The 70,618-nt window shown below is 40.2% G+C and overlaps 15 protein-coding genes across 15 annotated transcripts; 6 read left to right on the top strand and 9 right to left on the bottom strand.

Annotated features, from left to right (window-relative positions):
• Positions 1-15,081: 15,081 nt before the first annotated feature.
• Positions 15,082-15,942, top strand: Aspvir_009178 (uncharacterized protein; the record flags this gene model as incomplete). Its single annotated transcript, XM_043272330.1, has 1 exon — positions 15,082-15,942. One exon carries the CDS (start codon positions 15,082-15,084, stop codon positions 15,940-15,942), a length of 861 nt encoding a protein of 286 aa, XP_043128265.1.
• A 1,811-nt stretch (positions 15,943-17,753) lies between these two features.
• On the bottom strand, positions 17,754-19,973 carry Aspvir_009177 (iron-containing redox enzyme family protein; the record flags this gene model as incomplete). Its single annotated transcript, XM_043272329.1, has 1 exon — positions 17,754-19,973. One exon carries the CDS (start codon positions 19,971-19,973, stop codon positions 17,754-17,756), a length of 2,220 nt encoding a protein of 739 aa, XP_043128264.1.
• A 2,285-nt stretch (positions 19,974-22,258) lies between these two features.
• Aspvir_009176 (type 1 glutamine amidotransferase) lies at positions 22,259-23,106 on the top strand (the record flags this gene model as incomplete). The annotated part of the gene is made up of 3 exons (XM_043272328.1): positions 22,259-22,460; positions 22,516-22,742; positions 22,810-23,106. The coding sequence occupies 3 exons, from the start codon at positions 22,259-22,261 to the stop codon at positions 23,104-23,106; spliced, it is 726 nt and encodes a 241-aa protein (XP_043128263.1).
• Positions 23,107-23,704: 598 nt separating this feature from the next.
• Positions 23,705-26,675, bottom strand: Aspvir_009175 (putative NRPS-like protein biosynthetic cluster; the record flags this gene model as incomplete). The annotated part of the gene is made up of 2 exons (XM_043272327.1): positions 23,705-23,791; positions 23,859-26,675. The coding sequence occupies 2 exons, from the start codon at positions 26,673-26,675 to the stop codon at positions 23,705-23,707; spliced, it is 2,904 nt and encodes a 967-aa protein (XP_043128262.1).
• Positions 26,676-28,524: 1,849 nt separating this feature from the next.
• Aspvir_009174 (putative oxidoreductase, 2OG-Fe(II) oxygenase family) lies at positions 28,525-29,446 on the top strand (the record flags this gene model as incomplete). Its single annotated transcript, XM_043272326.1, has 3 exons — positions 28,525-28,808; positions 28,867-28,897; positions 28,949-29,446. 3 exons carry the CDS (start codon positions 28,525-28,527, stop codon positions 29,444-29,446), a joined length of 813 nt encoding a protein of 270 aa, XP_043128261.1.
• Positions 29,447-29,603: 157 nt separating this feature from the next.
• Aspvir_009173 (uncharacterized protein) lies at positions 29,604-30,530 on the bottom strand (the record flags this gene model as incomplete). Its single annotated transcript, XM_043272325.1, has 5 exons — positions 29,604-29,617; positions 29,683-29,860; positions 29,920-30,078; positions 30,131-30,424; positions 30,480-30,530. The coding sequence occupies 5 exons, from the start codon at positions 30,528-30,530 to the stop codon at positions 29,604-29,606; spliced, it is 696 nt and encodes a 231-aa protein (XP_043128260.1).
• An 88-nt stretch (positions 30,531-30,618) lies between these two features.
• On the bottom strand, positions 30,619-32,483 carry Aspvir_009172 (uncharacterized protein; the record flags this gene model as incomplete). The annotated part of the gene is given in 4 exon segments (XM_043272324.1): positions 30,619-31,078; positions 31,235-31,465; positions 31,481-31,527; positions 31,605-32,483. 4 exon segments carry the CDS (start codon positions 32,481-32,483, stop codon positions 30,619-30,621), a joined length of 1,617 nt encoding a protein of 538 aa, XP_043128259.1.
• A 65-nt stretch (positions 32,484-32,548) lies between these two features.
• Positions 32,549-33,239, bottom strand: Aspvir_009171 (uncharacterized protein; the record flags this gene model as incomplete). Its single annotated transcript, XM_043272323.1, has 3 exons — positions 32,549-32,806; positions 32,864-32,954; positions 33,010-33,239. The coding sequence occupies 3 exons, from the start codon at positions 33,237-33,239 to the stop codon at positions 32,549-32,551; spliced, it is 579 nt and encodes a 192-aa protein (XP_043128258.1).
• A 1,967-nt stretch (positions 33,240-35,206) lies between these two features.
• Positions 35,207-36,194, bottom strand: Aspvir_009170 (MBL fold metallo-hydrolase; the record flags this gene model as incomplete). Its single annotated transcript, XM_043272322.1, has 2 exons — positions 35,207-36,091; positions 36,153-36,194. The coding sequence occupies 2 exons, from the start codon at positions 36,192-36,194 to the stop codon at positions 35,207-35,209; spliced, it is 927 nt and encodes a 308-aa protein (XP_043128257.1).
• A 2,506-nt stretch (positions 36,195-38,700) lies between these two features.
• Positions 38,701-39,537, top strand: Aspvir_009169 (uncharacterized protein; the record flags this gene model as incomplete). Its single annotated transcript, XM_043272321.1, has 1 exon — positions 38,701-39,537. The coding sequence occupies one exon, from the start codon at positions 38,701-38,703 to the stop codon at positions 39,535-39,537; it is 837 nt and encodes a 278-aa protein (XP_043128256.1).
• Positions 39,538-48,550: 9,013 nt separating this feature from the next.
• On the bottom strand, positions 48,551-49,582 carry Aspvir_009168 (uncharacterized protein; the record flags this gene model as incomplete). The annotated part of the gene is made up of 1 exon (XM_043272320.1): positions 48,551-49,582. One exon carries the CDS (start codon positions 49,580-49,582, stop codon positions 48,551-48,553), a length of 1,032 nt encoding a protein of 343 aa, XP_043128255.1.
• Positions 49,583-50,157: 575 nt separating this feature from the next.
• Aspvir_009167 (MFS transporter) lies at positions 50,158-52,125 on the top strand (the record flags this gene model as incomplete). Its single annotated transcript, XM_043272319.1, has 3 exons — positions 50,158-50,430; positions 50,489-50,942; positions 51,011-52,125. The coding sequence occupies 3 exons, from the start codon at positions 50,158-50,160 to the stop codon at positions 52,123-52,125; spliced, it is 1,842 nt and encodes a 613-aa protein (XP_043128254.1).
• A 7,991-nt stretch (positions 52,126-60,116) lies between these two features.
• Aspvir_009166 (uncharacterized protein) lies at positions 60,117-60,725 on the bottom strand (the record flags this gene model as incomplete). Its single annotated transcript, XM_043272318.1, has 1 exon — positions 60,117-60,725. The coding sequence occupies one exon, from the start codon at positions 60,723-60,725 to the stop codon at positions 60,117-60,119; it is 609 nt and encodes a 202-aa protein (XP_043128253.1).
• A 2,078-nt stretch (positions 60,726-62,803) lies between these two features.
• Positions 62,804-63,312, top strand: Aspvir_009165 (NmrA-like domain-containing protein 1; the record flags this gene model as incomplete). The annotated part of the gene is made up of 3 exons (XM_043272317.1): positions 62,804-62,840; positions 62,923-63,134; positions 63,205-63,312. The coding sequence occupies 3 exons, from the start codon at positions 62,804-62,806 to the stop codon at positions 63,310-63,312; spliced, it is 357 nt and encodes a 118-aa protein (XP_043128252.1).
• Positions 63,313-64,023: 711 nt separating this feature from the next.
• On the bottom strand, positions 64,024-64,916 carry Aspvir_009164 (uncharacterized protein; the record flags this gene model as incomplete). Its single annotated transcript, XM_043272316.1, has 2 exons — positions 64,024-64,263; positions 64,302-64,916. 2 exons carry the CDS (start codon positions 64,914-64,916, stop codon positions 64,024-64,026), a joined length of 855 nt encoding a protein of 284 aa, XP_043128251.1.
• Between the last annotated feature and the right edge of the window lie 5,702 nt (positions 64,917-70,618).

The following is a 70,618-nucleotide window of genomic DNA, read 5'->3' as shown; positions in this document are numbered from 1 at the left end:
AAAGAAAAGACTAACTATAAAGAGCTAGATTAAGAGGATTTTCCTATAATAGATTAGGCTATAATTAATTAATCTATTAATCTACTTAATAAAGAGTATAGAACTTAGTAAGTAAGCCTTAACTCTAATAAGGAGTAGCCTTATAAGATTCCTAAAATACCCTATGAATAATCCCTATAAAATAATAATAAGGTAGACTAATACACTGTATAACTATAATAGCTAGATAGGAAATAGTTAATAGAATTAGAAGTATACTAACTAAATAAATAAATCCTTAAAAAAGTAAAATAAGGAGTAAAAGAATATATATATTAGAATCTAGAATATTAGACTTAGGTTAAATCTTAGGAATAATATATAACTTATTATACCTAATATAAGGTATACTGTCAGAGGTGCAGGAAATAGAATAATAATCTTTACTAAGAACTTTATAAAGTTTCTTAAAAGAAACTACTAGGACTAATTTATAGCTTATATAGCTATAACTAGTATCTATATAAATATTTCTAAGGATATCTAGAATATAGTAAGATAATATAGATTACTTACTATAGTAATAATTATAGTATCTACTATAATAATAAGTATATAGTAAGATTTTAGCTAGAGATACTAGAAATTATAAAATAGAATAATACTTATCCTTATTAGAAGCTTAAATACTTATATAAAGAATATAGAAGATATCTAGAATATAATATTATATACTAGATAGTATGCTTTAAGGAGTAATATATTATATATTATAATAGGAAGCTAGAGGGAGGATATTTTCCTATGCCCTTATAAAATACTAGGGTACTATAATAGGAGATTTAATACCTTATAGTAATAGAGGTGTAATATAGTAAGTATCTAAAGCTAGATATATATATACTTAACTTAGGGGTAATAGATAACTATATATATCTAGAATTTATAAAGAAGCTAGGGCTTCTAGGAAAAATAAAGATAGTATCTAAACTAATTATAGATCTAAATAGAGAGAATTTAGGAACTCTTATAATTATAACTAAATTAGGACTAGTTTTAATAGTTATATTAGGATACTTTAAATAACTAAACTTTAATATTATACTAATAGGGTAGTATAATATAGTATTAGAGATTCTATAGCTTAGGAATTATAACCTAGTAATTAACTAGAATATAAACTAAATCTAGTTTAACTATAAATACCTATAATAGGACTAGAGTTAAGGGGAAACCAGGGCCTTATAATATATTAGATTAAAAGGGAAGAGTAATAATACTAAATAGTTAAAGAGTAAACTAAAGAAAGAAATAATAACTAGCTAAAGAATAATAGTAATATTAATAGTAATAAAACTATTATAGTAGATAGTAATGATAGAGCTACTAAAATAGGTACTAGAGTAAGATAGTAATTATATAGATATCCTAATATCTAATAAGATAAGTAAAACCTTATAGGACAAAGTTTTTAAATATATAGACCTAAAGATAAGAAGATCTTAGGACTGCAGACCTAGGGCCTATATAGATCTAGTAGTAACCTAGACATAGGATCTAGAAGCTAAGATAAATTCAGACTTAGGTATATTACCTTAGGAATACTATAGATATAGGACTCTATTTAAGTAACTAAAATAGTATATCTTACTAGAATATAGTAAATATAACTATTAAATTCCTTTATAGAAAGGGAAATTACTAGTATATAAAAAAATATACTAGATATTAGAAAAAGAGCTGCAGATGCTTAAGGAATATATTAATAAATAACTATAACTTAGGAAAATATAACTATTAAACTTATTAGTAGGGCATAGCATACTCTTTATATCTAAAAAAGATAGAAATCTATAACTCTATATTAATTATTAACTACTAAATATAATTATAATTAAAGACTAATACCCACTTCTATTAATCTATAAAATCTAAGATTAAATTCAAGGAGTGAAATAGTTTATAAAGTTAGATATTACTAATATTTATAATTATCTAAGGATAGCTAAAGGTGATGAATAGAAAATAGCTTTTAGAATAAAATTTAGATACTATAAATACTTAGTAATATTATTTAGACTTACTAATATACTAGTATTATTTAAGAGATTTATTAAAGAAGTATTATATAAATACCTATACCTCTTTATAATAGTCTATTTAGATAATATTTTAATCTTCTCTAATAAAGAAGAGTAATATATAGAATATATTAGTAAAGTATTATAGGAACTATAGGAAGTAGAAATTAAGTTAAAATTAAAGAAGTATAAATTCTATATCTAAGAGACTAAGTTCTTAGGATATTAGATATCTACTAAGGGGATCCATATAGACTAAAATAAAGTTAGGGTAATTATAGAATAGCTATAACTAAAGATTATTAAGGAAGTCTAATAGTTTATTAGACTTATTAATTATTACTAATAATTTATTAGAGGATATATAAATATTATATATTTACTCTTTAGACTACTTAAAAAAATAAAAGAATTTAACTAGAAATGATTGATTGATTGATTGATTGATTGATTGATTGATTCCTTACTCTGTTTCGGCACCGGGCTGGGCCATGCCGGAGGCTCCTAGTGAGCAGTGACTATCTAACCAACGGCCGTCCTTGCGGACCAACGCCGCCAGCATACATGGATATATATATATGTTAGGCACCTAGGCTAGGCTGTACCCCTATAGATTCCCTTATAGATGCCCCTATTTTAGCCCTAGCTAAAATTAGTGAGTGCTGCTACCTTGATTCCCTATTATTCTATCTTAGCTAGGGCTAAAATTAGTGAGTACTGCTACCTTGATATACTGTAGTTCCACCTTAGCTAGGGCTAAAATCACTAGCTACTAAAGCCTTTACACCTACCTAGGTGCCTATACAGGCCTACTTCCCCCTAAGATAGTTGCTAACCTATTCAGAATACTGTAGATTCCTAAGCCTATGAGGGTTCTAGGGGCGCCACCACTAAATAGTGCTGGATTAGTAAGCTAGTGCTATATAGATATATAGGCTAGGGCTGTAAGTAGTAGCACTGCACTAATAGGAGTAACTAATAGTATATAATAGTATATAATAATAATTTATTAGTTATTACCTGCTAGGGCTGTTAGTAGCTACTTATTACTAGGGGTGATTAGCTTAAGCTATACTAGCTCAGTGGCTTCCACCAGATATATTAACTAGCTAGTATTTAGTATAAACTATATAGCCTGTTAAATATACTGCTTCTCTATTAAGGCCTCTATTAGGTCTTAGGGGGTCCCTTCTATGCTAGTCCATATTACCTACTAAAGGTTGTTATATTAGGTGTAGCTAAATAGTATATAGTAAATTATCTCTAGGGCCTGCCTACACAGGCAGAGGGGGTTGTTGGCCTGGTTAATGGTTAAGAGGTAGTAATTCAGCCTGATCTTCCTAGTATACATCTAGGCCAGAACACTATATTCCATAGGGGTAAGATTATTATAGATAGTAATTAAATAGTAAGAGACCTTAGGGAGGAAGTACTAGAGGTACCTACTATACTTAGACTACTACTAGGCTTCCCCCTATTACTCCTTTATATACTGCTTAATCCAGGCATCCAGGGGCCTGCGCGTGGGGTAATCTAAGAGTATGACTAGTGGTAGGGGCCTATACTACCTCTCTATAATACTCTATTACTATCTAGCTGCCTTCTTTACCTTCTAGTCTGCTAGCTTATTACTAGTGACCCTGTGGTGTGCTGCTAGCTAGTGGAATAATATATTAAGTACTAGATCTAGCTAGTTAAGCAGGTCCACTATCTCCTAAACTAGATACTAGCTAGAGCCCTACTTTAGGGTAAGTAATATATGCAGCATACCCTAATTATTAGAATATATTTTAGCCTACTTTTATTAGCTATGGGAAGCTAGCCCTGCTGATGCTATCTGTACTGCTATCTAGATATTATATAGTACTAGCTCTTACTTAAGGAGCTGCAGGGCTAGTACTAACCCTATAATCTCTATAACTAGTACTATGTGTTTGACATCTATCCCTAGGTAATGTTATTAGTAGATAGGGGGGTCTAGGTACACTGTAGTAGTATCTACCTATCTGCAGATGCTGGAACTATTAGTATAGATCTGAATAGCCTCTAGGTAGATAATATAGTAAATATTATAATAAATTATTAACTACTTCTTTATTATCTTAATCACCACCTCTAGTAGCTCCTACTAGAGGGGTACTACCTATAGTAAGTATATCTCTAGCTCCCTAGGGTTAATGCTAGTTACTAATTTAACCTCCTCCTCTGCAGCCTCTAGCAGTGAGTGTAATAGTGGGTTCTAGTAGTATTAGTAATAATTAAGAATATATACTTAATAGGCTGGAGTAGTAGTAATTTAGATAAGGGTTTAGATATAGTATTATTAGAGGAGTAGTAGTATTAGGGTAAGGTGTAATTTAGTATTAAATATAGCCTTACTAACTATTTAGAAGGCCTCTATAATTAGCTTCCTAGCCTAATACTAGATTTAGTTTAATACCTTTATCTGCTGGCTATGGAGGTGCTTCTGGCCCTAGACTAGTAGTATATACTATACAGAGGTGATATATAGTATGATTAGGGTGATATAGGTAGTATATATATRCTAAAGCTCCTAGAGCTATAGGCCCTATTTAGAGCTATCTAGTGTACTAATAGCCTAGAGGTGCTAGGTAGCTGTGCTATTAATATACTAGAGATATACCTTAAAGGTGAGATTCTAGTTAAGAATAACCCTAAGGAGTTAGGCTATTATGCTAGCTTTAATAACCTACCTATTACCTAGGTCTAGTAGCTCCTCTAGCCCACTACCTTAGCTGGATAATTTAGCATTACCCTGGGCTGGCTGGCCTAGGGGGTAGAAGTAAATAAGCTAGAACTTTAATAGTTTAAATTAGGAGGCATGAGTAGTGGCCTAGTAGAGATACCTATATTAGTAGTACTTCTATAGCTATTAATAGTTAGTATGCTCACTATTGCCAGTAGCTAGCATTATTATATTATTAATATATCTAATATTATTAGTACTCTATTCAGGGTCCCCCTGCCCCATTAGGCCTGTGTTATAGAAGATATAGAGAATTAGGGAGAGAGAGGAGCCCTATAGGATGCTAGTCTCTATCTATTAGGTTAGTATAGTATATTTAGGCAGCACTAGTAAGGTAGATTAGCCCTAGAGGAAGCTACTAAGCTAGGTAATATAGGCCTCTAGGACCTGTTAGATATAGAGGTTATATAAGAGTTATTTATATAAGGTATTATTAAAGGCCCTGTAGATGTTAAGTAGAAGGGTGGAGATAACCTTACTATTCTTTTAGCCTAAGTAGATGGCTTCTAGAACTATATAGAGGGCATTCTCTATTCCCTAGCCCTTATACCCCCTAAAATAGTTATCTAGAAGTAACCTATGGGCCTTAATTAGATAGCTTAACTAGGTAGTAATCAGGGCCTTAAGCAGCTTACTTAGTATATTTAGTAGGGTAATTAGTTAATATACTTTTAGTACTAAGTAGTCTAGCTTGCCCAGCTTGTGAAGGGTAATAGTAGTAGTATTATAGAAGTACTCTAGGTAGTAGCTAAGCTAAATATACTAATTATATAGGCCTGTTAGACATAGAACTAGCACATAACTGACAGCCTGCAGCACCTGGTTAGTAATTTCATCTGGGCCAGGGGCCTTATCTAGTTTAATAGAGCAGAGGGTGTGGAGCACCTTATGCTCCCTAAATTCTAGTATAGTGATTAGCTTAGGGTAGTTATATCCCTAGAGGTTATCTAGATTAGCTTATAGGGGTGGTGGGAAGAACTAGTAGGTAAGGAGGTTAGCCTTCTCCTAGGCCCTGTAGGTAATTAAGCTRGTATAGGGGTCCTAGAGTAAGGGGGTGTAGGCCTAGTAGGGTCCCTAGTTCTTTATCTAGTRGATAGTATACTATATATTATCTATATCTATAATATTAGTAATTTATTACTAAAAAGTATTATATTAGTACTATTATATAGCCTATTTACATGCCTGGGTGGCCTAAGCTAGCTGAACCTACAGGGGCAGGGGGGCCTTATACTAGTGCTTACTTTAGTATAAAGAGATAGTCTGCTAGATGCACTTCTTCTCCTATAGTAGGGCCTGGTACTCTGAGGTAAAGCTAGGGTAGGAGTACTAAAAGAAGCAGAGCTAGGGTACTATAGTATTAATTATAGTAGTAAGTATACTAACTAGCTCCCCTATAAACTAGTTAACATCTCCCTAGGTTGCTTTAGCAGGAAGTGATAGGGGTAGGTATATAGTAAGGGCTATTACTAGCTTCTAGGGGTCTATAGTAGCCTAGTTTTAGTATTATTAGGGTGGTTTAGGTTTAAAGGTAGTATTTAGCTTAATTTTAATAGGGAGGTAATCTAAATTACTATCTAGGTTAGCTTCCTAAATATAGTAGATATGGTCTGTAAGCCTCTAGGAGATAAAGGTTAGGTTAATTATTAAGCTAGCAGCCTACTCCTCTGCAGAGAGGGCCCCTGGGCTAGCTTCTTTAGGGAGGTCTAGGCTACTAGGGGCGGCAGTGTTATATATAGAGACTAGGGTAGGCTAGGTAATAAGGCTAACTAGGGTAACTAGCTCTAGTAGGCATTACTTAATAACTTACTTTAGGGCTTCTATGTAGGGGCTATTATACTAGGCCTAGGGAAGCTAGCGCACCTTACTAGCCCAGAGGCTATTATAGATATTAAAATTACTAATTATTATATACTCTATAGGCTTGCTAGAGGCCTGCTACTACTAATCTATAGCCTCTAGGGCCTGGATGAGGTCCACCACTCCCTTATTTACTATGGTCTATGGCAGGTTATAGATATTATAGACCACTATCTATGGCCAGCCTGGTGCCAGCTAGATAGTGGTGGATATAATATACATAGATATAAAGGTGACCTACTAGCGCAGAGTCTTCTATATATATATATAGATATAGGGGGACCCTTAGCCTAGCCTTATAGCTAGCTAGATGATATAGAAGTGATTAGCAGCTTCCTAGGGGAAGTGCATTAGGGGAGCATCCCTATAGGTATTAACCTAGGGCTCCTAGATAGTAATAACTATATAGTTCTAGAGCTAAGGGTCCTGAAGAAGGGGGGCTATACTAATATCTAGTGAATTCTAAATATTATACTGTAGTATTTAGATGGTTTAGTTAGCTCAGGGGCCTAGGGTGATACTAGCCTTAGTTCTAGTATTGGTTTTAGCCCCTAGATTAGGTTTAGCCTTAGGTTTAGATTTAGCTTTGTCTAGTTTAGATTTAGGGGCCCTTAGGGGTGTAGATAGGCTACTAGCTATAGCTACTAGGGGCTATATACTAGCAGCCCTCCTCTAGGTAAATATTACTATTATATATACTTAAGCTGCCCTAAGTGCTTCCTATTTTAGCCTTCTAGTATATATAGAACCTATTATATTTAGCTTCCTCTGAATTCAGGGGTGGGTTGGGGTTGGAGGTTAGTAGGAAGGGTATGGTTTAGTAGGCTAATAGGATTAGTATTTTAGGGTTAAATAGGGGGAGGGAGATGCTGCTTGCTAAGGTAGATACTAAACTAGATATATTATATATACTTAATATACTAGATGAGCTGGTGCTAGTAGTTAATACTAGAGGCCCTGGTCTTATGAACTAGGGCTATGGTAGAAGGGTCTTAATAGGGCCCCCTTAGCTTAGTGTCTTAGGCATCTGGGTTAGCTTGGTGGGCAGGTTTAGGCTAGTATATAATATAAGTAGGCCTTATAGTATAGAGACCTAAGTGGTGCTGTTATCTTTAGTATTATATATCTTAGTAGATATCTTTTAATATTTTGGTGTAGTAACTAGGGTGTTAAGCAGGTCTAGGCTACTTATAGTAGGCTAGCAGCCCTAGCTATAGCTATATTTATATTTCAGGGGCCCTGGTAGCTTAGGAACCTCCCAGGTAAGGTTACTTAGGAGGGTAGGTGTATAGGAGATGACTAAGAGGCTTAATATATTTAATATATATAAGAAGAGTCCAGGGATGTGTTAGGCTGGGTTAGAGAGTAATAATAGGGGTGGGGAGGCTAAATTAGCTATTTATTTAGGGGTACTGATACCTATTAACTATAGTATTAGTACTAGTATATAGAAGTCTATATTATAAATAGGCAGTAGTAGAGGTGCTGGTTCCTTTACTACTAGTTAGGGTTCAGATTCTAGGGCTATAATTACTTTCTAGAGCTACTTTGATGATGTGCTTTATAAGTAGGTTTATATAGAATAGGTTAGCTAGAGCTATAGAGATAGATGGCAGCTGACATTAACTATTAGATGGATGGGTAGATAGATGGGTGGATAGATAGGGGCCTTTATAGGAGGGTATGTTTTAAATGTATTAACTAGTAATAGTGATAATTAGCTAGCTGGTCAACACATATCTTCTGAATTTAATATTAGCTTGCTAATTATTTTGGCCCTTTCAGGCCCAGGGGGCTCTGTGCTGGCTGTGCTGTGTGGTGGCACAGGCAGCTATGTTAGGGCTGTTCTAGTATCTAGGGCTGGGTTAGCAGGCTAGGGTAGGCTGGTAAAGAAAAGGGGTTAGTTCTATAGTTAATCTTGGGATATTTAGTATTTATATTAGCATATGGGGTACTACTTGCTATTAGCTTAGTGGGAGCCTTAGTAGATAGTATAGTAGTGCTAGGAAGGGACTTTCTTAACCTTATAGAACTTCTTATTATGGGTGTTAGTATAGTATAGATATGTAACTCTTTTAGCTGTGTAAATAGGCTAGGTATGTCTATAATTTAGGTATTAGGTATACTGTAGGAGCTAGCAGAGTAGGTTAAATAGTTCTATATATAGCAGGGTGCTATCTAGGAAGATTTAGTGCTAGATAATATGGTTTACTAACTGTATGTCCTGGAAGGAAACTACTAGGGAAGATTTCTACTTACTCTATTAGGCTGCAGTGTTATTCCTACACTAGCCTATATATAGTATAGGGCTGCGGAGCACTAGGTTATAGTATAATATCTTCTCCTAGAGGTATTCTACTGTGCTCTGGGTACTGGAGGGGAGGAAAGTAATAGGGATATGATGGACTAGGACAGCATACTGGTGATTAGTGATCTGGGTATATTTACCCTTAGCTAGCTCCTGGAGCCATGCCTTTTTATTCTAGATTAGGTGCTCCTGATCTAATACAGAATGGGTGTATATATCTAGATCACTACTATAAAGCACCTAGGCCCCTATTACCTACATGCTAGCTAGGCCAGGGAGGCTACTACAGCAGAGAATCTCCTGGATCTTACCTATAATAGCTATGATAGCAGTTTACTTATAAGGGCTGGCTCCTGGGCTATTTCTATGTCTGCACCACTAGATCTAGATGCAGTTCTTATTATTATAGGGGGGTGCAGCTGGGGGGGAGGTGATAGGAGGAAGATAATAGTTAGAGGGGGAAGATAGGTTGCTCAGCACCTGCTAGGTCTAGCTAAAGACCCCTTAGGCCCTGGGGGTTATAGATAAGGAGGTGGTTAAGCTATGCTTACCTACTCCTATATTATTTATACCTAGGCCCAGGGCCTGTATGCTATGATTACTAGTGACTATACTATGGACTTAGCTCTCTAGTAGTTTTATAACTAGGGTGTGGGCCTGCTGGGTGAAGCCTTTAACCCAGGGAGCCTTAGTAGATCTGCTAAGATGAGCCTAAGTAAATTTAATAATATCTATATAGTGCACTATGAAATAAAAGGAATGATTAATAATAGAAGAATTATTACTAGCTACTAGGGCTAGCTACTGAGCTATAATATTATGATGTAATAACTAGGCCCTAGTAGAAAGTATAAGATAGTATGGAATTAAAGTATAAGATAGTATATAATATTAGAGTAAAGTCTATAAGTAGCCTAACCCAGTGCAGGGAGGCAGCCTAATAAGAGGGGGGTGGAGCTCTAATCTAGTTAGATAACTACTCTACCTAAAGGGTCATTGTTAGTAGATAGCTAGAGCTAAATCTTAGAGGTCTGGGATTCAGTGCCTCTAATTAGTGGGGGAGATCCTGGGGTTCTAGGGCCTCTGATTAGTAGGGTTAGGCCTGAGGTGCTAGGGCCTTTGATTAGTAGTAGTAATTAATGTATAGGATCCTAATTAGGAAGCTGTGAGCTGCTGATTAAAATAATGATGTGTTTAACTGTGTGGAGATGGATCTTAGGGGTAGGGAGGTCAGATTCTGGGGTCTATTAAGGTCCCTATTTATTAATTATTATATGGATTGGTGTTTAAGGGGGCTAGCTAGCTGGCTAGCTTATAGGGTGTGTTTAATTTAGCTTATAAGGTCTGGGACCCCCTGCGCGTGCTTATCTCTCTTAATAAAGGCAGAATTAAATTAGTGAGAGAGATGAGCTATGTAAGTAAGTAAGGAGAGATGATTAAGGCAGAATTAAATTAGTAAGAGAGATGAGCTATATAAGTAAGTAAGGAGAGATRATTAAGGCAGAATCAAATTAGTGAGAGAGATAAGCTATGTAAGTAAGTAAGGAGAGATAATTAAGGTAGAATCAAATTAGTGAGAGAGATGAGCTATATAAGTAAGTGAGGAGAGATAATTAAGGCAGAATTAAATTAGTAAGAGAGATGAGCTGCGTGAGTAAGTAAGGAGAGATGATTAAGGTAGAATTAAATTAGTAAGAGAGATGAGCTGTGTGAGTAAGTAAGGAGAGATGATTAAGGTAGAATTAAATTAGTAAGAGAGATGAGCTGTATAAGTAAGTAAGAAGAGATGATTAAGGCAGAATTAAATTAGTGAGAGAGATGAGCTGCATAAGCAAGCAAGGAGAGATGATTAAGGCAGAATTAAATTAGTGAGAGAGATGAGCCGCGTGAGTGAGTGAGGAGAGATGATTAAGGCAGAATCAAATTAGTGAGAGAGATGAGCCGCGTGAGCGAGCGAGGAGAATTTAACTAGAATAAAGACTATAATAGGGCTTTCTATTATATTAAATAATAAATTATTACTATACTAATACTAGTTTAATATAATCTAGAAAAAGAAATAATAATTAAAACTAATGCATCTAACTATATAATTAAGATAAGAATAACTTAACTAGAAGATAATAGGAAACTATAACTAGTTATATTCTACTTATAGAAGTTAATTTAAGTAGAACTTAACTATAATATCTATAATAAAGAACTACTAGCTATAGTAGTAGTATTTAAAGTCTAGAGAGTCTATCTAGAGGGAATAAGATAAATAGTTATTATAAAGATAGATTATAAGAATCTTATATTCTTTATAATAATAAAAGAACTAATAAGAAGATAAGCTAGATGGGCTAAGATACTCTTATAGTTTAACTTTAAGATTATCTATTATAAGGGAATAAAAAATGGACAGGCTAATATACTTAGTTAGTAATCTAATTATAAACTTTAGGGGAAAACTATTAAACTAGTAATATTAAAGTAATAAGAGGATAAGTTACTAATATATAATTATTATACTCTTATAATAATAATTAAGCTATAAGAGGACCTACTTATTTAAAAAATTATTAAAGTAACTAAAAAAGATAAAATTATTTAAGAAATACTTAATAACTTAGTAGAGAATAAGTATATAACTAGTAATAAGTAAGGGTTAATATATCTATAAGGACTTATCTATATACCTAAGTATATAAGAAGTAAGATTATTACTAGGTATTATAATAACCTAATATATAGTTATATAGGGACTGAGAAGATGGCTAAGGCTATCTTAAGGAATTATTACTTTCCTAATATAAGGAGGAAGGTATAGGGATATATTTACTAATATAAAACTTATATCTAAGATAAGCTAGCTAGGCACTAGCTGTATGGTAAGATATAATTACTAGAGATACTAAAGAAACCATGGGAATGGATTACTATTAACTTTATTAGACTATTACTAAAGTTAAAAGGGTATGATTACCTAATGATAGTAACTAATAGATTGATGAAATTTATCTATTTAATTCTAACTATAATAATAATAATAGCATCACAACTTGCAAGCCTTAGCTTTATTAGCAGCCTGGGGGGTAGAAAACTTAATTACTAAGGTAGAGGACTTCTTATTAGTAGGTTAGTTTATAAGCTAGATAAGATAGATAATCTTAGTCTCTCCCTAGGAGAACTAGTTCTTAGCTAGTAACTAGTTAGTCACCTACTTTACCTCCTTAGGGTCTGCCAGGTCACTAATTAATTTAACCTAGATATCATAAATCACTATACCCTAGGTTAGTAAGTAGATAATAGCACCCTAGTAGAATAATTTAGCCTAGCTAGGGTGGTAGCATATGATCTTAACCTGCTAGATAGTTTATAGGCTAAGGCTTAAGTTACCTAACTTTAGCTAGTAAGTAGCTATAAACTTAATAAATATAAGGGTAGCTACTATAGCCTCCCTTAAGGCCTTTATATAGGCCTTCTTAGCCTTATTATTTATCTCTACTATCTTTAAATAGTGGAATATACTTACTATACTAGTATTTAGTAGTTTAATAATAATCTTATAGTTCTTACTTAGCTCTAAGAGAGTAGCCCTAGGACTACTTAATAAACTATAGAAGGAGACTATATAGCCTAGGGATAGTGCCTCTACTATAATAGCTATATATAACTAAATCTTAGTAGATAGAGGAATAGATTAAGTAGTTAAGATATACTAGGTAATAATAGTATTTTTTTTAATATTAAAAGTAATCTTATAAAGATTAATAACTACCTTTCTCTAGTTATTACCTAGGGGGTTTTTAAGCACCTCCTTAATAATAGTATAGATATTAGTAATAAGCTTAATAAGAGACTTTAGGATTCCTTAATTATAAATCTTTAAATAGTTTAAATAGATACTTATATTATAGTGAAGTTCTAGGATATAGTTATATAGAGTTTTCTATAGCCCCTTTTTACTACTATAGAAGGCTATTAGGGGCGGCTACCTGAGCTTTAATAATAATATAGTAATTAAAACCCTATAAAATTAGGATTAATTAAAAGCAGCTGTCATCATGAGAAACTAGATAAATTTTAGGGTCAAAAGGGGTTGATTTGCGCAAGAAATTTCAAAAATTTGTTCTGCATCAAAGTTATTGTTTTTTTCCATATTCAGGGTCGCGGTCCGGGTCGTCAGGGTGACCCATGGGTCATGGCGAGGTCTAGCTAGGAACCCCTTAAGCAGTCAACCTCCGGCCTGCTTACACTGGATGACATTGCAGATATCAGAGAATAATATGTGTCTGGACTGCAAGCCTTCAAGCATTACAAATTACACTATATAGTATAGGTCTTGGGCAGCCTAGAGTTTTGTAGCCTAAAGGACTGTGTATTACTACTATAATACAAGATATCTTAGTAACATAGAGCCAAGTAAACTATAGTAATAATAAAGATTAGCATGACTAATTAACTTCTAATTAACTTCTAATTATAAGATGCCAATTTGGAGGATATGCATATCGATAAATAATCTAGGTAGGATGATTGGCTTACTCTCTGAGTCTGAGCTGCCAGCCTGCCACCATAAAAATGAGTCATGAGAAGCAGAGACAAGGAGCAAATTGTGCTCCTCAGTTAACATATTCTGCATTCTCCAGGAGGTGAGAGGCGCAGGAATTGAGATATATGAGTTTCCTGGTAGCTGACACTGGTCCAATAAGATTTTAACACCGGATTAAGTCGCGAATAGGTCTGTCTATCTTCGCCCGTAACCTCTTCGCCCAGAAAAGGTAATTATTGGGTCAAAACGCCGATGTTATCAAAGCCTGGTTTGTATTGCTCACCACAGAAACTAATTCAGATACTGCATTGGCAGTTGAATGGCTGTGTTTACCTGCTAAGAAGCCGTCTGAGTGACGATATCCTGTGTGGAATTGGGTTTTTACAAGACAACCACCACACCGCCCTTAGATTCAGGTCGCGCCATTTCGATTCCGAAGCTGAATCATATAAAGCAAGATAGTCAATATGCCCGAATTTTGAGTGGCGTACCAAATTTACGGAGGATCCGAATGTGTTCAGACCCTCCTCCGTTCGTATCGACTGTCTGATTCCTGGATAAGTTGTTGTAGTCGATGGTCAATGGTAACACCGGCCTGGGTGAAATGTGGGAGGAAGAGCAGATACTTTCCTTCACAGAAGACAAGATTCATACGATGAAACCAGCAGTGAATTGATCTGCAAAGTTTTGTCTCTGTGACTTACTTTTTTTCGATCCTACGTGTAATTATGATACTCTATAGATCTAAACTCAATGACAAATTGCAGTACCAAGGTAGGACAAGTGGCTTACGGAAAAATCACACTCATGCATCATCTGTCAGGCCATTTTGATATGACCAAATGCCCTTATAGCCAAACACAACACAGGTTCTAAGATTTTATATCACTAACGACAGTTCATTTACAGTTACTCAAGTGATATGTTTTAGCGTGTGATAAAGTGGGGCGTACCTAGCCAGTTAAAGTGTTGAGACACGGAGCGGTAACTTACCGCCTATGCAAGACTATGCAAAAGTTTGCGTCCAACACCCTTGATTAATTGTGGTTACTAAGCTATTGATCTGCAGTTATGTAGAGAGGGACCCCTATGCGCGATATATAATCTAGAAATAAGAAGATAACTCATCGGGGGCGGGACCTTACGGCCTCTCCAAAATTGACCTATAATGTTACATCAGCTGGATCTGTCATCGTATGGGGTAAATGAATGATTGGCGTAACTAGCGGTGTAATTGAGCTCAGCTGATGTGACCCCAGACCTCGAATTCCTGGCAGCTGATGTAGCTAATAAAGCGGTGGGGCCTAGGTAATGCCATCCCCGACCTTCAGGATTGGCAAACCAAATTGGAATGATTATATTACGAAATGGACGTTCTTAAATTTGGCTTTCCAACCGTCCCTTTCTTCGCGACCTGTCAGTGCTCTTTCCTGCGCCTTATTTGAACACAAGTTAACCCAACAAAATTATAGACAATCTGACCCCAGGGCGCTTTCTCATTTGAAGAGGTTATCTGAAAGCATTTTTGAAACATAGACCACGCAGCATCATGACGAAAGGAAGTGAATATGTTCGTACCTGGAATGAGGAGGCCGACCTCTCGAAATATCTGAGCAATGAAACAAGAAAGTTCTTGGTCGAATACACAAAGATACAGCCAAGGACTATGGAAAAGCATATCATACACATTGTCAGTAACATTTCAGCGATGGTTGGGAAGACGATAACCTTATACCACCAACAGGCTAAGAGAGCATTTGAAATCGAAAGCTACCCCTGCTTTCAGAAGTTCATGTTTCTACACTTCGATCTCTACCACTCTCCCAGCTACCAGCTAATCCTGGAGCAGACCAAAGCCGGTAATTTGTTTCTGGATTTGGGCTGCGGACTTGGTCAAGACATACGCCGCCTAGTGTATGATGGAGCACCATCGGAAAACCTGATCGGGCTGGAGTTGCGACAAGCCTTTGTTAATCTGGGACATGATCTGTTCCAGGATAAATCAGATCTCAAATCTAAGTTCTTGGTGCAGAGCTTCTTTGCAGACACGCCCGAGCTCATGAGCCTGGCGAAGAGAGTGAAAGTCATCAATTCTGGAATGTTTATGCATTTGTGGGATTGGGAGAAACAATCCGAGGTAGCAAAGCGCATGATCTATCTTCTGGCTCCAGAGAAAGGAGCAATCATTACCGGTCTTCACTTTGGCAGTCGATCTGCTGGCATGTGGGAGGCTGTGAAGGAAAGTCCGATGTTCGTGCACAGTCCAGAAACATTGAAAGATCTCTGGAGGCAATGTGCACAAGAGACAGGAACCTTCTGGGAGTTCCAGTGCGTTGTTGAAGAAGTTGACTATTGCCAGGATCTCGATTCTGAGGCTTGTAATTTGAGATGGACGGCGGAGAGACTATGACTTCCTTACTGATTGGAATATGTATACATCTTCTATGTGCAAGTTGAATTATAATCATTTCAGGCCTCCTGATTGCTCTTGATGGGGCGTGGTTAGCAAATATGACGTGCGGAAGAGAAAGGATTTATTGCTAAATGGGTGTAATACTAACAACCGGGCTGGCGACATTGAGAAGCATTCCTGTTATAAGCCAGACGAAAAGAAGGATTTGATTCGGTGCTAAAGAGGAAGAGAATCGAAGCTGAAGAGGGAAGAAGGAGAGATCAGAATCGTGGGGGATTCCTGCTGAAGTGTTTCCCAAGATTGCCATATTTGTTTCCATGCCAAACTCCCATCTTGCATCAAGCCTCCCATCACTAACTTCCTCAGTTGCATCTTGTCAGACCGTCGCAATTCCCGCGAGGTACCTTCACTCATATCCTCTGACTATACCCAGTCCGGAGCCTGCACCTTATTGAATAAGATCCATAATGTTTTCAATTGTAGCAGTAGATATTTTATATAGTCAGAATCCTGCGTACCGTCCTCCGAATTTTATGCAGATTTTTGCTTAACTTTGTCTAGAATTGTGTTACTGTTTGGATGTACAGTAAGGGATCGCAACAACCCGGCCGACTGCCGAGGAATACCAAGTTCCAGCTCTGTCACGCGTCCAACCGCACAGAGGGCCAAGTATTCTGTTTGGGGGTTTGCAGGTAGAGAATCATTAAACTAATGGGCAAACTGTCCCAGCCAAAAGTGTTCCTGACATGGATAGGGATCGTAGTTCCAAATTTGTAACGAGGGAGGTGTAAAGCACGCAGCCCGCCAGGCCAGTTCAGGCCCCATTGTCCAAGAGCACTAATTGGGGCTGTTCAGGTTTCCTTCCATAAAGCTTGATTCAGTATGCGGTAGTATGATATCAGTCGAAGCAGTGGCAAGAAGCCTGGGTTTTTCTTCATCTGGTACCAAATCTCTTGTAAATTACGTTACTAGTCGATAGATACACAAGACTAATATACTTAAATGGCTCCGTATAACACTCTATAAGTTTCCTACCGTTTATCAATAATATAGAGTAATATCTCCAGAGTACAGTTACCTTACAGGTATAAATAGCTATTATACTTACACCGCTACACATACCATAATAATGATCGGAGTCGATAAATTATCTATTACGTTAATGGCTGTTGTTAGGATTAGCATTGAGTAGGGTAAGAAAGGCCAATCAAATTCGTATGTTTTATTGCAGAGGCTTAACACAATGTCCTATTCCAAAATGATGTTGACATTTCTGATTTTTGCCTCCAAATCCTGGAATGAATTTTCCTGTTTAAGACATGCTGGTGCCCGTGGCATAAGGGCCTCATTATGGGTCGATAAAACGAAATCAATGGTTTCTCCTAAAACTTCCCTCCGCCTGGTTATTATAACCCTGTTCTTTTCTGTTTATCTAACTATTCTTCTCTCATGCAACACCAAAATAAAAGCACAATGCTGAATGGTGGAAAGACGATGCGGCTCCTTCTCAGGGCTTCCCCATGAGGGGGCGGTTTGAATCAGCCTCTCAGAATTGATGCACTACTGCGATCTTACGTCCTAAGCTTGTTGGCAGCATTTAAGCTTTTGCCAGGGCCAACCTGGTCACTATGAAGCTGCCAAATGAGTTTGAATTTTCTTCTAGTGTTCTATCAACAAAAAGAAAGCAGAATTGTTGTCAATGCGGAGGTACTAGCTTACGTCGCTTTCAAAGCAATCTCTGATCCCAGAATATCAAGGGTCGTGCATAAAACAATGTCCGGAAAGGAAGCCGACTGGTTGGCCAGCTTTCACGCCGTTGCCCTGAAGCAGTTATTAATCTCCGCCTTTGCCATGCTATACCCATGGTGGAAGCCCACACGACGTGCGTCTCCGGCGGGAATCTCCTGAAGACAGACCTGCAAACATTGGTACTGCCTTCGAACCAGCGATGCAAGGCGTTCACTGCTCTTTGGGCAAAGCAAGCCAGAATTTGGAGATTCAGATACCATTTCCTGCAATTCGAGAAACGCCATGGACATACCCAAAAGAATACCAAAGTTTCGAATGGGGCTGGACGCTAATTTGAGCATTGTTCTGGCAAACTCGGATGGCCAACAAGAGAGGAGACTATGCAGGCCTTGAGGGACGGGAAGGGACAAATGACGAATTATTTCCAGACCAAGCTCAACGATTCCTCCATTTTCTGTCGTGTGAGGCTCATCTGTCCCTGTCACAACCAAGTCCTCCGTCTCGAAGCCGGACTGGGCCCGCAAGAAGCGTACCACAGCGCAGCCAATCTTATCGCTCGTTCTCCCTGGGGCGTACAAAAATGATTCCAAAAGGCAGCACTGCGTAAACCAGAGCGGTAATAGGAAGGACAAATTGAGATTTGTTGTCAGGTTTCCTGAATGCTTCCCCAACGAGCCTTTGGGATGTTGACATGCTGTTTCAATACTCTCACTGCCAACCGTGAGAACAAGATTAACAGCCTTGTCGGTGTCTGATTTTCTGGATCTTTGAAACCGTGGGTGCGTTATAGGCTCGATGAAAGAGTAGTAAAAAGGCATTCGGTCAAAACCTAGGGAGTTGATCCAAAGCCCAAGTGTTTCGAGTTCGCTCTTTGTGAATGACCCATACATTTTCCCTCCCCATTGAAGCTCTTGTACCAGTTTGCTTCTCTGGCTGTCACCTGGATATATCCATGGTTTACATGTGCTCAAGCATCGGGTAAACTCCCGCTGCCATGCCTCAGACGAGAACGCTTCAGGATCCAGCCAATCAGTCAGTGAGCGCTTTCCAATCTTAACCCGGCTGCCACAGTGCAGTCGATGGGCGGCCTGAATCTTTGAGCCAAATATCTCGACAACTCTTGACTCCAATCTATCGTAAGAGTCATCGTTGAGTCGTGCCAGAATATTGGTTGCTTGATTGCCTTTCTGAAATTGCCACTCGCTGAAAATATACCCTGCCTGAATTCTCTTCCACGCCACCGCAGCAGCCATCTCGTCCTCAGTCTCTGCAACATGCCGAATATAGTCTGCGGCACTTTCCATAGCCATGGCAGCGTGCCCCGAGTGGCTATTGTCAATTGAAACATGAAGCAGGAAATAAGATGCGTTGAGACCAACTTCCGGCAACTCCTTCGCTGCTTGCAGAGTATCCAATTGCAGGGACTCAAAATGCATATTAAACCCAAGAATCTCAGGCAAAAACTCGTGCGGGAAGAGTGACACCAGCAGCTGCGCCACAGCTGCTCTCCAATATTTGAGGCTACCTAGCCTGTATCGAGGATGCAGAATAGCCTTTGTTGTTGGAGAGGGCAAATTTGGTTCAAATACCCCCAGAAGCTCCTCGAAGATCTTGACATGATGTTGGTCCCGGTTGCCATTTCCGAGTTCCTCTGTGAACACTTGCCAAGTCTTCTTCACGATTTGCCTCAACGAGAAAGGCATGGTGATCTTGTTTAAATGCCCTAGCCAGGCGCCGTCGACCAACTTTAGCGGTGCAATTTCCCTCAGCCAATCTTCAGCTGCCTGCTGATTTTGGAAAAGCTCACGGGGACCCCCCGATTGTCGGCGACTGATATACTGATGGTATTGCCGTGTCACATTATCTTGATGATTGTGGAGAAAGCGGGCAAGCTCCTTCTTGTCAAAATGTTCAATCGACAGTATGCCCGGTGCCTTGAGGCAATCCTCCAATGCTTGTGAAAGCAGAACCAGGAAAGCTTGTCGTCCCATCAGTATTGTGTCGGGGTGTTCCTCCAAATTTTGGAGCTTGAAATAGAGCTCTTTGTAGTAATCTAGCTCCCTACTTGATATCCATTCAGCGTTTGCCTTAACAGCTGGACGTTGCTCTTTGAAGCGTTTTTGCCGCTGCGCGAACAGACTATTGGGTATTTCAAGATTTGTATGGCTTCTGAAAGCTCTGAAATATAAGAAAGTCATAATAGAGGCGCATACGAGAATGAGGATACCGGAGAAGGCGACTTGGCGACCCTCAATGACCAACTCAAGTTTAAGAGGCATTGTGGAATTGTTTGGATTAGTAGGAAAGTTTGACTAGGGTAACTCTCTCTCTGTGCTGCGTTCGTCCGATGTGCTCTGGAAAGCTCGACGAAGGCGAGTATTATACTACTGCACGCAGGGATAGGGTGCTCAAGCACCAAATTACGGGATGATCTGACCTTATTTGCTTTTTCAGCTGCATAACTCTACTCAAGTACACTACTGAACAGCTAATGTCCGGCAGTTAGACCATGTAAAGTAGTGTGGCTCAGAAATAAAGGAAAATGATAAACAGGACAAAAAAGCAAGTAAGAAAGGATTCTTCTCCCTTCGACTAAACATCGCGCCTTGTCATGAGACACGAATAGATCTCTTCAGATGGCGTTGCTTCTCTACAGGTTGGCGACAAAATTAGTGATTTCCGCAGGTTCACCAGATAATGATCGGTGTGTCCTTAGTGGCTGGCTGAAATGCAGGCTTTCTCGATAATTTATTTTCTGGCCCCACTGCCAAGGCCGTAGCGCAGATCATTCATTGGGCCCCACTTAGTTAAGGACGTGTTAAAATATATAATACCACTGACTATGGATATGAGACCCTAGACTGATGAGGACCATGTCCGGACGCCTTTTTGGCCTAGTGGTATTATAATTCAGTAGGACGACTATAGAATGCACCTTGAATGGCATTGTGTCTTCTCTTGTAAGGATGCATCCTGCACTTTGCCTGTTGGGCGATGGAACTTGACGGTGACTGTACTGTACAAGCGGCGTTTTACGGCAGCCCTCAGCTTCCTCAATAAATGATCTGCGCTAAGACCTTGTCAGTGGGCCACAAAATAGATTGTCAGTGTGTTTCGGTCGAGGCGATTTCTGTGCCAGCATTGAATTTACATTGAAAGATTTAGTCGAATGTAATGGGCAAAATAGCACATTACTATTCTCAGAGTGAACACTCCAGGCTTCCATTACCCTCCATTAGAACTATAGAAGCTCCGTACAATCAGCAAGAAGCTTCCGCAATATAGATACTTACTAGTACCACTCCCATATCCCTAGTAATATGATTTAAGTGCCGAATATGTTAAAGGGTTAGGTCAGTCTTCTGAACTGGTGGTGTTCGCCAATAAGTAACTATCACTCAATGATAATTCTTTTTAATACAACCCTTTTGAATGCAACTTCAGCTAAGCATCTCCGGTTAAAATTTCCTCAATATGTATTAAAAAATAGGAAGCAAAAGCAAAAGACGCAAGAAAAACTTTATACTGGTTATCCCAATGGAGGCATAAATTCAAAGAATAGGATAGCAGAAGGAGACGAAGAGAACAGATGCAAGAGTGACATGAGTGTTGACGTGTCTCGCCCAACTTAAAAGCATCTCGATGACAAGATATGATCAGATGGATGTCTCTAACTCGCTCATTAGTAGCGGAATCATTGGAGAAAGTGAGATAATAGAGATGAGAGGCAAGTGAAAAGGATAAAACTGAAGATCCAGCTCTTCAGAGCGGTGATCATTTACTACAAAAAGAATTAGTACGGGGTTGAATTCAATTGGTGAGTGTTCTGGCAATTCTGTGGTTACACTGCTAGGTGAAGGGGGAGAGATATACCACAATTCTCTGAACTTTGCAATGGAGAACTTTATACTCATATGCTGTGTCACCCTGGCTCTTAATGATAAATGCAACAATCAGAAATTTAAAAATTAGATATCAAACATAGAAAGGAAAAAGTAAAAGTAAAAAGTAGAAAGTGAGAAAAAAGATGAAAATGGCAATCATAATAATGAAGTTAATTATAATCAAAAAAAAAAATAAATAAAAATAAATAAATAAAAAATAAGAATATATATATATATATACAAGAAGGCGTTTTTTGAAAAAAAGAAAAAAAAAAAATAGACAAAAGGCAAGAAAACGAATTTCCTAAGACTGTGCGACATGAAGGTCTACACAGGCGTTCTGGACCAGACATTAGAGACTGGCGAATTGCTTGAACATGAAACCAAAGCCTGGAATTTTTCCTTGAAAGATAAAAAAATGGTAAAGAAATAAGAATGCTATGTAGCTGAGAAACAAAGATGTTGTGAAAAGCCTTAGAAATGGCCATCGCCACAATTGGTCGTAATTTAAGACCAGCAACCCCTCCTACATCTTTCCTTGGTAATAGAACCCTCCTGGTCAACTCCCCAGACCAATCCTTCGTTTCTTCCAACCTTTGCCCCATCCCTAGCTCTGCTTTTGTGTCGACTGGTTCGCCTACCGCTACAATTCCTCTTCCCTTCTCATGGCAAATGCAAACATGCCTCCGCTGCGGATGGCAGTCCTGCAGTGTGACCACACACTACAAACAAAATCTGGAGATTGCGGAGAAATCGTAGAGCAATGGATTAGCCGAGCTGGTCATGCTATTCAATACCCAGTCCAAGTATCCCGTTGGAACGTCGAAGCATTTCAATACCCCGAGCTCGACCAGATTGATGTCGCCGTCATTTCTGGATCCCGTATGTCCACGAACTCCATAGACATCCTCTCTTTTGCATGCTAAAAGAACATCAGCAACCTCTGTGGGAGACCGGCAGGAGTGGATCCAGCGATTGGTGGAGTTTACGGCAAAAGCTGCATCCGACCAGCAGGTATTTTTAGTGGGTATCTGCTTTGGACACCAAATAATTGCCAAGGCTCTAGGTGGTGAAGTTGGGCAAAGAGATGGAGGCTATGTCGTTGGGGTAGTGCCGACATATTTAACAGAGTTGGGAAAGCAGCTTTTTGGCCGGTCAGAGCTGGTATGCTTTCTGTTATAGTTAAACATCCCACAAGTATCCGCGCACCTACTGAGGAAGGATTTCATAGAACTTCCACCAACTGCATCATGAGGCTGTTCTCCGTCTCCCTGATGGTGTTCAAGCCATCGGAACCGGTGTGAGCGGTGACAACCATGGCTTTTATTTACCTGGTCGACTTATCACCATTCAGGGGCACCCAGAGATTGATGCAGAATCCATGGATTGTGCTCTGGAGCTCTGTAGAGAGTCGTTGGGCAAGATTGTTTCTCAGGAGGATGCGGGACGGGTACAGCACGATCATGATGGAGACTACTTGGGGGTAGCACTGTTAGAAATCCTGGTTGGTATTAGAAAACACAATTAGGAAGAGAATAAGACTGGGATACATTGTTTGTTCTGTGCAGCAAAGGGATAGAGTCAGTACTACAGCCCGCATGAGGAGTTAAAGAGCCGCAACTTGCAGTACCTAAATCTGGCGAAAAAGCAGATGCGTCTATTTCACCCTATGTCCTCTGCCTATGACATATGCTTCATGCGGTCCCCAGACCGTACTGTTGCTGTGATAAGCCTGGACGTGCCAGAAGTTCGCGCCAAATATGTCATTCATGAAGTAAGCTCCCCTACTTGTAGGAAAGATTATCTTACAGTGAACTGCCAAACATAGTCTCCAAGTAACAATGCGCAATTTATCATAAAGAATTAAATACATGCATGCTAAATGAGCATACTTATATATCCAGTCGTTCCTAATGGTATGGTAGGTGGTATGGATGGCAAAGTGGTAACCCATCTACTCGTTAATCGATCTACCTGTCCACCATATGTGTTTCCAGTTTGGGTAACTTGTTACACCTAGTATCATCCACAGAGGGCTGGGGCGAACCAAAAAAGGGCAAAGTCGTCCCTGTCGTGAAAAAAATGATGTTGTCCGAAATACCCCGTCTCCTGAAACGCACGGTGCGTCAACCTGAACTGTTGGGCTGCTTAACCTCCATTTCTCGCAGCCATTTATCCATTACCTCTTCCATCAAGCCCTTAGTCAAAACCACCTATCAATGGTTAGTAAGTAGATCAGGCTGGAGAGTACAGGCAAGGGGTAAATGACGCGAGACCTACCAGTCCTTCTGACTCTATAAGCGTGTCATGATCGGCGTCTTCTACAACGCCCCATTCGACATTCTCCGGTCCAACCATTTCATCCCAGCCACCAGCATCAAAAGATTCACGAGGGAGATGAAGCCAGTCATCGCTAATTTTCATTTTTGTCCCCGGTCCCTCTTTCTTCAAAAGATCCATTGCTTCGAGAACCATGGCTGCCATCCTGTCATGATCGCCATGCCCAGCCCAGATGACAAATATCTGCGGTCGGCTTGCATTGCCTGAGGTGTTGAAGGGGCGAGGCACATATTTCATTTTCGCGTAGTAAGCTGCGACACGATGCTTCTTCCGAAAAGCGGGAATCTCCACGTCAGGCTTGCCTTCACGACGAATGGGGGGGAATACGCCCATCATTTCAAACAGCTCAACGGTTGCCTCTGGGATCTTGGGAGGGGGCCGAGGCAAAGCCAAGTCAAGCATGATTATCCCTAGAACTTGCTTTCCTTGTTCGTGGAGCTGGTATGCGGTTTCGTAGGCAGTGGCTGTTCCCATTGACCAGCCGCATAGTATATATGGCCCTTGTGGATCAATGCTGCGAATGGTGTTTGCGTAAATGGCAGCAGTATCTTCTATCGTCCAAGAGGACTCGGATTTGGTCATGAGGAATGGAGAGCCAAAGCTATAGACTGCACAGTCGTTGGCAAATTTAGGCAGCGTTCTGTACACGAACGCATTTCCAGAGCCTGGAGGGGTAAGGAAGAGGGAGGGAATGCCAGCTCTAGGGGTTCCCTGGAGCAGGACTGAAAAGCATGGATTGCTAGGTGCGTCTTCCATGACGGGTGCGAAATTAAGAAAGTCTGCCGGGTCCGAAATGGAACTGATCTGTTGGCAGATTGCACCGACTGTTGCCTGGGTGAAGAACAGAGATGATGGCAATGATACTCCTGTTTCTGCCTGGACGCGCTTGAGAATTGCGATAGACAGGATTGAATCAACTCCTAGCTCAATCATCCGAAGAAAGGGGTCAATCGGATGTCCCTGCTCTTTTTCGATGGCCATACACAATGACTGCGTGACTTGAGGGCCTGAAATGGGCCCATCGATACTGTGACTGCCTTGCGTATGCTGGTGTTCCCAATATGTCCTGACCAGGTCTTCTAGTTTGGCCTTTTGGACCTTTCCTGCCATAGTATCAGGGTATCTTTCATATCCTAGTGCCTGTATCGGTATCACATCTGCCGGAACATAAAGATTTCCCATCTGGGTCAAGACGGTGTCTTTAAGTCTTCTTGCTGTGCAGTCATCGACTTCCTGGTTCACCACGACAATAGGAACTTCGCCAGCGATATTGTCCGGTGCACGTACAATTTGAGGTTGAAGAATATTTATTTCAGGGATTTGACCCAGGACCGCTTCGATGGCTTGTGGTTCAATGTTCTCCCCTCCGCGGATAATGGTATCCTTGTACCTACCAATCAGGTAGAGACGATCGTCGCCACCAATGAAGGCTTTATCACCAGTGCGGAACCATGGACGGCCATCCTCTCCGTTGTAGAAGTTACCATCGGCTCCTCCAATATATCCGTTGATCAGACTTGGACCTGAGAAGTGTATCTCGCCAGCCTCTCCAGCCACAGTTGGCACTTTGCTGTCCTTGGCGTATATGCGGACAGTCATGCCAGGGAGCGGCGTGCCAATAGAAACAATTCTACCTTTGATAATATCACTGGCTTGGCTCACCACACCAGAAGAGACAAGTATGCCCTCGGTCATACCGTAGAGATTTTCCACCCCCGACGCACCTAACGTGTCGAGACAGATCCTGATGACCTCTTCGGTTGGGGGAGAGCCTCCCATTACAATCCGCCTAAGGGAATTCAGTTTCCTGGATGCAATTGGTACATTGCTCAGAGCGTGCAGCATGGTTGGCACCAATCCAGCGTGGCTCACTCGCTCTTCCCGGATGGCCTTTATCACAGCCTCTGGAATGAACCTTGGTCCCGGAAGCACAGCTGTGGCTGCGTTAAGGAAGCTAGATATGATACAAAGCCAACCAAATCCGTGGTTATTTGGCAATGTAAATAATACCCGATCCCCGGGCAACATAGGAACACTGCTTTGGCGCCAGCATAAAGCGGCCGCAAAGCCATACGCTGATGGCATAATACAACCTTTCGGGAGAGACGTCGTTCCACTGGTGAAGAAGATTGTTCGATCAGAAAGTTTTGAGTAGTGACCTCTGCATAGGCTTTGCTGGGAGTCTGGAGCTGGATTCTGCATCAGCTCCTTAAATGGTGTCCACCCATCCATCTCCCCTTCGACCAATATTCTCATGCAGTTCAGCTCGGACGTCAGCTCATCAATACGCACACATATATCAGATGTTCCGGCAATGATGCCCAAAAAGTCTGACTGACATCCTTTTATCGCGGTCTGCAACATATGCCGCATCTCTCTGGCATTGGATAGACCCTTGGGGTTGATTGGAACGTAGGTGCAGCCGATTTGGTACGCAGCCCAGGTGGCAATGACGTATTCGGCGATATTTGGCATGGATATAACCAATGCGTCACCTCTCTTCAGTCCTCGACTTTGTAAACCAGTGACAAGTCGCTGTATAGCGCGATCGAGGTCCCGGTAGGTCCATCGTAGATAGTCCGCTTCACGTTTGGCGGTGTCGATGGACAGGCTCGGGATTCCGTACAGAACAGCGGCTTGCTGGGTACTGACAAGGGCCACGGTATCGGGGTATTTCACAACGTTCTGATAAAACACCTCGTGGAGGGTTGCGTCGGAGTCTGGAAGGGGAGGTCCACGTAATTCGCTGGGGGCCATGGTAGTGGATGATTTATTCACAGACTCGTGAAGCTTTTCAAAGCACAATTAAAAGAATATAACGATGGGTTATGGCCCCAAGGACAGGGGAACCAGAAGTAAATTAAACACCAGGGATGATACGCATGTACAATGCAACCTACATGCTATCTGCGCAAGCTGAGATAGTATGGGCTAGTAATCCGTACGAGCGAATAGGATAGAGGATAGGGTCAAGCGGAACACATCTTGGATGCAAAGGTTGATTGATTGAAGAAGAGAATGAATATCATGGGGCATGCATGATTAAGGTACACGGTGTTACGACAACCGTAATGCCAAGGAAACCAGATTAGGGACCAAACTTGGCAGATGCAATAAATCCCCTAACATCAGCACAATTTGTGTAAGTTTTAAATGGACTCCTCAGCAGGCAAGGGCAGCAGAGGATGATGCAACCTGGAATACTGTAACTTATGGCAGATGATCTGGAGCATGCAGCCTAACTGACTATTGATCAGCTAGTTTAGCGCAGCAGGTAAGACCTGGGGTATGGTAGATAGGTAGTAGGTAATAGAATAGTAATGGTATTAATTATCTGTATTATGATATGATAAATCCTTCTATCATGGTATGTAAAATTCCCCTTAACCTAGAAAGATAAGAGCACTTATTATAAATTACCCTATATTTAAACTAGCTTACTCTGTAAGGCTAGGTATGTATGGAGTACTTACTATCTAGTACCTTAGTGCCTTAGAGTAAGGTATAGCTGGGTGGAGCAAAGGCTAGCTACCTAGGTACTAGGTACTTACATCCTAACCTATCATTCCTCATGTGCAAGGCAGATATTAAGAGTGACTTAATTATAATAAGTTGACAAGCTTATTAGTTAAAGTTGATGCTAAATAGCAGATATAATTTTACACCCTTATAATAACTTCTGCAGCCTTAACTAAGTGTTCCCTATAACTAGGTACTTACCTAGTATGGACCTAAAATTAGGGAGTATATACTGTAGGTACTTGTAGCATATACTCAGCTATAGAGAGTCCAGGGTTCTTGCAGAGCAGAGTTTCAGAAGAGTAATATATCCATCTAGTCATGTGCTCCCTTTGAGTGCTCACCTGACAACTAAAATAGCCAGGAAATCAGGTTGATCGACCTGAGTAATGTTACTAGACTCAGCTGTGGCTTGTATATATGTGACTGATCACGTTGCGTTTCTCGCGGTCCTTGGGTTTAGGGCAAGTATACACGCGCATACTTTATTTTTCTTAGGAACTTAAAGCTATTCAGTTAATAAAATATAGCCCCTCCTCAGAGTCAACAGAAGCTCTGTGCTTAATACAACCCTTCTCCATGTCATTCGTGAATAGAAAAATGTAACTCATAGCATAGTTAGGAGGCTCCAGAGCTGCGGGGTATTACGGACCTATGAAACACCACCTGCACTGTATTTAGCATTGAATGGTATTGAACTAATATTGTTTTTCAATACATCATGTTAAGCCATATAGATAATGAGCATGTCGATGGTGGAGCGGTATCGTGCATAATTGGGTTCTAATGAGGCAAGTCTGGATCTAACTTACGTAAATGCATTGGGCCAGGGCATACATGCATCTTCTCGAGGATGAGAGCTCTAGTACAGGAAACCCATGCGTGTCAACATTTCATTACGGCTATTCGATTGCTGGACCCTACCCGACTGCCGATCAATATCCAATAGTGCCTTCTATGCGCTATGTTTGGCACGCGAGGTTGGCGTGAAATTGCTCCTTAATTCCCATATAATAGCTATCCCTGAGCTGGAAACAAACACCCTGGTTGACTTATCCCTAACATTCCAGCTTACGAGGTCGCAACTATGATTTACCCTCTCAAGTCTCCTAGGATGGTGGGGGACCGATCTTTGGACGTCGCTAATCTCGAAGTAATCAAACTGGAAAGTCTTACTGCAAAAGACCCAGTCGAGATGGCGAAACTTTTGAAGGCCGCCGAGTCTGAGGGATTTTTCTATATCACTTTCAACGATGACCTCTCCAAGAAGATTTCAGGCTATCTCCGGACTTGTTACTTGAACTCCCATGAGTACTTCGCCAAGCCTTTAGGCGAGAAGATGAAAGCGTTCAGGGAGGGTGTGTGTCACGGGTATGTCGACCTCTACTAGTGGTGCCAGACAGATTAACATATATTCACACATCAATAGCTACAAGTGCGCAGGCATTGAATCATTCGAAGTAGGTATGTCTATGACGTTTCAATAATACAGGGTGACTAACTACTCCCAGATCACTCGAGACGAACAGAACAGCATCACTTTGCCAAGTCCCTTCGCAGAACACGCTGGGGCGACACTAGATCTTTCTAATATCTGCGATACCATAGTCCGCACCTGTCTCCGCAGTATTTCTGATAGTCTTGGTCTTGGTGAACCCTCGGATCTGGAAAATGCTCATCACCCTGATGGACAAAGCGACTCGGGAATAAAGTTCGTCTCTGGTCCGACCAAATCATCCATTGCTGATGTACCCGACACTACCCACACTGACGGCGGTTCGATCACCTTGCTCTGGTGCGAGAAATGGGCTAGCCAGATGCAGTCTAAGGACACGAAAGAGTGGCTATGGATTGACCCCAAACCTGGTTGTGTCTTGGCCAACGTCGCAAATTATCTACAAAGACAGACCGGCGGTCGCCTACACTCCCCAGTCCATCGAGTGAGCCAGCCGACCGATGGTGTGGAGGACCGATACTTTGTGTCCTATTTCCTGAGACCGAATCACTAGTTCTAGGGAATCGTCCCAGTACCTATCATCATAAGTACGAATTTGTTATTAGTGACAAAAGAATGTTGATGCAGAACATCATTCTCATATGCAAGATTGAATAGGAAGCTATCACTTCCTAGCTGACTAGATTTTCTTTTTGGCAATTTCCGGTGTATCAAGAGACTTCACCTGAGACAAAGCAGCTCATGTTGTTAGCTGTGTGGGATGGATGAGCTCTCAGATTAGCAACTTACCCTTTTCCCACATCCGCGAGGACAAAGATCCATATCCCATGCCGAGGAGATTTCCCAGGATAGTTCCTAGAGTAATGCCTTCATCTGGAAGTGGTGCGAACGTGTCCGTGAAGTTATCCATCTCAGCCTTAATGATTCCCAACATGCCTTCCAATGCGTCGTGCAAGTTCCAGAGGACCTAGGTAAATCCGAATCAGCCACAGCGCCACGCTCCGGGGGGACTTTGGTTTAACTGACCGCGTCAAGCCTCTTAAACGAATTGAGAATGTACTTTCCTGCCGGGGTTGTGATCCCGTCTGAGGCGCATTGAAGTTGTGAATCCTCCCCGCAGCCGTTTCCCTCTGCATAGATCTCACAATGCATGCCTTCTGGACCACCAAAGAACCGCGATGAAACCTAAGGGTATGATGTGAGCATCAGAGCGTCTAGACTGGGGTCTTGTACTCACAAATTGAGAAAAGCTGATGCGCTCTTCGTCGTCGGGGATGTAGTCATTCCAGCTGGCCACGGCGTCATTCCAGGCGTCGCCCGCCATCGACCGATCCCAGAGAGCCCCTGCCAATGTTCCTTCCTCAAACTTGCCATCGGCACAGATTTCATCCATCCACGCGGGGTTGGAAGACCCTTTACTTCCCGGCTGTATCGGCAGCTTAGGGTCGAGGATCTGCTGGCCGTCATCACCGATATTGTCACCTCCGCCGCATGTGTTGAACCAGGTTTCGGCCTCGTTGGTGAATGTGCCCTAACTGCATGCATATCCGCTCGGTTATCGCCCTGGAAGTCTGGATAGTACATACAGCTGCCGGCTTGGTTGCCCTGGTAGAGCTTTCCTTGAGGAACCCACTCATAGCGGCTGCCCTTGACGTCCTTGGGGCCATTATTATACCAGACAGAGCCATCACCGGAGAATTTGTCTGTCCAGATGAGATCCGCTTTTCAGTCGCCATTGACGTCAGCCCATCGCAAATTTGCATGGTCCTTCTGTTCGGAGTATTTGAACTGATCGATATAATCCCACCCATTGGCATCATTGTGAACCCAACCCCAAGTTCGGCCATCTTTCTCAATGCACAGGTAATCTGCCTTGCCATTGCCCGAGATATCCGCAAACTGGACAGGGAGATCAAAGATGCCGATGCCCCGTTTCTCGGGACAGTAGAGATCGGGTGCTGGGTTTGCGTTATTGTCCCAGTTCCACGTCCCGGTCTCTTTGTATGTATTCCTCCACAGTTGGACGCGATTTTGATTGTCTGGATCAACCCAGATGATATCGCAGGCTCCATCCCCATCCCAGTCAGCAAGATGCAGGTCCCAACGGTCCAGCATCCGGCCGAATGTTGACAGATCAAAGATAACTTCCGATGAGTCCCAGAAGGATGGCCCGCCATCGACCACACTGTCCATTCCTCAGTTGGGATAGAGAGTCATATGTCCTTTAGAGTGAGTCCAGACATAGTCATCCATGCCGTTCGTATGACCTTTCATATTGCAGTATTTATTCCCATCGACCTTGAGCTTCATGGATCCCGACCCCTTGTTCTTCCAGACATACATGGCAAACTTGTGGCGATCGCCGTCTTTGCTGTGTTCAAGGTACACATAATCTTGACGGCCAAGGAGGCCGAAGTCTTCGGGTTCACCATATACCCTGGCAAAGTGAATCCGCTCCCGGACGCCGTCGACGCTCATTCCATTGTAAGTTGGTCCAGAATTGGTACCCTGCCAGAAACCCTGCCGCCAAGCGATGTTCAAACCGTCACCATCAGTTCCGTGCTGGCAGCTCCTGGAATTGCTTTACATGTAGGCTTCGCCCGTGTCGCCTATCCACACCCAGTCATCGCGGCCCTAGAATCGAGATTGAGATTAGTTTGATATCATGCCGGTATCCGACTGATTAAATTATGGCCAGTGTGTAGACTTACATCACTGTGAATGTCTTCCAATCTCACACTGGTTAGGTTTCCCATATTCTTGCCTGAAAACCGTTGGCCGAGTCCCTGCCAGTACGCGGGCTTATCCTCTATCCAGCCATTGCGCCAGCAGGTCATATCACCAGCCGCGTCAAAGACACAGTAATCGGCACGACCATCACCATCGACATCTCCCAATCGGACTTGTGCTTGCGGATAGCCACTGACGGCGTCCTTGATTTGACCAATATCTTTGAACGAGGGCGGTTTGCCGCTGCCAATATCACCGTCCCCCTGATTGATACTCGGGTAAGCATCACCACCCGGGCCAATGCAGACAAAGTCATCCAGTCCGTCGGCATTGATGTCAATAAAGTTCACTCCTCGGGGAATGCAGGCGATGGAGACGTTCATGTCCGCAATCTTGGTGAAAAGATTGGCTTCATCCCCCGTGTTGCGCCATACTCCATACCACTGTGACCCATCATTTCGCTCATACCAGCCAACAAAGTCATCGCGCTCCCTGGCAAAGAGCCGCACGAAGAACCATTGGTTCCGGTCATAGTCGCTTTCCACCGTAAGTACTATCCCCATGGAGGCGCTGTCATGGCGGTAAATCCCGTCATCTTCACCGCTGCCCCGTTGCGTGAGACCGCCGGCGTAGACTCCATCACCATACTGTTTGTCGCATTGAAGACCATCGCTACCGGGTGTTACCACATAGGAGCCACCAGGTTTCTTGAGCAAGGTATCCATAAAGGCCGTTGAAATAGCCTGATACCACACCACAGCCATCTTAGGGTATCCAATGTCGTTCGGATGGATATTATCGTAGTAATCTTTGTTGAGATCTAGCCATCCACTCCCCTCATTCAGTGCTGGCGGATCCATATCCGCGAGGATGATACTCCTCCCCTCACCACGCAAGGCACTCACCAAGGTGCGATACTGGGCGTTTACAGCCGGCAATTCGCCTCGCCGGTGGGGTCTTTGCAGGGGATGAGAGTCGACAGGACAACGGTCACGCCGCTGATTGACTGGAATAGATCATTGACGAGCACCCTCATCCGCTCGCCGGCACCCGCGATATCGCGGTTTTGCAGACAGTCGTTGGTGCCCGCGTTGATCAGGACAACATTAGGATTGTATCTGTATGAGCCTCGAGCAGCGGTGTGCACCTGATCAATGACATCCCCTGGGTGGGCTTCCACGTCCTGATGGGATATTAGTGTTTGCTCTCGCCGTTGGTAGCTCATGCCAAAAGGACGTACATTGTCGGCCATGTCTCCATTATGCTTGGTCCCAACCATATCAACCTCGTATCCTTCAAAGCGAAGTCTATCGCGCAAGGGTTTCCGGTAACTGTGATATCAGAAATGTGTCCCTTAGCACCAATCCGAGGAGTGAAGGATCATACCCATTCCCAGTTGACGAGCCCACACCCCACGTAATAGAGGCACCAAGGCATAATATCCTCAAATCAACCTTGTCGTCCCGGCTATGCAGAGTCGGGGTTAGATACGAGCGGTATAGTGTTGAAGGCAGTTCACTGACTGCATTCAGGGTAGAATTAGAAGAGATGACAGCGGTCGCCTGCACCCAAATACCGCATAGCACGAGCACAAGGTAACTGAAACCCCGAGCCATGGCATATCTAACATTGGCAGTGCTGCGCGATGCTCAAAACCTTGCCTTCTGAAGCTCTGGGCAGGTGGGCGTCACTCCTTTATGCAAATGCAATATCCCATCTTAATCCTTCGCCCATAATCTCCAGACAGTTCGCACCAATTCCGACTCGCTAGTTCAGTCAGCATAGGAATTCCCTAGCAGGAAAGTTCTACGTTAATACAACTAAAATAGATACTTTTGTTCTCCCTGAACCAACAAACAACCCATTGCTCCGTTTCAATTGGTATAGTTGTCTCCGGGTTAAACTGGCCAGTCACGGTCAGTGGCTCAGACACAGATCAATCTGCCACTGGATGACAAATTCAGGACCTTGACTCAGTTTAGGGACCGTTTACAAGACCATTTAATCTATCTGGTTTAGTAGTTATCAAGTTAGGCTTATAGGCCAATCAAATCAGTGGCACTTCCAACGCAGGATCCGGCATCCCTAGGATATTGATAATTGAACGCCTGGAGGCTGAGAAGAGTGTCACGAGGCTAGAGCAGTCGGGTTGTTTTTGACACCGTTCCAATAAGCGCTAGTCCAAGCGTGTATATATCCTATTCCCGTGTTGGAGTATTACTGCCAAGTTTACTCCCAGTTTACTATCAGGCGGACGGGCAAGCTCGCCCCTAGGATCTTGGCATTGGCACTGGGGCCTTGCTTCAGGCCCCCAGCGTTACATTTGGCTGGCTTGGCGTGCCGATCAATTGGCGGGTTATATTTGCGCGTAGGAGACTCCTGGCTTATTTTAAGCTATCTTTCTAGCTGCTAACATAGGCCTTGAATAGACGAGTCGGGGATTGCGGAGGTAAGTAGACTTCGATTGCGCGAGAATCCATCACGCTCTAATCTAGACTACGGTTTGGAATATTTCCTAGACTAGCTTACTTCCCTTTCTGATGAGCCCGGCTCTTTGTGGATATGCCTAAAACTTTGGGATATTGAATTCCATCCGGGTTCAGCTTGATTAGCATTGCACATAGTTGCTAACTACCTTATATTATTTCACTCTGGCTCCCAATGGTGGACTGTACTTCGTACTTCCCAAATCTACTCTCTGTATTCACCACCTGCCTATTTTGTTCGCAGAAGCAAGCCCTACTGCCGGAAAGCGCAGCATTCCTTGGGTACTAGGCCTAGGCTGCTTATCAGCAGCGCGATATTAGGCCGTGGAGGATTGATCCATAAAAACCAAGGGTAAGCGAATAACGCCGGATGAAAACACCCTAGTGAAAATGAGCAAGGGGGCGTGTATGTTAAGGATGATCAGTGCGGAGGTGGTCCCCCTCACCATTGTGAGGCAGTGTGTGACTTTATATATATATATTATAAGCCTGCAGACCTTCTGCTGAGGAGGTATGGGCCTTATGGTTAGATGCAGCAGATGGTGCGGAGGAAGATAGTGGCCATTTTAGGGATAGAGGTTAAACATCTTAGGGCAGTTAAGGATTGGGGACTCGAGCGCATAGATGCGTCAGCTAGAGGGGAGGGGCTTGAGGTGGATGTAGGACTTAAATATGCTAGAGCGGTTAGTGGTAAGGAATAATAGGGTTGTGTGCAAAAGCAGGATTACCCTTAGATTAGGACTGTATGGGATATAGCATTATTGATCTTCTGCTCCCAGGACAGGTTAGCCTTTATTATGCTTTTATTTATAGCTAAAATAATAGATGACTAGCTTGGTAGTTGAGCCTCTATTAAATGGCATAAGTTTCATTAAGATAAGCTATGATTATGGTGTTAACCTGAACCCATGACTCCCTATATGGAGGATCCTGATTGGGCCGGTTAAGCTTGATCAGCTCCGAGGGAGTGTACATGTTCCTAATGTCCGATTGATGTGTATTACAACTAATTTCATTCTATTCTACTTTACTCTAGCAATTTGCTCACTAACACCCCTCAACCTTGGCTATATCTACATTCATCTTCTATAATGAACCTAGAACGACGCATTGAAAAACGTCTGTGTCGAATATCCCAGTATGAAAGTGCCTTCTCGTTGAGGAAAGCGACCCTTGAGTGAGGTTTCCAACTCCTGCCATGATGAAGACTCTGCGAGAAACTGCTCGAAAGTCTCAATATACATCTTGGTCTCGGTCAAGTGATTCTTCTCATAGTTGTCCGTGGGAAGCGCATGCGATGGAATCACATATTGAGGTTGCAGTAAAGCCAACTTGTCAATGCTCTTGAGCCACTGGAAACGGAGTTCCGCCGTCGGATTCTCAGCTAGATACTGGTAGCAATTGCCATAAACAACGTCTCCGGTAATGACGGTCTTGACCTCAGGCACATCAAGCACAGTAGAGTTGACTGTGTCTCCCTCGCCGACTGGTACCGCTCGAAGCTCGTACTGTTCCTTATAATGTCCGTTTCCGCTGCTCAAGTAGAAGGATAGACTGGTGGAAGGATCGAGTATATCGAGGTTGATATCGGAAAGGCCCGGCGCCTCAAGATCGGGAAAGAGGGCAGCCCAGAATGAGGCGAAAAATCCAGGTTCAACCTGTTGGAGCATGTGGTCGTAAACCTCTTGCGTTGCCAGGACTCTTGCACCGGGGAACCGTTTTTGGATCTTGGGGATGGCGAAGAAGTGGTCACCATGGCCATGGGTCACATATATCCCCGTGAGCTTCCGACCTGAAATGGTCACCTTAATCCAGTCTGCCAGTTCCTTGCCGCGTTCAGGAGAGATCGGTGCATCGACAAGTACAGCTTCGTCTTTGGTAGATATCAAGGTGAATGTAGTTGGTGAGAAGCTGAGTTCTATCGACTTCTGATACACGAGGGGTACTGCGCTCGCATGATGGGTGTAAATTTGCAAGTCTCTCTTTCAATGATGGTTTGAGTAGAACATGGACGCGTGTCGCAATTGGCAAACACGGTCTCACTGATGTCGCGAGCAACAGCGCGAGAGAGGAAGGTAGATGCATGGTGGAAGGGATGATAAGATCTGGACCAAGAATGAGTACCTAAAAGCGGATAATTTGTGGCCTTTATATAGTTTGAGTAGCTCACTAATCAAATATTTGTTCGTATATGGTAATCAGTTAAGTATACTGATTTATGATCAGGAAAAAGCTCAAGATAATTGATGATATCAACAAAATATCAGAATAAGTAATTGATCAATAATCAAGAAAGCTTACCTTTGTACTATAAGCTTGTCAGAAAGGTCGAGAATATGGCAGTATAGTTCATTAGAAGTCGCTAGAACTCAAGGGCCCTGGATACACCCTTATTTTTAATGAAGGAGGAGGAATGCGCAGTGGATTCCGGATGACTGCCAACTGAATGTCAGTGTAAAGCCTCTATTTACGGTTTTGAGGCTCACACATCAGAGAAGGCTTTGCGGCACCCTAAGTAATCACAAATATATGGCTTTTCCCTCATATGTGTCCGCATGTGGACTTTCAGTGCGTTTGGTTAGATGAAACTATCGTTGCAAGTCTCGATAGTACAAGAGTAAGGTCGCTCATTAGTATGGATTCGGTAATGTCTGCTAAGGTCTGAACCACATTTAAAGGACTTGTAACTCTCGGCATAACAATGTATTTATAGAATTGTGGGGGGAAATATATTTTACCTTTTCACAATGCTCCCACAAGCAACTAAGCTGTGGTCTATTGAGTTTCGTCTATTTGACAGAAAACCAGGCGGCTGTTAGCCAGTGCATTCACTGTGACGCAGCGGATAAATACCTGTCTAATAACCTCACAGGGCCGACCATCGTTTGTAGATTCTACAAAACTTTTGGCGAGGCACTAGGGAGGTACTCAGAAAAAGTATGAGCTGGTTAGCCAACCAAACAAGGAATAGTTGTTACCAGCACATGGTGGCGTTTGAACAGTCAAGCCTGTTGTGTCAGCCCTAGTGATGGTGATCTTCAGGGATCAGTATTCTCGATATCGTAATTATCCAGCGATATGTGCAGCGGATCCAAGTTGGTTTGGTTTTTCTGTTTGTGTTGAGTAATCATTTAAGTATTCCACTGCTCGAAAGGCAATCTGGAACCCACAGAACCCTTGAAAATACCCGCTGAAGCTCTTTTGGTGACTAGATTTTGATGAGCCTAGAAGGCAAGGACTCATTGTATGGTTTCACCCAACACCTTAGATTCCTTCCCGCCCATTTGATTCTATGAGGGAGATGAAATGTAATTAAGAAATGCAATTAAAATAAGCGGTACTCGTGAATATCCGCTGGAAATATATACAAAGATATAGTACTATATACATTACTGATTTACACGCAGCTGACAACATCACGACGTTAAGAGATCTAAAGAGATGGTAAAGGTCAGATGAAAACCCCCTCTGTCACAACACCACTCCCTCTTTCCATCTACGTCACTTAAGCAGAACGAAGCAAGCAGTGACAGGTGCAGGTGTTCATATCAGAATTATTTAGCAACCCATCAATGACTGATTGGTCATGACGGTCGGGGCAAGATTCAAGGCGTCTTGCCAATCCGCCCCGCGGGTCTGGTCATAAAAAACTGTTGCAGAACTGCTATCGAAGGAGGGTCTTGCCCCGAACGGACCTTCTTACCAATGCAATCTACTCATCTTGAGCGAGTAATGTTCTATTTCGTGGTATTGCAATAACAGTGCACATCCAGATCATACATTCAACGAGGAATGGCAAAGACCACAATTCTGTGAATGAGGAGAGCAACTGAACACGCTGCTTTATCTGACGAAAAATGACTGCGCATGGATGCGTACCCATGGAGCTGAGGTGATCTGCTAGAGATAACAACGCCATACTGATGCATTGCTCAAGCCTATTTTCAGGTTTGAAATTTGAGTATCGCCAGCTTTCCATATTTGTAGGGTCCGTGCCCATTCCCTGGTACAACCAGAATGAGAAGTCTTGGAGCAGGTCTGTCATCTTTTCGGTAAGAATGCCAGGACCGTTAAGCCAGGAGGTAGACCTGTCATACTCTTCTCTATATCCGGCACGGAGGACGGAGGAGGAAGCGTCACTGTTGGGACGACCATTGTATCGCGACAGAGTACAAGGTTGCTTTCTAAATGGAATTCAACCATCTTCTTGCTTGTATGCACGAGCATCGCCATGGATTGATGTTTTGCATTTGAACTAGGGTCCTCCCTCTTTACCAGGTATGTTATTGGTAAATTGAGGACATTTGCAGCTAGGCCCCCGCCTTTCCATTGGGGGCTGTGCCGGGGCAGATTATGCACGCACAGGAGCCTGACCTAATGTCACTATATGGCTGTGCTCAGCCACAAACCGCCATCATAAACGGTTGTCCCTAGACTCCCTACTTCTTATTACCATCACCATCACCACCACCACAACCACCATCCCCCAGAACCTTCATCATCACCAACCAACCCGCAGCTCAGTTCAGTGCAAGCACAACCGTCTACGTCTTTATCTTCCTCTTCCTTCTATATCTAGACTTCCAAAAGTATGACTCTATTCACTTCATCATCGTCAAAGTCGACGCTGCCCAAGTCAGGCAGTGACTCGCACTCCGACCCTCCGCCACGATACAGCGAGGCCGTCGGCTCCCGCCACCACCACCACAGCAGCAGCAGCAGCAAGGACTTTGGCGGCTTCGTTCCGACAGCCACACTCCAGGTCCAGGCCATTGGGTATGACGTGGACCAGGCGCTTGCCGGGAGGACGCTGGAGAACATCTCCGTCTTCCGGTCCGGATCCAGGGACGCCGAGTACGTCTCCATCCGGCTCAAGGAGAACTCCAACTCGTGCGCCCTCGTCCGGGTCTATGATCAGGCTACTCTCATGTCCACCATCTACCGCTTCGGCCCGGGGAGACACCCCCGGATGCGCATCTTGAATCCCCATTCCAAAGTTTCCATCGAGGACGCCATCAAAAACGAGAACGTGCGTGGGGAACTGATCGAGGTGAAGAGTCGCTCGATGATCTCACGCGCGCAGGTCTTCGACACGTCGCTCGGGAAGTTCGAGTGGCGCTACGGCACCAACGCTGACAATCTCCTCGTCATGGAGCGCATCGACCGCGTCTCATTACCCGGCGGCGGGCAGAGCAAGAGCGGCGCCCGCGTCGCGCAGCTCATTCGCAACGACCAGTATCGCACCCCTGGCACCAAGAAGTACTCGGGCGGCAATGGGGGCCGCTTGTTCATCGATCTGCGCATGTGGAACGAGGACAAGCATACCAGCCCCCAGCGTGTAGAGGCGTTCGTTGTGGCGAGTTGTATCTTGATGCTGAAGAGAGAGGCGGATCGTTTCATCGATAACCACCTCGCCCTGGTGGTGTGAACATGACAGACATGGTGATTTGTGTGCAATGGCTCATGTTGGCATGAGAATGATGTACTGCAATGAGTTGTCTTTTCATTGTAAGAATAGCGCTTTTAGGTTTGGTTTACTCTTAACATCCATGATTTCTATCTTCTTAACAACTGTTACCTCATATCACGATATACACCGCACTTTGTACGACTTAGGCTATGTTATATAACAACTTTGAATAAAGTCTGGATGATCCCTTGGACTTTCTAGCTCCTTTTTGTCCTCTAGTAAACTCTGGCGTGATTCTTGTCATTGGTGCCGTGTGTGTGGCGCAATGTACCTATTAGGCAAGGACAGCCTTGTCGGTAGGTACAAGCCTCGGGCATTGGGGCGGAGTCTGGTCGGATTGTTAGGCACCCTGAATTATTGTTCTTGAGAAGTTGATAATACCTGTTCACGCACCTTGAGTAGCGGCATGTTTGCCGATGTGCAGTCGCAAGAGATGTGTCGTCCAATGGTTCTAGGTAAATGAAGTTCACATCCGCCCTCCGGACCCCATACACCCCACGCTGAAGGCCCTTGAAGTCTGAAATTCTCCTGGAAACCGGAATCCGCGCGCGGGGATTACATATCAGTGGGTTGCGCATCGCGCAATGCTGGATGACCGCTACGGAGACCGAGCTACGGAGACCGACTGGCCTTCTCGGGAAGCAGTGAAGAGCAAGCTTGGGAGACCATTGCAGGCGTGAACAAGAAACCTCTGCCCAAGGAGATTCCTCTCTACCAGGGTTGAAACGGCGTACAGATGGTCCTGATGCACGTTGAAGCAGACGGCCTGACCAATCTCATTGCTGACAAAGTTGTGCAGCTTGGCAGGTTTCTCTGTTGCGTGCTGTCCAGTAGCTAAATCCACACAATGGACCGCCCATTAGGGACAGCTATAGTGACTTAATGTAAACTGAGTTCTGTAGTAAAGGTCAATCAATCAATCAATCAATCAAGATTCTATTAACCTGATGTAGCCTATCTATTGAAGTGATTAGCTATGCAGGCGCTTTGCTAATGAAGTAGGAATCTAGTATCTAAACACCTGAAGCCTATAATTAACCCATAAATATAGAAGAGACATAAGAAATTAGTATATAGCTATATTAAAAGTAGAAAATAACTAAAATAGCCTACTACTAGGCTATATACCTTCCCTATACTATCTCTATATATTAAACACCTATCCCACCTTATTCTATATAGTTATTCTAAATATAGTGTAATTCTATGCCTAGGAAGACCCTTCCTAGGCAGCTACTTAATCTATCTAATTATTATCTTCTATATCTATTCTAGAGCCTTATAAGAGGCTTCTATATTCCTAGTCCTATTTACCTATCTCTATATATTAGAACTAGCTAAGCAGGCCTGTTTAATATATAAGTTTAGTAATATAGTAGATTACCTATAGATTAGATATAAGTATATTATAGTCTAATAGCTTCCCCTAGAGTTCCTCTATATTATATAGCTTAGCTATTATCTTCCTATAGGCATCTATATATAGTAAGTACTATAGAAGTATATATTTAGGGGTCTAAGACCCCTCTCTATAGCTATACTAGTCTAAGTTATAGGCCTTAATCTTAAAGAGGAAGTATTATAGATTAATCTATATAGTCTATATTTAAATAATAATTAATATATATAGCTTTAGTAGACCTTTATATAAGCCTAGATTTTTCTTATAAGGAGCCTTAATTAGCTATTATATTAATCTAGCCCCTTTCTCTATCTCCTACTATTTCTTCTAGTATTACTAGATTTATTAGTAGATAGCTTACTTAGCTACTATAGTAAGCTAGATAATTAGTTATTCTAGCCTTATTAAACTTAATTAAATCTTACTACCTTATATAGTAGCCTTCTTTACTATCTTATCTATAGCCTTATTCCCCACTATACCTATATAGGCAGAGATCTAGTATATCTTTATATTCCCTAGAGCTAATCTATATACTCTTAAGGCCTCTACACCCCTGTATATTACTATTAGGATATATTAGCTAGAGGGGTAGTATAGGTTCTATACTACCTAGATAGTAGCCTAGCTATTAGTAAAGATAGTAAGTAAGCAGGGGCTTAGCTTTTAAGTAGTAATAGTATATAGTACTATATAGATTCTATCTAGCTTAGTAGTATATATAGTTAAGTCTACTTCTATACCTAGGTGGTTCTAGTAGATCTATTAGTTATAGAGATAGATAGCTAAGGTACCTATCTAACCCTAGTAGCTACTACTATTAGTATAGATAACTAGTTAGTTATTATCCTTATATATCTTATTATAGGTCTTTAGTATAGCTTTATAATCTTTAATTATATAATAGTGGGGGGGCTTCTAGGGGGGGAGTATATATATTTTTTATATTTCTTATTCTTCTAGATATTTTAGGGTAGAGACTAGCAGGCTACCCCTCTTCCTAAGTACTTCTAATAGAATAAGATTACTCTACTATATCTCTCTAGTTAGTTATAGCTTCTCTATAAGTCCCTAGGGGCAGGTAAAGCTTAGTCCTATCTAGATTTAGATAGTAGTTTCCTTAATAATCTACTATATCTATAGGTAGATTAATAGTAGATATAATTCTATATTAAGTATAGCTATATACTTCTAGATCTTAGTAAATTTATTAATAATCTTAGTCTATTCCTCTACTAGGATTAGCCTACTAGTAGGGCTAAACCATACTACTACCCTATATAGGAGCTATAGAATAATTATACTATAATAGATTATATATATAGCTTCTAGAGAGATATCTTAGATTAATCTAGTAATACTTTATAGTACCTCCAGGCTGCTATTTACATAGTTAATTACTTTAGTGCAGTAGGTGTTAAAGGAAAGGGTTTTATTAAGCTAGATACTAAGGTATCTAGCTAATTTAGTAGTTTCTCTATAGTAGATAGGTATTTAATTATAGTCTTTATATTTACCTAGTTCCTAGATATTAATAGGGCTTCTTAGGGTTAGCTTATAAGAAGGTTCTAATTCTGGTTTCTTTAGATTAATAAAATAGATAAGTTTAAATTTATTAGGGGTGAATCTAGTAGTATATCTACTAGCCTAGTAATCTGCCTTCTCTAGGTACTCCTCTAGGACTATAATATTCTAGGCATAGATCTAGCTAATAGTAAGTATACAGAAGTTATCTATCTAGCTAATTAATATTATTTTTACACTACTAAGCCTATAGACCAGCGTTTGAATTAGTAGGGTATTAAAGATTAGAAAAAGGATAGATAATAGGGGGCTATCTTATAGAATTCTAGTAAGGGTTATAAATAGCTTACTTAGGAATTTAGGTAGTTATAGATAGGTATAGTAGTTTAATAGGAAGGATTATAATTAATTAGTAATCTATCCTAATTATATAGTTTAGAGGTTATGCAGTAGGCACTAGAGGGAGATATTATTAAATATACTAGAGATATCTAGGAGAAGTATACTAACTCTCTAGCTATGCCCCTAGGCATAGTAGATTATATTAATAATTAGTTAGATAGTATAGTTAATAGAGACACCCTTCTAGCTACCTAAGTAGCTATTTAGAAGCAAGCTATATTCCTCTAGTATCTAGGAGATATAGAGTATAATTATTAACTCTAGGACCTTTCCTAGGGTATTAAGTAGGGTAATAAGATAGTAAGACTTTAGAAGATAGAAATCTTAGGGGACTACCTTATAGAGGATAACTATAGTAGATATCTAGAAGTATTAGGGATTATAGCTAATATAAATATAGGTATTAAAAAGGGCTTTTAGTACCTAGATAAAGGCTAGGATAGTGGTTAGGGTATGCTAGACCCTATTAGGGATAGTATTAGGCCTAGGTGCTTTATTAGAAGGTGCTTATTTAATAGTATTAGTAATCTTATACTTATTAATTTCTAGGAAGGGAATATCCTATAATTAGTTATATTTCTTTTCTTTAATATCTAAGAGATTAGTAGCTAGGGGTGATAGGAAGAAGACCTTATAGAGTAGGTTAGCCTTCTACTTTACTATCTCTATAATATAGCTCCTATAGTAAAGGGTAGGGATAAGGCCTGCTTAGCCCCTAGTATAATTATAGGCCTATTTAGAGATATACTATATACTATAAGAGCCTTAATCTATTATCTACTAGATATATTTATAGTAGCCCTACTATAGGGATTAGGAGATAACCTTTCCTTTATAATTATAGGTCTTTGTATACGCAATCCAGTTATTATTTATATATATATTAGTATAGATTTATTAGTAAAGGTGGGTTTATTTAACTATCTTAGTATATTTAGATATCTAGTCTAGGTTAGCCTACTTAGAAGGGCATGCCTATAGTATAGAATAGGTACTAGCTTACTAGATAGTTTTAAGAAGGTAGTTAGCAGTATTCTTAATCTAATTAGGGGTTTTAAGGTCTCTGTACTATCTATAGGGGTTAATATTTTTAGCAATAAATTTATAAAGCTTCTATATATCTATAGCCTTCTAATTACAGTGCCTAGGGGCCTTTGGTAGGGGTGTTAAGATATTAAGAAGTAGATAGTTAGAATTAGTATAGATATCTAGAGCCACCTTGCAGGCTATAAGATAGGCTATTAGGTCTATAGATCTAAATATTAGATTAATAGTTAACTAGTGGCCCTACTTATTATAGGTGACAACACCTAGCTCTATCTATAGATCTAGAAGCTAGGTGTTAGTTAGTTCTAATATTTATTAGACCTAGGGTTAGTATAGCAGATATAATCACTACCCTAGGCTAGGTAGTAAAGGTTAAGTCTCCTAGGAGTAGGTAGCTATCTTATTAATCTAGAACCTACTCTAGGAGGTTAAGAGTATTAGTTTAGATATTAGTATCTAGATAAGGGTTATATATATTATATAGTTAGAGTACCCCTATATTATAGTATAGCTTAAGTTCCTAGTAGTCTTATAAATAGGCTATATACTTCTATTTAGTAGGGTTTATCTTATAGAAGATATAAAGATAGATATAGATATAGCTTCTAGTCTTTATTACTTCTAGATAAAGTAACTAGTAAGTTACCTTAGTAGGGTAATAGATAGTATCCTAAAATAGATTATCCTATAATTCTTATATAGTAATAATATCTGCCCTTAGGACCTCTAGGTTATATAAGAACTAAGCTATTATTATATTCTTAGAATAGTATATATTATATTAAAGAATTTAGAATATTCTATTTATAGGAGGCATAGTATAAAGTATTCTATATACTCTTTTAATAGCTACTAATAAACTAGGGTATCTCTATAGAGAAGTTAACCTAGGGGTCCTTCTTTAGCTATATAGGGGTCTCTACTACCTATTTCTACTTCTTCTTTTTAGCCTAGGTGCTGCTAGAGTTAGTATTAGTATTCTTATCTTATAGGACTAAGCTAGGCTGCTAGTTACTTCCTAAGGGGTTAGAGAGTTTAGTATAGCTATTCTTATCTTTATTATTATTAGTAGTATTATCTTAATATATATTAAGGTAGGTCCTATATATAATAGTAATTTATTAGTTCTATAGTAGTTTTAGGGGGTAGATATTATCTTTATTAGTTAAGTCTAGTAGATTAATATTATTTAGGCAGTCTACTATTTAAGTAGAGTAGTAGAAGATAGTAGAGCTAGTTTAATTTATTAAGGCCTTTCTAGATATTATTAAGGCCTTCCTAGATACTATTAAGGCTTTGGGATATGGTGCTAAGGGGGTAAATAAGATATTATTAATATTCTAGTCTAATAGTAATATTAGAGATAATATTAAGGTTAGTGCCTAGCTATAGGATAATTACCTATAAGATAGCTCTAATATCACCTTCTTAGACCCTTTAGATAGTCTAGTAGTCTTTTTTACTATAGTAGATTCCCCTAGAGGTCCCTTAGTATTCTTAGATCCCTTTATTTATATTAGGGAGCCCTCTACTAAGGTATCTATATCTATAGGGTTAGATATTAGGGCAGAGGTGCTTAGTATAGTAGTAAAATCTAAGCTACTACTCTTAGAATCTTATTAGAAGTCTTATAGGTATAGTAGAATATAGTAATATTACTAGTAATAATAGGATACTACCTATATCTTATCTATCTCCTCTATATACTTTTTATATCCTTTAGACTAGGTAGTATATATATCCCTATAGTTAGTATATTTTTATAGCTTCTAGCTAGCAGTAGCTTACTAGAGTAGGTAGTTATAGATCTTATAACTACTTATATAAAGGCTATAGATAGTTTTATTAGAATAGATACTTTCTATATAGCTATATTACTAATAGTTAAAGCACTAGCAGATGTAAGTAGACTAGTTATATAAGATTATAATTAGAATAATAGAATCCTAGATAATTCTCTTATTAATAGCTTTATTAGTAGCCTAGGGGGTAGAAAACTTAATTACTAAGATAAAGAACTTCTTATTAATAGGATAGTTTATAAATTAGATAAGATAGATAATTTTAGCCTCTCTCTAGGAGAACTAATTCTTAGCTAAAATTTAATTAGTTACTTACTTAACTTCCTAGGGATTACTTAGATTACTAATTAATTTAATCTAGATATTATAAACTACTATATCCTAGATTAGTAGGTAAATAATTGTAAAGGCTTGGCTACAGCCCAGCCACTTAATTATGCGGCCACCCCTTGCATCCTAATTATTTTTAACCTCCTGTTTTCATACCTTGAGCTGCTTTCGAATCATCACTGAATGCATCTAGGATAGACAGCAAAGATAAATAGTATTCCCCTTGTCTGATATTTAAGAAGATAAGGATTAGTTTTGTTATAAAATGATCTACTACTCTCTATCATTCTTTTCTATTGATTATCATCACTAATTCTTACCTAGTCAACAGGCTATCTACCCTGCAACGTAGATCCTTACAATAATAGCTCCCTAATAAAATAATTTAGCCTATCTAGGATAATAATATATAATTTTAGCCTACTAGGTAGTCTATAGGCTAAGGCTTAAGTTACCTAACTTAAGTTAGTAAGTAACTATAAACTTAATAAATATAAGGATAGCTACTATAGTCTTCTTTAAGACTTTTATATAGGCCTTCTTAGCCTTATTCTTTATCTCTATAGCCTTTAGATAGTAGAATATACTTACTATACTAGTATCTAGTAACTTAATAATAACCTTATAGTCCTTACTTAGTTCTAAGAGGGTGGCCTTAGGGCTACTTAAGAAGCTATAGAAGAAGGCTATATAGCTAGGTAGAGAGGCCCCTATAGCTATAGTAATATAGGAATAGACTTTTAAAGGCTAGGATATAGTTAATTAAGTAGTTAAAATATACTAGGTTATAGTAGTATTCTTTTTAATATTAAGAGTAATCTTATAGAGATTAGTAACTATCTTTCTTTAGTTATTATCTAGAGGGTTCTTAAGCACCTCCTTAATAATAGTATAGGTATTAGTAATTAGCTTAATAAAAGGCTTTAGGATTTCTTAATTATAAATCTTTAAATAGTTTAAATAGATACTTATATTATAGTAAAGATCTAAGATATAGTTATATAGAGTTTTCTATAGCCTCTTTTTACTACCTTAGAAAGTTATTAGGGGCGGCCACCCAGGCTTTAATAATAATATAGTAATTAAAACCCTATAAAATTAGGATTAATTAATAGCAGTTGACATTATAAGAAATTAGGTGAATTTTCAGGTTAAAAGACATTGATTTAGGTGAGAAATTTCAAAAATTTGTTCTGTGTTGAAGTTGTTGTTTTTTTTCTGTAGTAAAGGTGAGACCTGTTATGTTAGATAAAAAGTTGTTGCGTGGACTATTGAAATCAATGATCATCCTTCCACCACATCACAGATGGCGTGGGCTGTCATGGCGTTGTTGCCGTATTTTAATTTAGCACCAGATATTAACATTGCCATTGAACACAAGGTCAGTTATCTCATCAAGACGCAAACAAAACAGGAACAGGAAGGCAGAGAGAGCGGATCTGGAGCCGCAACAAGGGAGGAGACAAGGTATACTAGGACCGGCTTTCTCAATTTCTTTTATATTGGATATGCATTGTATTCACATTATTTTCCAATGATGCCGCTGGGGAGGTATGTGCGCTTGGCTAGTGGGTTGAGGACTACTAGCAGTGTTGTATCAGGAAAAAATGCGAAGTTCTGATATAGAGACGATATGTTACAACATATAGACATTTTCAATGATTATATTGTGATTTGTTTCTCTTTGCGGTCTGATATGCCAGACTCTGTGGGATATTTAGTAGCATTTAGATTTAGTAGTAAGTTAATTTAGGTAATGGCCTACTCCTTGAAATGATTATGTGGATTTTAATTAAGCTGTAGGTAGATACGGTAGGTATACTATACGAGGATGCTGGATGACATTGCAGATATCAGAGAATAATATGTGTCTGGACTGTAAGTCTTCTTCAAGCTTTACTAATTACGCTATATAGTATAGGTCTTGGGCTTCCTAGAGTTTTGTAGCCTAAAGGTATGATAAAGATTAGCATAACTAATTAACTTCCAATTATAAGATGCTAATTTACAGGATAATGCACATAGATAACTAACCTAGGTAGGATGATTGGCTTACTGTCTGAGCTGCCACCATAAGCAATGAGTCAAGCCAAGTCGGCATCATGTCTGCCTGGTGAATGTAGTTATGGGGTCAGGGTCCGTTTTGGGACATACGTCAAGGCTCTTTCTTGGCCTGTCCTAGCCATCAAGATGCGAGACAGATTTCCGGATGCATTGGTTACCGAATGCTGCTCCATATGAGAGCAAAAGCAAATCCCCTCTTGGCTCTGTGATCCTCCATTGACTAAGTTGAGTGATCTAGGCTGAGGTACGGAACAGCGTTCGGCGTAGGTGGCAGGTCTTTGATAAGGTAACCATAATATTGTTGCGTTATAAAGACTGTATCTCACAACATATTTTGGTTGGAGAAGCAAGAACTTTGTTTGACCAAGGGCTATTAGGTTCCGTTACTGTCACCAATTTTTCACTCTAAGAATTCCTTGATGTGTTTCTCCAACCTGATTTTTGTAAGCGCAACGCTCATTTTTGCCATCTGCTCAGGGTTCCCATCCAGCAACTCATAGATTGTATTCGCGTCTTTGCCCAAACCTATTTGCTCAGCTACCTGTAAATCGCGACTACCAAGAAACGGGCAAAGCGACGGCCAAAGCCCTTGCACGGTTGAGATGAAGATTTCGATACCAAGGGGACCAATTCCCTTGATCTCCTTCAGACGCTCTTTGAGCAGCTTACGCCCTGACTCAGCATCCGTTTCCAGAGGCAATATCCTTGATATGTCCGATCCTGATATGCAAATGAATGTCAGTACCCCTTGCAAGGTCCAGCCGAGAAGCGCGAATAAAGTATGCTGGGAATTGAGGGCTATGAGCATCCTCAAGGGCACATTACCATATTTATTTTTCACCAAAGTTGCTAGTTTTCCGAGCTCAGTGGCAGTGCTAAAATCATAACGAGCATATCCTGCTTCATCCAATAGGGCTACTCGTTCTTTCCATGTGCTTGCTTTCAACGTCTTCAGGTCATAGTAACCCTGCTTCATCAGATTGAGAAGAGCACGCCTCGCGATATGGTGTGAGATATGTGCACAAGACAAGAGTGCATTCAGGATATGAGACAGAATAGTGTCTGGCGTGGGTTTGTTCGGCGAGGGTATTCCCACGTCAGTGAGAGGAAGATCTCCATATTCCGCCATCAGTTTGTCGATCTTCTGGATCATAGGCGTAGAATTAGTCCTGGCTCTGTGTTTGATCATTTCCGCATCCAGAGCCTTGGCCTGTTCCTTTGCTGACTTCTTTCTAGCAATACCGCTTCGGGGAATCGAAGTACTCTCTGAAGGCGGCCGGTGTTTCTGTTTTCTCCCTTTTCCATATACTTCCTCCTCTTCTTGTGCCTTGCGCTTCCTTGGCGTGGCTCGGTCCGATTCCGGTACCCCTGAGATCGGCTTCAATTCTCTGCATTGCACTGCGGTGCGAGATTGTGCCCGAGTTAGAGGCATATTCAACATATACTCTGTGAAACAGACGCAGATGAGTCAGCATTGGGGTTGGCATAAACCAAAAATGATCGAAATGCATCATTTTATAGCTAAATTTGTTGGCTGGCGGTGGTGGTGTGATGAGGCGGAATAGTGGATCCTATGACATGCTGTAATCTGGTAGCTTTGTCCACAAGGCTACCATGTCCGGATTGAATTCCCAGAGCAGGCTAGAACCATGTAGCTAAAAAGGACAAAGTCAAAATCCCCGCTAACCATCTGATCTGGGCCTCAGACATAGTTCCATGGTTCCGATCCCCGCAGACAGAGACACAGATTGGCCTTTTGAGAGGCAAACAGCTGCTGCTTAATTATATGGTCTGACCTGACGTTTTTTCTGTTCGGCATTGCAAATATTATGACCAACCCACTCCTCCCCTCCAGTTACTTCCAGTTACTTTGGAATCATCTGAAGCCGTTGTATAATATTATTCCAACGCCCCGTGTACCCCACCAGGGGGAATTTCCCGATGCATGGGGAGTAGACTATAGCGTTAAAAAAGGAAAAGAGAAAAGAGAAAGGGACGGGCAAAAATATGAACCAGTTCGGCGAGGCAGATGTTATCGTCAACACAGTTTTCCTTGCTGTTGCCACTGTTTTTGTGGCTGCGCGATTCATATCTCGCATCTACATCGTTCATCGGGTAACCATGTCAGACTATGCGATGCTGATCGGCTGGGTCCTTGTCTCTGGCCTCTCGGCTGCCAATATCTATGCCACCACGAAAGGCTTAGGACTACGTGAAGGGGTCCTTGAAAGCTGGAGGGATCCACTGGCTCGGGCCGAGTACGTCTTTGGTGTACTCTATGTATGTTGTAAGTCTTCTCAGGAGGGCCTTTCTAGCTTATCCAACAAGACAAATATAGTATCCCGCTCTGGCGGCCATCAAGTTATCGATCCTCCTATTTTACCTGATGCTGGTAAAAGAAGAGTTCATCTTCCGTCTTGGAACCTACATCACTCTCTGGGTAGTCCTGCTGTCGGGGTCTGCTTTGACATTGGTCAACCTTTTCCCTTGTCGTCCTCTCTCGGCTTCCTTTCAGATTACCACCCCTCCTGGAACATATTGTATCGACATTGTCGCCCTCTATATTTCCACGGCTACCATTGATATCATCACTGATGTTGCTATCGTTTTACTTCCAATGCCGGTCCTATGGCGCGTACGACTCCCGCGAAGGCAGAAGGTTATTCTGCTGCTCACCTTCGGAACGGGCCTGTTTGTTATTGTGATCAGTGTCCTCCGCACAGAGTTTCTCTTACAGAGAGCAATCCAACGGGTGACCAAACCCCAACCGCCTAGTGTCCACGATCTGTCCTGTAGGCTTTGCTCCACTTTGCTTACTTTTCCTACTTGCCCGCGGCACAAGCTGACCACATCGCCATAGATTACGATGCATATGTCTTTTTATGGTCAGCGCTCGAACTGAGCCTAGGGATCATGTGTGGCTGCGTACCGATGTTAAAGCCTCTCATCGGTCGTCTCCTTCCACGGCTTCTCTACGCTTCTAGCCTTTCCAGTGAACGGACGGAGCATGAGCCATTCGCCTTGTCGGAAGATGCTGCTCCGCTGAGCCCAAGAGAAAGCACCCCAGCTATACCCCTTTCCTCTATGGACCAAATGCCTCGTCAGCAGACTTTCCTATCGACGTCTGGAGGGGGACCAGTCAGTCCACCCCCAGACTTTGTCGGAATAGCCAGATCGAAGAACATCCTAGCCATGAGTGGACGAGAATCCATGATGCCACTTGCCGTGATCTTCACCATTTTCTTGCTGTGGGGGTTTGCGTATGGCATCCTTATTACGTTCTACTGGGAATTCTCGCAAGCTAGCCATCGTAATCAAGATGTGAGCTTTGCCTTGCACGCGACTTTTTTCGGAGCCTACCTCTTCGGGCCAATTCTAGTAGCGAGACCTAGTTTGCAAAGGTGGGGCTTCCAAATCACCGTCGTCGTGGGCCTCTCGATCTTCTGGTGCGGAATGTTGTTATTCTGGCCGGCTACGGTGCTTGTCTCACTCCCAGAGCTCTTCATTGCTAGCTTCGTTGCTGGGCTGGGAATCTCTGTTTTGGAAACGTCTGCGGATCTCTTCGTTGCACTCTGTGGGCCACAGGGTCGAGGCGGAATGCGACTGAGTATCGCCCGAGGTATCCAAGCTGTTGGTTGGGCAGCATCACCTACATTTGCTCAGCAGGTGCTCTTCAAGCATACAACTAGTGCATCAACATTGATCACTGTTCAATGGATCTTTCTTGTCCTTGCGATAGTGCCACTGGTGCTGGTGGTTATGTGCAGTCTCCTGCCACTTCCAGAGGTGTCTAACGAAGAGCTTGATGAACTTGCTGAGCAATGTCAACAAAACGTCGCACCGTCCGTGTGTGGGGTTCATGTCGCCTGGATAACTTTGGTCCTAGCATTCCTGGCGCAATTCTGCACCATTGGTGGTCAGGAAGCCTTTCATACAAATTTCAAGTCCCTCGTCATATTCAACGTACCACAGTAAGCCTCTCCTCGCGCCACTAAAGGCCCATCTGTTCCCTGGCTAACCTCTCCGCAGCCCTCATCCGCCTGTCTACGGCTTTGCCGCCATCAGATATTCCGCATTTGCCGCAGGTTGTTTTGTAACCGCACTGGGACTGCGGTTTGTCAAGCCGGCCCAGGCTCTGCTGATCCTGTATCTGTGTGCTATCATTTTTTCTGTCCTCACCATGATGATAGAAGGCTACTCAGGCATCGCGATGGCTATCGTCCTTTCATTTTTCAGCGCTGGCATTTTCCCTATTACCTTTGTGATCGGTATCCACGGCATGGGACGACACACGAAGAGTGTTAATCAATCAATCAATCAATCAAGATTCTATTAACCTGTTAGAGCCTGTCTATAGAAGCGACTAGCTATGCAGGCGCTTCACTAAATAAAGTAGGAATCTAGTATCTAAACACCTATCCTATAACCCATAAATATAGATAAAGATATAAGAAATATTAAAAAGAATATAAAAATTATAACTAAAGTAGCCTACCACTTAACTACATATCTCCCCTATACTATCTAGCGCGATACCTATCCTACCTTATTCCATATAGTTATTCTAAACATAGTGTAATTCCACATCTAGGAAGACCCTCCCTAGGCAGCTATTCAGTCTATCTAACCATCATCTTCTATATCTATTCTAGAGCCTTACAGGAGGCTTCTATATTCCTAGTTCTGCTTATCTACTATTTCTATATAGCAGAACTAGCTAAGCAGGCCTATTTAATGTATAAATTTAGTAATATAGTAGATTACCTATAGGTTAGATATAAGTATATTATAGTCTGATAGTTTCCCCTAGAGTCCCTCTATATTATATAGCTTAGTAATTATCTTCCTATAGGCTTCTATATATAGTAAATACTATAGGAGAATATACTTAGGGGTCTAGGACCCCTCTCTATAGCTATACTAGTCTATATTATAGGCCTTAATCTTAAAAAGGAAGTATTATAGACTAATTTATATAGTCTATATTTAGATAATAATTAATATATATAGCTTTAGTAGGCCCTTATAGAGTCCTAGATTCTTCTTATAAGGGGCCTTAATTAGCTACTATATTAGCTTAGCCCCTCTCTCTATCTCCTACTATTTCTTCTAGTGCTGCTAGATTTATTAGTGAACAGCCTATTTAGTAGCTATAGTAAGCTAGATAATTAGATATTCTAGCTAATTAGTCTACCCTACTAAGCTTAATTAAACCTTACTATCTTATATAGCAGCCTCCTTCACTACCTTATTTATAGCCTTATTCCCCGCCACACCTATATAGGTGGGGATCTAGTATATCTTAATATTTTCTAGGGGTAGCCTATATATCCCTAGGGCCTATATACTTCTATATATTATATTTAGGATGTACTAGCTGGAGGGGTGATATAGATTCTAGACTACCTAGATAGTAGCCTAACTATTAGTAAAGAGGGTAAGTAAATAGGGGCTAGTAGGGAGGTGGCTTAGTTTTATAGTAATATTTAGTACTATATAGATTCCCTCTAGCTTAGTAGTATATATAGTTAAGTCTGCCTCTATACCTAGATAGCTCTAGTAGATCTATTACTCTTAGAGGTAGATAGCTAAGGCACTAATATATCTCTAGTAGCTACTACTATTAGTATAGATAACTAGGTCTTAGTTATCTGCCTTATTATATATCTTATTATAGGTCTTTAGTGCAGCTTTATAATCTTTAATTATATAATAGAGGGGGAGCTCCCAGAGGGGGAGTATATATACTTTCTATATTTCCTATTCTTCTAGATATTTTAGGGTAGGGGCTAGTAGGCTACCTCTCCTCCTAAGTACCTCTAGTAGGGTAAGGCCACTCTGCTATATTTCTCTAGTTAGTTATAGCTTCCCTATAAGTCCTTAGGGGCAGGCAAACCTTAGCCCTATCTAGATTTAAATAGTAGTTTCCTTAATGATCTATTACATCTATAAGTAGATTAGTAATAGGTGTAGTTCTATATTAAGTATAGCTGTAGTGATCTCTTAGAAGGCACTACTAATTAGGATGGCTGTATATTTCTAGATTTTAGTAAATTTATTAGTTATCTTAGTCTATTCCCCTGCTGGGATCTATCTAGGGTTAAACCATATAGCTACCCTATACAGGAGCTACAGGATGACTACTCTGTGATAGATTATATATATAGCTTCTAGTAAGGCACCCTAGGTTAATTTAGTGATGCTTTAGAGTGCTTCTAGGCTGCTATTTATATAGTTAATCACCTTAGTGTGGTGGGTATTAAAGGAAAGGGTTTTATTAAGCTAGATACTAAGGTATCTAGCTAATTTAGTAGGTTGGATAGTGGTTTCCCCATAGTAGATAGGTATTTAGTTATGGCCTTTATATTTACCTAGTTCCTAGATGTTGATAGGCCTCTTAGGGTTAGTTAATAGGGGGTATTAGGTTCCTTTAGATTAGTAAAATAGATTAATTTAAATTTATTAGGGGTGAATCTAGTAGTGTGCCTACTAGCCTAGTGATCTGCCTTCTTCAGGCACTTCTCTAGGACTATGACATTCTAGACATAGGTCTAGCTAACAGTAAGTGTGTAAGAGTTATCTATCTAGCTAATAGATATTATCTTTATACTACTAACCTGATTAAATAGCATTTAGATTAATGAGGTATTAAAGATTAAGAAGAGAATTAGTAAGAGGGGACTGTCTTATAGGATCCCTATTAGAGTTATAAACTATTTACTTAGGAACTCTAGTAGCTATAGGTAGGTATAGTAGTTTAATAGAAAGGATTATAGCTAGTTAGTAATCCCACCTAGCTGCATAGTTTAGATGTTATGTAGTAGATACTAAAGGGAGATATTATTAAAGGCTCTAGAGATATCTAGTAGTAGTATACTAACTTTCTAGCCATATCCCTACGCGTGGTAGATTATATTAATAATTAATTAGATAGTATAGTTAATAGAGACACCTTTCTAGCTACCTAAGTGGCCTATTAGGAGTAGATTATATTTCTCTAGAGCCCAAGATATATATAACATGATGATTGACTCTAGGACCTTACCTAGGGTATTAAGCAGGGTAATAGGGCAGTAGGACTTTAGGAGGCAGAAATCTTAGGGGGCTGCCTTATAGAGAATAACTATAGTAGATACCTAGAAGTATTAGGGATTATAGCTAATATAAATACAGGTATTAAATAAGGTTTTAAGTGCTTAGATAAAGGCTAGAACCATAGTTAGGGCATACTAGACCTTATTAGGAATAGTATCTAGCCTAGGTGCTTTATCAGGAGGTACCTATCTAATAGCTTTAGTAATCTTATACTTATTAATATCTAGGAAGGGAATATCCTATGATTAGTTATATTTCCTTTCTTTAATATCTGAGAAATCAGTGGCTGGGGGTAATAGGAAGAAGGCCTTATAGAGTAGGTTAGCCTTCTGCTCTACTATCTCTATAATATGGTTTCTATAGCAAAGGGTAGGGATAAGGCCTGCTTAGTCCCTAGTATAATTACAGGCCTATTTAGTAATACACTATATACTATAGGGGCCTTAATCTACTATCTACTAGATACATCTATAGTGACCCTGCTACAGGGATTAGGAGATGACCTTTCCTTTATAGTTACAGGCCTTCATGTATACAGTCTAGTCATTATTAGTATATATTCTAGTATAGATCTATTAGTAAAGGTAGATTTATTTAACCATCTTAGTATATTTAGGCATCTAGTTAGGGTTAGCCTATTTAGAAGAGTGTGCCCATAGTGTAGAATAGGTAATAGCTTACTAGATAGTTTTAAGAAGATAGTTAGTAGTATCCTTAATTTAATTAGGGGTTTTAAGGTCTCTGCACCACCTATAGGGGTTAATATTTATAGTAATGAATTTATAGAGCTTCTACATATCTATAGCCTTCTAGTTATAGTATTTCAGGGCCTGCGGCGGTGGTGTTAAGATATTAAGAAGTAGGTAAATTAGTAGGTAGTTAGAGTCTATATAGATATTCAGAGCCACCTTATAGGCTATAAGATGGGCTATTAGGTCCATAGAGCTAAATATTAGATTAATAGTTAATCAGTGGCCTTACTTATTATAGGTGATAGTGTCTAGCTCTGTCTATAGATCCAGGAGCTAGATATTAGTTAGTTCTAGGAGCCTATTAGATCTGGGGTTAGTATAGCAGACATGATCACCCCCCTAGGCTAGGTAATGGAGATTAAAATCTCTTAGGAGCAGGCAGCCATCTTATTAATTTATAATTTACTCTAGGAGGTTGAGGGTGTCTGTTTAGGTATTAGTATTAAGGTATAGATTATATATATTATATAGGCATAGTGTTCTAGTATTATAATATAGCTTAAGCTCCTAGCAGTCCTATAAGTAAGCTATATATTTTTATTTATTAGGGTCTATCTTATAAGAGATATAGAGATAGACCTAGGTATAGCTACTAGTTTCTACTTCCTTAGGATAGAGTAGCTAGTGGGTTGCCTTAGCAGGGTAGTAGGTGGTATCCTAGAATAGATTATCCTAGGGTTCTTATATAGTAATAATATCTGCCCTTAGGACCTCTAGGTTATATAAGAACTAAGCTATTACCACATTCTTAGAATAGTGCACATTATATTAAAGAATTTAGAATGTTCTATTCATAGGGAGCATAGTATAGGGTGTTCTATATACTTTTTTAGTAGCTACTAGTGAACTAGGGTATCCTGGTTTCTATAGAGAAGTTAACCTAGGGGTCTTTCTCTAGTTATATAGAGGTATCTAGCCCCTATTTCTACTTCTTCTTCTTCTTAGCCTAGGTGCTAGAGTTAGTATTAGTATCCTTATCCTATAGGACTAAGCTAGGTTACTAGTCACTCCCTGGGGTTTTAGGGAGTTTAGTATAACTATTCTTATCTTTATTATTAGTGGTGGTGTCATCCTAATATATATTAAGGTAGGTCCTATATATAGTAGTAGTTTATTAGTTCTATAGTAGCTTCAGGGGGTGGATGTCATCTTTATTAGTTAGGTTTAGTAGATTAATATTATTTAGGTAGTCTATGATTTAAGTAGAGTAGTGGGAGGTAGTAGAGCTGGTTTAATTAGTTAAGGCCTTCCTTAGGGATAAAGATAGGGCTTTAGAGGGTAGTACTAAGGGGGTAAATAAGATATTATTAATATTCTAGTCTAATAGTAATGTTAGGGATAATATTAAGGTAGATACTTAGCCATAGGGTGGCTGCTTATAAGATAGCTCTAATCTTACTTTCTTAGACCCCTTAGATAGTCTAGTAGCTATTTTTATTATAGTAGATCCCTTAGTGCCCTTAGGTCCCTCTATTTATATTAGAGAGCCCTCTACTGAGGCATCTATATCTATAGGGGTGGATGTTAGGGTAGAGATACTTAGTATAGTAGTAGAATCTAAGCTACTACTCTTAGAGTCTCTTTAGAAGTCTTATAGATATAGCAGAATATAGTAATATTACTAGTAGTAGTAAAATATTATTTATATCTTATCTACCTCCTTTATATACTTCTTATATCCTTTAGACTAGGCAGTATATACATCCCTATAGTTAGTATACTTTTATAACTCCTAGTTAGTAGTAGCCTGCTGTAGTAGGCAGTTATAGGTCTTATAGCTATCTATATAGAGGCTATAAATAGTTTTATTAGAATAGATATTTCCTATATAGCTATATTACTAATAGTTAAAATACTAGTAGATATAAGCAGACTAGTTATATAAGACTATAGTTAAAATAGTAGAATCCTAGATAGTTCTCTTATTAATAGCTTTATTAGTAGCCTAGGGGGTAGAGAACTTAATTACTAGGGTAGAGGATTTCTTATTAGTAGGTTAGTTTATAAGCTAGGTAATATAGATAATTTTTACTAAGTTATCCTATATAAAGTAGTTTATAGTAAGTAGCTAGTTAGCTACTTACTTAGCTTCTCTAGGGTCTATTAGATTACTAATTAATTTAACCTAGATATTATAAACCACTATACCCTATATTAGTAGATAAATAATAGCTCCCTAGTAGAATGACTTAGCCTAGCTAGGGTAGTAGTATATAATCTTAGCCTATTATATAGTCTATAGGCTAAGGCTTAAGTTACCTAACTTAAGCTAGTAAGTAACTATAAACTTAATAGATATAAGAGTAGCTATTATAACCTTCTTTAAGGCCTTTATATAGGCCTTCTTAGCCCTATTCTTTATCTCTACTATTTTTAGATAGTAGAATATGCTCATAGCTCTAGTATCTAGTAGTTTAATAATAATCTTATAGTCCTTACTTAGTTCTAAGAGGGTCACCCTAGGGCTACTTAATAAATTATAGGAGGAGACTATATAGCCTAGGGGCAGCACTCCTATAGTAGTAGCTATATATAAGTAAACCTTAGTAGATATAGAAATAGATTAAGTAGTTAGAATATACTAGATAGAGGTAGTATTCTTTTTAATATTAAGAGTAATCTTATAAAGATTAGTAACTACCTTTCTCTAGTTATTACCTAGGGGGTTTTTTAAGACCTTCTTAATAATAGTATATATATTAGTAATTAGCTTAATAAGAGGCTTTAGGATTCCTTAATTATAAATCTTTAAATAGTTTAAATAGATGCTTATATCATAATAAAGGTCTAGAATATAATTATATAGAGTTTTCTATAGCCCCTTTTCACTACTATAGGAGGCCATTAGGGGCAGCCACCCTGGCTTTAATAATAATATAGCAATTAAGACCCTATAAAATTAGGATTAATTAAAGGCGGTCGTCGTCACAAGAAATTAGGCAAATTTTAGGGTTAAAAGACATTAATTTAGGTAAGAAATTTCAAAAATTTATTCTGCGTCGAAGTTATTGTTTTCCACACGAAGAGTGCAGCAGCAATTTTGACTACAGCAGCAACTGGCGGCGCGCTGTTTCCATCCATTCAAAATATTATATCTGTGTGGCACAGATACCGATATGGTTTCTGCATTGAGGTCGCGCTTTTCTCCGCTGGCTCGCTCTTTTCATGCTACCTAAACCTCATTCCGGCTGCTCGGAAACAGGCTGCTACCGCCACCCATAACCTCGAGAGGGGATGATTATGGGAATCAAGGTCGTTATGAAGCAATATAGTACATGTGCGCGCTGGAAATTCCATAATGCTAGCCATTTTCCTTAGTAATCCTATTTAATTTTAAAGGGAAAGCAAAGAAAAGGCATTTTCTAAGTAAATCAATACAGCGTAGTAGCAGTGGGACCTTTAACTTCAGGGGTCATTACAAAATATGGTTGATTACGCCAGGGGTACAAATTAAAAGTTAACTACTTGGATCTGTTACACATATTGACAATTACGCATTTTAGACAAAGGGCACGCAGTTACCCCAGTACCTTCGCTTCCTATCTAGGGCTTACTGAGAGCGACTATGGACACCGGTTGCCACCAGCCCGTGAAGCTTGCCTTGATAACTGTCTTCTATCGATCTGGGGTCTCCGAATTATTGGCTGCTCTCCTTTTCATGTCTTCTTGAAAGCTATGACATGAGTTCCAGCCCAATCATCTGTCAGTCGAACTGCGCCATAGACTCTTTCATGCGCAACACATTTTAGTCCTGCTCCCTCTACCATCTCAATAAAGTGTCACGGATGTGTTTTTTGCTCCACGCCATAACGAGTCCTCCCACTCGAGCTTGCCACTCGAGCCGCTGCAATCCCCAGAACGGTAAGATGCGGATCAGAGACTTGATTGGGAACCTGTGTCGCTTCGTTCGGGACAGTAATCCCCGGCAAAGTCTCTCTGCACCGCCAGCTTCGCCATTATCCACGACGAACTCGGCCTGTGGGACGGTATTATTGAAGTCGTTGACGAATTCTCGCTCCCAGTGTGTTCGGGGATCGACGTTTGACAACAAAAGATCGGTGTGTTGGAGCTGCCAAGCGAGGTCGACTCATATAATTTCCACAAGATAACACATCAACGCTATAGACTATGTGTTTGCTGAACAATATCACCACAATGCGTCTGGGGTTCCGGCCATCGGTCCTGGTAAACACAACTGTCCAAGGGGTAGCGAGATTGAGCCAAGCGAACTAGGCGATTAAGAACGCTGAACTCCATCTTTAGCTTAATGCTGTAAACAACTGTCTTATAAGTCGTCTGAATGTCAAAGTTGTTGCTGTATTCTGTTGCAAGCAGAGAGGCATCCAAGAGAACCACAAGGATGTTAACGATAAGAAGGTGGACCATGGTGCCTTGAGAACGGAGGTGAACGATGCCGAGTATAGGCTTCAGCATCTTAGTTGCCTCCCACATATAGAGGCAGCTGATGATGATTTCCTGCGTGGAGAATCCAGCAAGCTGGATTCTCTCGTAGATATTGAAGGGCTCGACAAAATTCTTCACATTCGCATTGCTGCCAAGAAATAGGATGGTGACCGGAACATGTAGGATGCAGAAATTGATGATGATCATATATAGCACCCATCGAATATTTTTCGCATCACTTGTCACAAGATGAAGGCGTGAATATAGGACAACCGACTGTCCGGTCACCATAGCATACCAACCGAGTACGGTAAGAACGCACATGGCGAAATTAGGTGCCAGCGCGAAGAACCGCAAGAACACAGCAATTGTATGAACCAAGATACCCCAAGTTGCTATCAGCATGCTCCAAAAATAAAGACCACGATATCTCTTGAATGTCATGAAAATTTGAATGGTGATCTCTAGCACGTTATAGCATGAGATGGCGAAAAATGATGCAATAAGCATTGCACGTCCTCGGGAAATATTAAGAGCGCCTGTTTCCCCTGCCATAATATATGACTTCGCTTGGTTGTTTGGACTGAGTCTGACCGAAACAACAGGCGCAGCACCTTGCCAACCTTTAAAGGTTCTATTCTCTTCCTTGCATCGGGATTTATGAGAACCAGTGTGAAACAAATGTGCTGGAGATGTCAACGGAGATGTCAACAGATACTGGTGGGATGTAATATGTCATCAGAAGCAAGTTCTTAGCAGGGTAAGTTAAACTAGCCTTTATGCTAACCAAATACCAAAAAAACAGATGTTGCACCACTACGAATAAACGAAGAACAAGGTTTAACCACACCTCGCCTTCCTCTGGTACCCTCATATTCCAGCTCAGGTTTGCCCCCTACAGCGGAGACCACATGACTTTGACTTTGGGTCAGTCCACCGAGTCCCACCACCTCCCCATCTCATCCATGGAAATATCATTGACACCACTCGCTCGATTGAAGACTTCAGGCTTGGTTCTAGGATCTTAGTCATATCACTAGTACAATCCTCTAACCTCAGGAGGAATGGCCTTATCTTGTCGGGTTAGTTGATGGACAATACCTACTAGGATAGAGCGCCATGATAGCAGGCAAGACACACAGGCTGCCCTGAAGGCTTGAAGACCAGCTAAACAAAGTAAAAAAAAAGGGGGGGAAAAAGGGGGGGAAAAAGGAAAAAAAAAAAGAAAGAAAGAAATTAACCAGGGCTGTTGAAGTCCCCTATTCAGTTCAATAGCTCTTATCAGCCATTACTACGCGCATTGTAGTAATTGTAGACTACATACCGACAGGCTAATTGTGAAGAAAATTTCTGCACTGAAAAATTAAAATTAGGTGAGGAATAACAAATATTAAGTACATAATAGGGATTAAGCGTCCATGTTCCCCCCGTTGTCATGCCAGCTTCGTGACAATAGAATACAGGAAGAATGCTGAGACACTGTTCACTCATCATTATGTTCCTTCTCCTTCCAGGTATAAGAACCTGCGACGTCTTATTAAGAAATATTATTGTTATTTGCAAAATTGGCTAGCTCTGATATACTCAAAGCTTGTGGGCTACTATGGTTGGCTACCGAATCCGGTCATGCGAAAGGTCGACATGACCAGATCTAACCCTCCTGCTCAAGATGCCCAAAGCGCTCACGGAGGTGTGCCTGTTCTTATCTATCGCCGCAAAAGCGAAGAAACCTTTATCGAATCCTTAAGCGTTCATAGTTCCAAGCTATCTATCAAGCGTCTAGACTTGTGCGCGGAAGGGTGGCAATTGCTCTCTTGTACCCAAGTTTGAGAGTGATCACAGCAAGCAATGTATTCTTGTCCACAAACCCATATGGAATTCCTGGTACCGTTTTATAGCGTCAACATTGGAAAGCTAGGCACTAGTTTATGGATAGCAACCCCCATAAACCAAGTGCAATAATGTCACATCCCGCATGGGTCTTGAGTCCAGCCTGCGGCATGTAGACAACCGTGAGAAATCACTGTCTCCACCATAATTCTACTCGGGGTGCCCCTTACCGCGCCATCGCCACAAACCATCCCCAGCCCAGTCGAGGGTAACCGGTCAAGGAATATCTATCTATTCTGCCTTGTGTTACTTTTTAAAGCCTCTCAGACATGCATACCTTCTTGTTTTGGGCTAAGAAAGCATTCACAAACACATCATTCCGACAGGTAATTGGCTTGTTCATGGCGTATGCAAGGAGGCAACCCCCTCTCTGTCGGGATAAATAACACTATTCGTGACTTTTAGGTTAGCTGTAGAATTAAGTCCATCGCAGCCAAGTTCGAGTTTTAACGTTTAACAACAGCTACCTAGCATCCGTTTCCATCCCCTCGCCTTCGTGATACCCAGCAAAAATGACCGTCAACTCGAAGGTGGTGGTCGGTGCTACGGGTAATAGCTCACGTTTTCTATGCCATCCCATCCTCCACTCAAGATAGGAAGGTTGTCGTCTTTCTAACCTATTCGGCCACAGGGAAGCAGGGAGGTTCTGTCGCTCGTTCTCTTCTTCAGAATAAATACTTTCACGTACGCTGCATTACTCGATCCCCCACATCCGCCAAGGCCAAGCAGCTTGCCAGCCTGGGGGCCGAGATGTGTCAGGCAGATGGCTTCAGCGAGACTGACCTGCTTCGCGCTTTCAATGGGAGCTGGGGAGCCTTCGTCAATACCAACTCCGAGAACCCCGTTTGTTCATCCTCGTCCCACATCCACCTCCCCTGTACGCTGCCTTGCTATTGAGGCTGATTTCCGATAGGAACTTGCTAGTAACGGACGCACAGACGAAGAGCTAGGCAAGAATATCGTCCGGTGCGCTGCGCTTGCCGGAGTCCAGCACCTGGTGTACACTCCAACCCGCAACTGAATGGGTTAACCATACCTAATCCGCATGGATATGGATAACCCATTAGGAGCACTGGTGACGTGATTCAGTGCCTCTTAGAACTAATAAGCTTATCTAACTATATCTAGGCCAAGATAGGGATATATTTATAGATATAGATAGAGAATAGGCATGTCTATCTATATATAAAATAAAATATTATATTTAAGTAGCTTTTTGGTTTTAGATGATGGTGATTAGGATGGTAGTGGTACAATATATATCTCCGCACCACATTCATACTAACATTAGGCATCACCGCTACTCTACCCCAAGGCTATTTTCCTTATATAGTAGGTAATATATAATATTTATATAATGATTTGAACCAGAACGGACTTTGCCACACCCAGGGTCGGCAGATACCCACAACGCTATGCATGATTCGCGTTGTTGCCAATCTATGAAGAGCGGATGGGTCACAAACCATTGACACGTTCCCTGTGCTCGATTCGGATTTCGATCTTTACGCTCTCGGAATGGACAGTACGGAGCTTTCTCAATAGAGCAATTCAAGTATCTTTTCATTCCGTATGTTGACCATTCGACCTGCTCGTCATGTCATATAACAAAATCTGATCTATTTTGCTCTATGAGTGTCAAGATGCATATGCGGTAGCACAATACCATACCTGGAGTCCACAGATCTAAGACTGCTCTTGCAGCAGCCGCAGCTGTTCTAGCGGCGTAAGGCTACCACCGCTTGCTCTTGTGACCGTCCGCATAGTAGGATGCTCCTTTAATGACCAAGACACTCGAAAATGTCTCCCAGACACCAGCGACTTCCATTTCAAAAGCAATGACTTGATCCCGACCAACGATACTGGCGCGGTCTTCTCCTGATCTCATCACTGTATTGCCAGACCCGATCAGGCCAAAATGAATGACAGGTTTGGATGAGGAGGCACGATGAACTACTTCTTGCTCCTTGCACTGCAGCTGATCACAGGTCATCTCAAGTGCCAACTCACATATTCCAGCGTCGTCTTCCCCGGTTCTACATATCCCACAGGTGGAGTATTTGCCGTGTTTATGTTGATATGAAGAGTTAAACAGCTTGTCCCCCGCTGGCCCTGGGTATTCTGTCTCATCACCCAGTTTTTGCCTGATGGTCTCCGCATATTCCCATATTTTCTGCTCAAGGCATGATCGATGTGCAGAGTTTGCAACGTGGCTAGGGTTCCGCGAATCTGAGCACGCGGTAGTGGAAGATTAATGTACACACTGTCCTTACGCAGAATTCTATTACCGAGAAGTCGTCTACGCATGTCGTATTGGATGAGGCCTTTGCTGATGATCACGTCGCCTAGATTAATATCTTGCCCGTTCCTTCCCTGAAGTACGGCACCACAGATACCGACCACAATTACGAGCTCGATATTTGGAAAGCTGGAACGCACACCAGCCGCCGTTGTTGCGGCGGCAACCTTGCCCACACTGGGCATGTGTGCTAGAACCACGTTGTAGCGCCCAAGGACACCCATGGAATATGAATTTCCATCACCTAGCATCTTCCCATGTTTGGCTACACCGAAACTTTCGTCGAACAAGGCGGCAACGGCCGCTGCTTCCAGTCGAGGGCGCATATGATGGCAACTGTGAAATTGTGCGCAATCAGTCAATCAATCAATCAATCAAGATTCTATTAACCTGATGTAGCCTATCTATTAAAGTGATTAGCTATGCAGGCACTTCGCCAATGAAGCAGGAATCTAGTATCTGAATGCCTGAAGCCCATAATTAACCCATAAATGCAGAAGAGATATAGGAAATTAGTGTATAGCCATATTAAAAGTAGATTATATAACTAAAGTAGCCTGCTATCTAGCTATATATCTCCTCTATACTACCTTAGTGTGTTAAACACCTATCCTACCTTATTCTATATAGTTATTCTAAATATAGTGTGATTCTATGCCTAGGAAGACCCTTCCTAGGTAGCTATTTAGTCTATTTAACTATTATCTTCTATATCTATTCCAGAGTCTTATAGGAGGCTTCTATATTCCTAGTCCTGCTCTATTAATTCTACTAATTCTATTATCTTAGTATAGTAGAACTGGCTGAGTAGGCCTATTTAATATATAAATTTAGTAATGTAGTAGATTACCTATAGATTAGATATAAATATATTATAATCTAATAGTTTCCCCCAGAGTCCCTCTATATTATATAGCTTAGCTATTATCTTCCTATAGGTATCTATATATAGTGAGCACTGTAGGAGTATATACTTAGGGGTCTAAGATCCCTCTTTATAGCTATACTAGTCTAAGTTATAGGCCTTAATCTTAAAGAGGAAGTATCACAGACTAATCTATATAGTCTATATCTAAATAATAATTAATATATATAGCTTTAGTAGGCCCTTATAGAGTCCTAGATTCTTCTTATAAGGGGCCTTAATTAGCTATTATATTAGCTTAGCCCCTTTCTCTATCTCCTATTATTTCTTCTAGTATTACTAGATTTATTAGTAGATAGCTTACTTAGCTACTATAGTAAGCTAGATAATTAGTTTTTCTAGCTACTCTACTAAACTTAATTTAATCTTACTACCTTATATAGTAGCCTTCTTTACTACCTTATCTATAGCCTTATTCCCTGCCACACCTATATGGGTAGGGATCTAGTATATCTTTATATTATCTAGAGGTAGTCTATATACCCCTAGGGCCCTTACTTCCTTATATATATTATCTAAAATATATTAGCTAGAGGGGTAGTGTGGGTTCTACACTACCTAGATAGTAGCCTAGCTATTAGTAAAGATAATAAGTAAGTATAGGCTTAATGCTCTAGTAGTAGTAGTATATAGTACTATATAGATTCTATCTAGTTTAGTAGTATAGATAGTTAAATCTATCTCTGTGCCTAGATGGTTCTAGTAGATCTATTAGTTATAGAGGTAGATAGCTAAGGTACCTATATAGCCCTGGTAGCTACTACTATTAGTATAGATAACTAAGTACTAGTTATTAACTTCTTTATATATCTTATTATGGGTTATTAGTGTAGCTTTATAGTCTATAATTATATAATAGAGGGGTGGCTTCTATGGGGGGAGTATATATACTTTCTATATTTCTTATTCTTCTAGGTATCTTAGGGTAGGGCCTAATAGGCTACCTCTCTTCCTAAGTACCTCTAGTAGAGTAAGGCTACTCTACTATATCTCTCTAATTAGTTATAACTTCCCTATAAGTCCTTATAGGCATATAAAATATAGCCCTATTTAGATTTAAATAGTAGTTTCCTTAATAATTTATTACATCTACAGGTAGATTAGTAATAGATATAATTCTATATTAAGTATAGCTATAGTAGTTCCCTAGAAGATACTACTAATTAGTATAGTAGCATGCTTCTAGATCTTAGTAAATTTATTAATAATCTTAGTCTATTCCCCTACTGGAATCAGCCTGCTAGTAGGGCTAAACTATACTATAACTCTGTATAGTAGCTGCAGGATGACTATACTATAATAGATTATATATATAGTCTTTAGTAAAGCATCCTAGGTTAATCTAGTAATACTTTATAGTGCCTCCAGGCTGCTATTTATATAGTTAATCACCTTAGTATAGTGGGTGTTAAAGGAAAGGGTTTTATTAAGCTAGATACTAAGGTATCTAGCTAATTTAGTAGGTTAAATAGTGGTTTCTCTATAGTAGATAGATATTTAATTATAGCCTTTATATTCACCTAGTTCCTAGATATTAATAGGGCCTGTCAGGGTTAACTTATAGGGTTATTCTAGTTCTTTTAGATTAGTAAAGTAGATTAGTTTAAACTTATCAGGGGTGAACTTAGTAGTATACTTACTAGCCTAGTAGTCTACCTTCTCTAGGCACTTCTCTAGGACTATAATATTCTAGGCATAGGTCTGACTAATAGTAAGTATATAGAAGTTATCTATCTAGCTAATAGATATAGTTTTTATATTACTAAGCTAGTGGACTAGTATTTAGATTAGTAGGGTATTAAAAATTAAGAAAAGGATGGGTAAGAGGGGGCTGCCTTATAGAATCCCTATTATAGTTATAAATAGGTTATTAAGGAACCCAGGCAGCTATAGGTAGGTATAGTAATTTAATAAGAAGGATTATAGCTAGTTAGTAGCCTAGCCTAGCTATATAGTTTAGAGATTATATAGTAGGTATTAGAGGGAGATATTATTAAATATACTAGAGATATCTAATAGTAGTATATTAACCTTCTATCTAGACCCCTAAGTATGATAGATTATATTAATAATTAGTTAGATAATATAATTAATAGAGATGCCTTTCTAGCTACCTAAGTAATCTTTTAGAAGTAAGCTATATTCCTCTAGCACCTAGGAGATATAAAGTATAATAATTAACTCTAGAATCTTGCCTAGGATATTAAGTAGGGTAATAGGGTGGTAGGACTTTAGAAGGTAGAAATCTTAGGGGGCTGCCTTATAAAGAATAACTATAGTAAATACCTAGAAGTATTAGGGATTATAACTAATATAGATATAGATATTAAATAGGGTCTTAATTACCTAAATAAAAGTTAGGATAGCTGTTAGGGCATGCTAGACCTTATTTAGGATAGTATCTAGTCCTAGCACCTTCTTAGGAGGCGTATGCCTAATGGCTTTAGTAATTTCCTAGTTATTAATTTTAGGGAAGATAATATTCTATAATTAGTTATATATTCTGCCCTCTATATCTAAGAGGTCTGTAGCTAGCAGTACTAGGAAGAAGGTCTTATAGAGTAGGTTAGCTTTCTGCTTAGCTATCTCTATAATATAATCTCTATAGTAGAGGGTAGAGATAATGCCTATCTAGCTATCTCCCTAGTAGTTCTAGGCCTACTTAGTAATATGCCACATGCCCTAGGGGCCTTAATTAACTATCTATTATATATATTTATAATAGCTATACTATAGGGATTAGGAGATGACCTTCCCTTTCTAGTTACAGGTCTTGGTGTATATAGTCTAGTTATTATTAGTATATATACTAGTATAGATTTATTAGTAGAGATATACCAGCTTAACTATCTTAGTATATTTAGATATCTAGTTAGGGTTAGCCTACTTAGAGGGATGGGCCCATAGTGTAGACTAGATAATAGCTTACTAGATAACTTTAATAAGGTAGTTAGTAGTATTATTAATCTAATAGGGGGTTTTGAGATTCCTAGTCCATCTATATAGATTAAGATTAAAGGATATAAATATATAGAGCTTCTGTGCATCTATAGCCTTCTAGTTATAGTATTTAGGGGCCTGCGGCAGGGGCATTATGATATTAAGAAGTAGGTAAATTAGCAGGTAGTTAGAATTAGTATAGATATTAGGGGCCACCTTACAGGCCATAAGGTGGGCTATTAGATCTATAGATCTAAATATTAGATTAATAGTTAATTAGTAGCCCTGCTTATTATAGGTGGTAGTGCCTAGTTCTGTCTATAGATCCAGGAGCTAGGTATTAGCTAGTTCTAATAGTTTATTAGACCTAGGGTTAGTATAGCAGATGTGGTTACTGCCCTAGGCTGGGTAGTAGAGGTTAAAATCTCCTAGAAGTAGATAGCTACTATCCTGCTAGTCTAGAACCTACTCTAGGAGGTTAAGGGTGTTAGTTTAGGTGTTAGTATCTAGGTATAGATTATAGATATTATATAGGTGGAGTATTCTAGTATTATAGTATAGCTTAAGCTTCTAGTAGTTCTATAAGTAGGCTATATGCTTCTATTTAGTAGGGTCTATCTAGTAAGAGATATAGAGGTAGACCTAGATATAGCTACTAGTTTCTATTATCTTAAGGTAGAGTAGCTAGTAAGTTACTTAAGTAGGATAGTAGGTAGTATCTTAGTATAGGTTATCCTATAGTTCCTAGATAGTAATAATATCTGCTTTTAGGACCTCTAGGTTATATAAAAACTAAGCTATTATTATATTCTTAGAGTGGTGCACATTATATTATAGTATTTAGAATATACTATTTATAGGAGGCATGGTGTAAGGTATTCTATATACTCTTTTAATAGCTACTAGTAAATTAGGGTATTCTAGCTTCTATAGAGAAGTTAACCTAAGAATCCTTCTCTAGTTATATAGCCTTCTAGCCCTTTTCTAGTTATATAGGGATATCTACCCCCTACTTCTGCTTCTTCTTCTTAGCACAGGTGCTTAGGTTGGTATTAGTATCCTTATCTTATAGGATTAAGCTAGGTTGCTAGTTACTCTCTAGGGTATTAGGGAGCTTAGTATAGCTATTCTTATTATTAGCTATAGTATTATTAATAGTAGTATTATCTTAATATATATTAAGGTGGGTCCTGTATATAGCAGTAGTTTATTAGTTCTATAGTAGCTTTAGGGGGTAGGCATTATCTTTATTAGTTAGGTCTAGTAGATTAATATTATTTAAGTAGTCTATAATTTAAGCAGAGTAGTAGGAGATAGTGGAGCTAGTTTAATTAATAGAACTAGTTTAATTAGTTAAGGCCTTCTTTTTTATAGAGATGGATAAGGCCTTAGGGTATAGTGCTAATAAGGTAAATAAGATATTATTAATATTCTAGTCTAATAGTGATGTTAGGGATAATATTATAGTAGGCACCTGCCTATAGGGTAGCTACTTATAGGATAGCTCTAATCTCACTTTCTTAGACCCCTTAGATAGTCTAGTAACTATTTTTATTATAGTAGATCTCTTAGTATCCTTAGGTCCCTTTATTTATATTAGGGAGCCCTCTACTAAGGTATCTATATCTATAGGGGTGAATATTAGGGTAGAGGTGCTTAGTATAGTAGTAGAATCTAAGTTACTACTCTTAGAGTCCCTTTAGAAGTCTTATAAATATAGTAGAATATAGTAATATTACTAGTAGTAGCAGGATGCTATCTATATCTTATCTATCTCCTCTATATACTTCTTACACCCTTTAGACTAGGTAGTATATATATCCCTATAGTTAGTATACTTTTATAGCTCCTAGCTGGTGGTAGCCTACTATAGTAGGTAGTTATAAGTCTTATAGCTATCTATATAAAGGCTATAAATAGTTTTATTAGAATAGATATTTCCTATATAGCTATATTACTAATAGTTAAAATACTAGTAGATATAAGTAGACTAGTTATATAAGACTATAGTTAAAATAATAGAATCCTAGATAGTTCCCTTATTAATAGCTTTATTAGTAGCCTGGGGGGTAGAGAACTTAATTACTAAGATAAAAGATTTCTTATTAATAGATTAGTTTATAAGCTAGGTAATATAGATAATTTTTACTAAATTATCCTATA

This window comes from Aspergillus viridinutans (genome assembly GCF_018404265.1).
Source record: "Aspergillus viridinutans IFM 47045 DNA, scaffold_7, whole genome shotgun sequence".
NCBI classification, from domain to species: domain Eukaryota; kingdom Fungi; phylum Ascomycota; class Eurotiomycetes; order Eurotiales; family Aspergillaceae; genus Aspergillus; species Aspergillus viridinutans.
The sequence above is the reverse complement of the archived record's forward strand: the minus strand, read 5'-3'. Positions and strand labels throughout refer to the sequence as shown.